The 60,948-nt window shown below is 43.8% G+C and overlaps 1 protein-coding gene across 1 annotated transcript; it reads left to right on the forward strand.

The window, feature by feature from the left end:
* The first annotated feature begins 10,898 nt into the window (after nt 1-10,898).
* On the forward strand, nt 10,899-59,566 carry NKTR (natural killer cell triggering receptor). Its single transcript, XM_064162383.1, is given in 18 exon segments — nt 10,899-10,919; nt 11,267-11,351; nt 22,134-22,208; nt 26,398-26,505; nt 27,399-27,443; nt 29,165-29,252; nt 39,038-39,067; nt 40,352-40,497; nt 42,128-42,282; nt 42,284-42,351; nt 42,900-43,055; nt 45,259-45,346; nt 46,880-47,025; nt 48,169-51,114; nt 51,354-51,449; nt 52,631-52,690; nt 54,392-54,490; nt 56,800-59,566. Coding segments are annotated over 18 exon segments (4,488 nt in total). The 5' UTR covers nt 10,899-10,901; the 3' UTR covers nt 56,879-59,566.
* Nucleotides 59,567-60,948: the final 1,382 nt, after the last annotated feature.

Genomic DNA, 60,948 nt, shown 5'->3' on the forward strand with positions numbered 1-60,948 from the left:
CTCCAGTAACCTTCCCAGGCTTGGTCAGTAGCTGTTAATCATAGAATCATAGAACCAGTCAGGTTGGAAGAGACCCTCAAGATCATCCAGTCCAACCTAGCACCCAGCCCTAGCCAGTCAACCAGACCATAGTACTAAGTGCCCCATCCAGGCTTTGCTTGAATGCCTCCAGGGATGGCAACTCCACCACCTCCCTGGGCAGCCCATTCCAATGCCAATCACTCTCTCTGCCAACAACTTCCTCCTAACATCCAGCCTGGACCTCCCTGGCACAGCTTGAGATTCTGTGCCCTTGTTCTGTTGCTGCTTGTCTGGCAGCAGAGCCCAACCCCACCTGGCTACAGCCTCCCTTCAGGTAGTTGTAGACAGCAGTGAGGTCTGCCCTGAGCCTCCTCTGCTGCAGGCTGCACACCCCCAGCTCCCTCAGCCTCTCCTCACAGGGCTGTGCTCCAGGCCTCTCACCATCTTTGTCACCCTTCTCTGGATGTGTTCCAATACCTCAACATCTCTCTTGAATTGAATAGCCCAAAACTGGACACAGCACTCAAGGTGTGGCCTGACCAGTGCTAATGCTCAGTGTCAAGTGGGAAAGCTGCTGTTGAAGGCAGGCATTTGTGGCAGACTACCTGTCTAAGCCCTCGAAGCTCCTGCTGTCCTTGGAATTCTGTGTCCTTTAGTTCTTAGTTTACTCAGTCAAAACAGGAACCATCAACTACTTCCAAGGCTCTCCCGAAGCCCAGAATTTTAATGTGTTTGTTAATGTGGACTGGAGGTTCTTGCTAGCCATGCACAGATTCTCAACACCTCTGTATTCAATGCGTGGGGAGGTGTCAGATGTTAGTGCCACAGTGTGGATTTTGATCAGCAGCCCAGAGCTGACAGATCTTACTGTTCGTTAGGGCAAGGTGTAACAGTTTCAGACTGAAAAAGAGTAGCTTTAGATTAGATATAAGGAAGAAGCTTTTCTCTGTGAGGCTGGTGAGACACAAAAAAAGGCTGCCCAGAGAAGCTGTGCCATTGGAATGGGCTGCCCTGGGAGGTGGTGGAGTCGCCATCCCTGGAGGTGTTCAGGGAAAGACTGGATGGGGCACTTAGTGCCATGGTCTGGTTGACTGGCTAGGGCTGGGTGTTAGGTTGGACTGGATGATCATAGAATCATAGAATCAACCAGGTTGGAAGAGATCTCCAAGCTCATCCAGTCCAACCTAGCACCCAGCTCTATCCAATCAACCAGACCATGGCACTAAGTGCCTCAGCCCAGGCTTGGCTTCAACACCTCCAGGGACAGTGACTCCACCACCTCCCTGGGCAGCCCATTCCAATGCCAATCACTCTCTCTGTGAAGAACTTCCTCCTAACATCCAGCCTATACTTCCCCCAGCACAACTTGAGATGATCTTGGAGGTCTCTTCCAACCTGGTTGATTCTATGATTCTGTGGATGTTCCCTCCCTGGAAGTGCTCGAGGCCATGTTGGATGGGGCTTGGAGCAATCTGGTCTAGAGGAAAGTGCCCCTGCCAGGGCAAGGATTTTAGAACTAGATGATCTTTAAGGTCCTTTCTAACCCAAACCAATTCTATGATTCTCTGATCACTTATCCCCAAGCCATGGATTTTCCCTTAACATTCCCAGTGCTGCACTCCAATGCTGACAGGGGTATTTTTCATTAAGCACTTTTTCACTGATTATATTTGCTGCATTGATAACTGCTGTCAGCTTTTCACTTCTAACTTGTTGTTTGTTCAGCAGTGAAGCTTCTCATAATTAAAGCCCTTTTTTTCAGTTATTCTGGTCTGAAATCTCTGTTCTTCAGTAAGAATACTGGGCCCCTCAATTCAAGAGAGATGCTGAGGTGCTGGAAGGTGTCCAGAGAAGGGCAGCAAGGCTGGTGAGGGGCCTGGAACACAAACCCTATGAGGAGAGGCTGAGGGAGCTGGGGGTGTGCAGCCTGCAGAAGAGGAGGCTCAGGGCAGAGCTCATTGCCGTCTGCAGCTACCTGAAGGGAGGCTGTAGCCAGGTGGGGTTGGGCTCTTCTGCCAGGCACCCAGCAATAGAACAAGGGGACACAGCCTCAAGTTGTGCTAGGGGAGGTCTAGGCTGGATGCTAGGAGGAAGTTCTTCACAGAGGGAGTGATTGGCATTGGAATGGGCTGCCCAGGGAGGTGGTGGAGTCACTGTCCCTGGAGGTGTTCAAGAAAAGACTGAATAAGGCACTTAGTGCTATGGTCTAGTTGATTGGATAGGGCAGGGTGCTAGGTTGGACTGATCTTGGAGGTCTCTTCCAACCTGCTTGATTCTATGATTCTAAGAAATGGTTTTGCCTGCCTGAGTGATTGAAGGGAACATTTCAGGTGCTTGTCTGTTCTTCAGTAACACAAGTTTTATAAATTTAACTGTGGCATTTTCTGGCTCTTTATCCACCATCTCTGCATGTTCAAAACTTCAATGACCCTTGTGAACAGCTCTGAGTCACCACTTCTCTGGGTGTCAACACTCTGCATCCATTCGCACCAGATCAGAATCTGCAGAAGGGCAGCAACAGAGTGAGATCCTGAACAAGCAGACGTGAATTTGTCTCACAGAGTTATTTTGAGCACCACCTCCCCAACCCAAATGCCCCAGATAATGAAAAAGGTGCATTGCAAAATCTTTCTTCTCCTTTTGTAGCTAATGTGTGTGGAAATCACAAATCAGGCAATGAAATATTCAGCAACCCAGGAGCAGACCAGAGCTTTTCCAGATGCTAGGCTCTGTATAGCACTGCAGCTGAGAAACAAAATGAAACTGCAATGGCAGTGAGAAAGAACTGACCAACAGCTTGTTGCTCCTAAAAAAGCTTGGGTTTCAGTTTCAGACTTAGGTTCCATGTATGGAATTTGCAAGAAAAAAAGATAAGGAAAGTACTCAATAAGTGCCCAGATAAAAACTGGTTAGCTCAAGCTTTCGTGGCCACAAGTAGACAAATTATTAGTCTGCATAAATACACTTAGTCTACAAAACAGTTATAATTTGCAAATCAAAGCTGTTGGTGATTTATTTGAAGCAGATTTACCCTGATGTGCAGGTGAGTCACATTATTGCTCCACCATGGCTTGTGTTCCCTCCTGCTTTCCCAGCTCCTGGAGCCAAGCATGGTCTGGCTCTGAAAAGAATGGAACTTTTAGCCAGGATTTGTCAACATGAACTCCTGAGCATGTCTCCTGGTCTGAGCTAGAACAGGGCTGATTCTGGTCAGTGATTTGATTTCCCAGCTCAGTCTCTGCTCATCAAGGGCACTGCCTGAAGTTCAGGGCGAGTTTGCACACAGTGGCTGCTTCCAGCAGGGAGAACACTGATGGGAAGAGTTACTGACAAGGGCTGGACTGCAGAAAGTCTCCGGCTTAGACTTGTTCCTATGGCGACCAAAGGCACTGCTAAATCTTGTGCACCGCATTGGGGTGCAGTAAGTAAGAGCTGGCACCTGCAGGGGGGAGGGGACAGAACAGGTGGCCCTAAACTGACCAACAACAGATTCCATCCCATGGATGTCATCTTCAGTATAAAGCTGAGGGATCACCATAGTCTAGTCGGCATCCAAAGTGTCTTTTCTGCCTTTGATCCCAATCCAACTGTTCCTGAATCCAGTTCTTGTCTCCCACTGAGTCCAGTCTGGGACTTCCCCAGAGTCTGCCCACACCATGAGTGGTGGCAGTGACATCATTGCCATCAGGGGGTTGGGTTCAATTTTGGTTTGTAACTATTTGTATCTATTTCTTTTTATTGTTATTGTTTTCATTAAAGCTGCTTTAGTTTTCATTTCCAACCATCCATCTTGCTCCCTTATTCCCTTCCTTTTCCCTTTGGGAAGGGAGAGGGGTTCACAGAGAGTGTCTGTCACTTGCCTAGTGGCTGGCCCAGCCCTGACTCCTGACAACATGAAATACACCACTAAAAAAACTCTCTGAAGTTGATTTGAGGTAGAATAAAGTTGGCTTCACTGTTTGCTTCATGTTGACGTTGTCTATAGGACTGGAACCTAGCCATAAAAAATTTAGCCTGCAGAAAGGAGTCTTTCACAAATCTATAGTTCATCAAAGACTATATCCAGGAGCAAGGCCTTCGACACTGTCCTGCACCACATCCTGGTCTCCAAGCTGGTGACACATGGGTCTGATGGGTGGACCACAAGATGGATAAAGAACTGGCTTGATGGCTACACCATAAGAGTGGCTGTCAATGGCTCCATGACCAAGTGCAGGCCAGTGACAAGTGGAGTCCCTCAGGGATCAGTCCTGGGACCAGTCTTGTTCAACATCTTTGTTGGTGCCATGGAGAGAGGCATTGAGTGCAGCCTCATCAAGTTTGCTGATGACATCAAGCTGTGTGGTGCAGCAGACAGGCTGGAGGGCAGGGATCCATCCAGAGGGATCTGGACAGGCTGAAGAGGTGGGAACAAGCCAACCTCATGAGGCTCAACAAGACCAAATGCAGTGTCCTGCATCTGGGTCAAGACAATGCCAAGCACAAATCCAGGCTGGGCAGTGACTGGCTGGAGAGCAGCCCTGAGGAGAGGGACTTGGGGGTGCTGGTGGATGAGAAGCTCAACATGAGCCAGCAGTGTGCACTTGCAGCCCAGAAAGCCAAGCAGAGCCTGGGCTGCAGCAGCAGAAGTGTGGCCAGCAGGGCCAGGGAGGTGATTCTCCCCCTCTGCTCTGCTCTGACCCCACCTGGAGTACTGCATCCAGTTCGAGAGCCCCTATGACAAGAGTGATGTGAAGATGCTGGAGTGCGTCCAGAGCAGGGCCAGGAGGATGCTCAGAGGGCTGCAGCAGCTCTGCTGTGAGCACAGATTGAAAGAGCTGGGGCTGTGCAGGCTGGAGCAGAGGAGGCTCCCAGGTGACCTTGTGGCCTTCCAGGATCTGAAGGGGGCTACAAAAAAGCTGGGGAGGGACTTTTGAGGCTCTCAGGGAGTGAGAGGACAGGGGGGAATGGAATGGAGCAAAGCTGGAGGTGGGGAGATTCAGAGTGGATGTGAGGAGGAATTTGTTGGGCATGAGAGTGGTGAGAGGCTGGACTGGGTTGCCCAGGGAGGTGGTTGAGGCCCCATGGCTGGAGGTGTTTAAGGCCAGGCTGAGGCTGTGTGCAGCCTGCTCTAGGGTAGGGTGTCCCTGGGCATGGCAGGCAGACTGGAACTAGATGATCCTTGTGGTCCCTTCTAACCCTGACTGATTCCATGATTCTATGATTTCTTCATAACTGCAGTGCTTTGCCACGGAGACTTGATCCCTCTCAAACAGGCTGCATCCGTGGTCACTGCAATCAATGGAGACTTTGTCAGTGGTTTCAATTAGCACAGGATGTTACCAGCACAACATCTGCAGCACTTCCCAGAGAGAAAGGCTGGAGAAAAATCTTCATTTTTAACTAAACGTTTCATGTTTCAAAAGCCTGACCTCAGACGTGCTTTGGAAACTTTCTTTTCTGGGAAGATCTTTCTTTCACCAAGCTGCATATTTATCATCTCTAGTCCTAGTGATGATCTTAAGAGCTTCCCTCTCAGGGGATCAAAACTTCTTTCTAATTTGATTTTTTTTTTAATTAAAATAATCAAGGCTTGAAATTATCTCTCTGAAAAAGACAAAAAAATTGTATTGCTCACAATCTTTGCTACTTGCATGAAGAGCAAGGAGCACATTTCCATGTATTTTTTGAGACTATTGTGTATTTCTTTGCTCATCTGCCTTTAGCAAGTTCATGTTCTGAAAGCAGAAGAGCAAGAGACTGAAGAGTAAAGAGGTAAAAGGGAATTAGTAGTTTGTTTTATCTCAGGAGGAAAAAAAAACCCCATATAACAACAAACCCCCAAACCCCCTCTGCTGTGAAGACAGGCTGACAGGTTGGGATTTTTCAGCCTTGAGAAATGAAGGAGACCTTCTGGTGGCATTTCAGTACTTAAAGGGGTCAATCAAAAAGATCACAGAATCATAGAGTGTTAACGGTTGGAAATAACCTCTAGAGATCACCTAGCCCAAGCCCCTTGCCAAAGCAGGATCATCGAGGGCAGGCCACACAGGAATGCATCCAGGTAGGTTTTGAAAGTCTCCAGAGGAGACTCCACAACCTCTCTGGGCAGCCTATTCCAGTGCTCCAGGATGGAGCACTTGTGACAGGACAAGGGTGATGGTTTAAACTAAAAGTGAGGAAACTCAGACTAGATATAAGGAAGACAGTTTTTACACTGAGGGTGGTTAGACCATGACCCAGGTTGCCCAGAGAGACAGTAGATGCCTTGTCCTTGGAAACATTTTAGGGCAAGTTGTTTGGGGCTCTGAGCAACCTGATCTATCATAGAATCAACCAGGTTCTCCAAGATCGTCCTGGAACGTGTCCAGAGAAGGGTGACAAAGCTGCTGAGGAGCCTGGAACACAAACCCTATGAGGAGAGGCTGAGGGAGCTGGGGGTGTGCAGCCTGCAGAAGAGGAGGCTCAGGGCAGAGCTCATTGCTGTCTGCAACTACCTGAAGGGACATTGTAGCCAGGTGGGGGATGGCCTCTTCTCCCAGGCAACCAGCAATAGAACAAGGGGACACAGTCTCAAGTTGTGCTGGGGCAAGTATAGGCTGGATGTTAGGAGGAAGTTCTTCACAGAGAGAGTGATTGGCATTGGAATGGGCTGCCCAGGGAGGTGGTGGCAGCACTGTCCCTGGAGGTGTTCAAGAAAAGACTGAATGAGGCACTTAGTGCCATGGTCTGGTTGACTGGCTAGGGCTGGGGGATAAGTTGGACTGGATGATCTTGGAGGTCTCTTCCAACCTGCTTGATTCTATGGTTCTATGTCCCTGCTCTCTGCAGGGGGTTTGGATCAGGTGACCTTAAAAGGTCCCTTCCAACCCAAACCAGTCTGTGATTCTCTAATTCTAACATAATACCCTTCTGCTTTCTAAGAGCCATTCACAGCTAAATAATTTAGGGCCAGGCTGTGCTATGTTTTTCTCTGTCTGTGTGATCACTTACCGTGCCAGTATCCCCACAGGACTGGCAAACCTACGTGACAACTCCAGTCAGGTTTCCTGAGGGACCATCATGTTATTAGACATAATAAAGAATGACAGAATCTGGCTGTTAAAACTTCATGAGATGCTCAAATACTATGGTGACAGCCACAGTTAAAGCTACGGATAAATTCAGTCTAAAACAATCCCACTTCGCTGCACTCCTAACTTCTAAAACATCCTCTGATTTCGGTATTGCTTTATTCTCAGCACATTCATTTTTAATCTGAGACCTCTGAATTCCTCCTCAGACAAAGACATAACTGCAGGTACTGCTGCCAGGTGAAATTACTGCAGCGACTTCTGCTTTGAACAACTTGGGGTAAAGCATTCGGAACCGTTTTGCTTTGTGGGTGCTGAGGACTGCCGAAGAGTGTCCTCACCGCTTAGAAAGTGACAAAAGTGCTTTCCAAAAGTAATAAAGGACAAGTTTTTTTCACACCAAGTGGTGAGGCTGTGCTTTAGCTAGAGGCTGTATGTGTCACAGTGTACCCAGGGTGCTTTCTGCCTTCCCAGAAAGTTCATCTCCATACAGATGAGAACCAAGTTACTTTTACAGGAGAAGCCATAGAAATTAAATTACTAGAAGGGGATACAAATGTTGGTTTAAGCTGCAGGACATCCTCTGAGTGAAGGGACTTGGAATGAAGGATGTAGTAGGCTGTGGACTTATCAATAGAATACTCCTTCCTGAACATTTTTGATACTTCAATTGTTAAAGTTACCACTTCCACACTTTGGGGTGGTCTAACATCCCCAGCTCAGAAAAATATAATCTATAGTCTGCTGCACTAATTAAAATGTCTTTGGTTGGTTGGTTGGTTTTTTTTTTTCCCTTGGACTCCTAAGCCATGGGTGGCCAAGTTTAGCCAGGGCTGAGTCTGAGCAAGGGTTGGGATCATCCCAGACTGGGCCTTGCAGCAACCTTATTTGCATACTAAAAGAGAACCAGAGTGGTCCTACCACCGCCCTGACAAATGCAGGAGGTATAGACTTGATACTAGAAGGAAGTTCTTCACAGAGAGAGTGATTTGCCATTGGAATGGGCAGCCCACGGAGGTGGTGGAGTTGCCATCGCTGGAGGTGTTCAAGAGAAGACTGGCAAGCAGCAACAGAAGAAGGGGACACAGTCTCAAGTTGTGCAAGGGGAGGTCTAGGCTGGATGTTAGGAGGAAGTTGTTGGCAGAGAGAGTGATTGGCATTGGAATGGGCTGCCCAGGGAGGTGGTGGAGTCGCTTTTGCTGGAGGTGTTGAAGCAAAGCCTGGATGGGGCAGTTAGTGCCATGGTCTGGTTGATTGGCCAGGGCTGGGTGCTAGGTTGGACTGACTGAGCTTGGAGGTCTCTTCCAACCTGGTTGATTCTATGATTCTAACCTCCTGTGTTCCAGCTCATGCCCTTTGTTCTTTGTCCTATCACTGAACTGAAAAGAGACTGACCCCTTCTTCTTGTCATTCACCCTTTAGATATTAATAGATGTTAATAAGATCCCTTCTCAGCCTTCTCTTCAGGTGGAGGAGTTTGGAGGTCTCTTTCAACCTGGTTGATTCTATGATTCTATGATTGCAGCAAACTTTTTTCCTGTACAAAATCTTCTCAGATTTTCGTGACCACAGGAATGTTTTCCCTTGAGAGGAAATCTCTGCAAAACTACTGAAATTAAAGGGGTGAAGCTGAGTCACTCAGCTTCACAGCCCTGCACAGGCATGATGGCTCGGGGTCAGGGTGGTGAGAGCAATCATAGAATCAACCAGGTTGGAAGAGACCTCCAAGATAGACCACCATAGAATTACTTGTGTTGGAAAAGACCTTTCAGATCAAGTCCAACCATAAATCTAATAATGCTGAGTCCACCACTAAAACATGTCCCTCAGCACATCTATGTGTCTTTTTAATCCCTCCAGGAATGGGGACTCCACCACTGCCCTGGGCAGCCTGTTCCAGGGCTTGACAACCTATGTGGGCAAAGAAATTTGTTCCTAATATCCAACCTAAACCTTTCCTGGTACAATTTGAAGCCGTTTCCTCTTGTCCTATCACTTGGTACATGCGTGAAGAAACTGACCCCACCTGATTCCAACCTCATTTCAAAGGAATTGTAGAGAAGTGTCCCCTGAGCTTCATTCTCTCCAGGTTTAACAACCCTAGTTTTCTCAGATGCTCCTCAAACCCATGCTCTAGATCCTTCACCAGCTTTGCTGCCCATCCTGGGCCTGGTCCTGTTCAATATCTTTATTGATGATCTGGAGCAGGGGATTAAGTCCAGCATCAGTAAGTTTGCAGATGACACCAAGCTAGGGGCAGGTGTGGAATTACTGAAGGGTAGGAGAGCCTTGCAGAGGGACCTTGCCAGGCCAGATGGGTGGGCAGAGGCCAATGGGATGAGATCTAACAAGGCCAAGTGCAGGGTTCTGCACTTTGGACACAACAACCCCAAGCAGTGCTACAGGCTGGGGACAGAGTGGCTGAGAGCAGCCAGGCAGAGAGGGACCTGGGAGTGCTGGTAGAGAGCACCTGAAGATGAGGCAGCAGTGTGCCCAGGTGGGCAGCAGAGCCAATGGCATCCTGGGATGGGTCAGGAGCAGTGTGGCCAGCAGGACAAGGGAGGTTCTTCTGCCCCGTGCTCAGCACTGCTTAGGCCACACCTTGAGTGCTGTGTCCAGTTCTGGGCTTCTCAATTGCAGAGAGATGTTGAGGTAGGAAGGTGTTGAGAGAAGGGCAACAAAGCTGGTGAGGGGCCTGGAGCACAGCCCTGTGAGGAGAGGCTGAGGGAGCTGGGGGGGTGCAGCCTGCAGAAGAGGAGGCTCAGGGCAGAGCTCATTGCTGTCTGCAGCTACCTGAAGGGAGGCTGTAGCCATATGGGTTGGGCTCTTCTGCCAGGCAACCAGCAACAGAAGAAGGGGACACAGTCTCAAGTTGTGCCAGGGGAGGTCTAGGCTGGATGCTAGGAGGAAGTTGTTGGTAGAGAGAGTGATTGGCATTGGAATGGGCTGCCCAGGGAGGTGCTGGAGTCACTGTCCCTGGAGATGTTCAAGCCAAGCCTGGCTGAGGCACTTAGTGCCATGGTCTGGTTGATTGGCCAGGGCTGGGTGCTAGGTTGCCTGGATGATCTTGGAGGTCTTTTCCAACCTGCTCGATTCTATGATTCTATCTGTGGACAACCTCTAGCTGCTCAATGCCCATCCTGTAGTGAGTGCCCTAAAACTGAACCCAGGATTTGAGGTTTAGCCTCACTAGTGCCCGTTGTAGGGGGACAGCCACTGCCGTACTCCTGTTTGCCACACTATTGCTGATCCAAGCCAGAATGCTGTTGGCCTTGGCCACCTGGGCACACCCCGGCTCATGTTCAGCCAGCCGCAGACCAACACCTCCAGATCCCTTTGCACGGAGCAGTTTCCAGCCGCTCTGCCCCTAAGACTGGAGCTTTTAAGGAGCTGCTGTGACCCGAGTGCAGTACCTGGCACTCGTCCCCGCTGAACCTCATCCCATCGATCCGGCCCGGCCAGACCCCTCTTTATTTTTTCCACAAAGCACCTCGCTCCCTGTGCCAGCCCCTTCACCACAGCAGGCAGCCGGGCAAAGGCTCACCCCCTCAGCAGAGCCCCCGGAGCCTCCCACCGCCGCCGCTTCCCCTCACAGCGCTGCGCGGGCGGCGGGAAAGCGCGGCGGGGCGGGCGCGGCGGCGGAGGCGGGGCCGCGCCACGCCGTGCCGGGGCGGGGCGGTCGGACGGGCCATTGAGGCGGGCGGCTAATGGCGCTCGGGGCCGGCGCGGAGTAGCGGCGGGGTGCTGAGGGGAGAAGCAGCACGGGGACAAAGCGCCGGCGCTGCTTGGTAAGGCCGCGGCCGCTGTCCCACTTCCTGGGGGAAGGGAATGGGCAGCGCTGACGAGGTTCGCCCCCCTCCCCCTCCTTTTCCCTTCTCCTCCTCTTCCTTGTATCGGCTGCCTGTGAGTGGAACAAATTCTCTGGGTGAATTTCTGCCGCTGGCCTCTTCGCGGACCCCCACCGCCGGCCCCCACGCACGGGATTTGCCGGGGGGAAGGGGGAATGTTGGTATTGCCTGGAGTTTCTGGCACTGCTGCCGCGGTGTAATCTTACCCCTCGGTGGGAAGGGAGGGAAGGAAAAGAGGGAAAGGGAGGGGAGGATTCGGGGGTGGGGTGTGGAGGGGGGGGAAGAGGGGCGGGATCCGGCGGTCGCTGCTGCTCCTTCCTCAGGGTGCCTCTGCTTTGTGTCCAGGTGGCGAGGACGGGGCTGCCTGCGGCCATGGGTGTGCAGGACCGGCCCCAATGCTTCTTCGAGATCGAAATCAACCGCGAACCAGGTAAGTTAAGGCTGTGCCTCGAGCACAGGCATTCCTCTCCGGTGGTGTGTTTTAGAGAGGTTTTAACCGTGTATTCGCTTTAAAATGGCTCAGGCCATTGATGTGTCATCTCTGAGTTAGTTTTTAGCAACTTCGAGTGTTTACTGGGGTGCTGGATGCTTTCTGTTCTCTCTTGCGGTTGATTTTTACTGCACAGATGAAGAGGGAGAGGTTCAGTGAATCTGACACTCCTGTGAGGATAAGCGTTTCTCTGTCAGAAGTGCTGTCTGGTTACTTATTACACCTTTACAGTTGTATAAACTACGGGAAATTAGGGCAAGTGGTGAGTGAGCTGGAGACCTCCTAGAATTGTTTTTGATCCTACAGTAATTAAAGCTGGAAAGGCATCCCAGGAGGTCATCTGGTCTAAATCTTTTCTCCTTCTCGAAATGAGCTTTCTGAATGTAAGTGAAGAATTGACCATGGAAGCACAGAGTATATCTCCAGATGGCCTGGTTAAAAAGTGGTAATTAAGATAAATGCATCTCTTTAACTCGTGTTTTCCCTGTAGGAAGTGTAATCACATGTAAGTGGTAGACCGTGCATTTCAATCCTGGAATAGCTCCTCCATTCCCTCATCACTTTAACCCCACTCGGTAAAAATGGTCGAGCAGGTTTAGTTACCCATCTTTTTCCTGCGAGTTTATCCGTGCCTGAGAGCTGTCTCACGTGTACTCGGTGCTCTGTGTCTCTACTCCTTGCCTTTTAGACAAATGAATAAATGTGATGGCTTCATTATGCTTTCACTTTCATTTTCTGCTTCAGTGTTCCCCTGAAAGCTTCTGAAATAAGAGTTTGTGTCTCTGCGTTTTTTAGATTTCAGTGCCTTTCAAAGAGAACTGCAACACATTTGGCTTGCTTTTAGTTTTCACCAGAATTGCTACAGATTCAGTTCTAACATGTGACCTGGTAGGGCATATGTATAATTCTGTTGCAATTGGAACTCCTGATCAGGTTATTTTAATTAACTGTCTCTTTTCCGAGTGCTTTCATTGAAGAGGAAAATGTAAATGGAGTTTTAGCACTTTGTGTTGCTTTAAATTCTGATCTACAATGGAATTGGACTGTTAAAGCTATTTTAGGCTGTGTAAGTTTCCAGTTTATGATTGGCAGTCAGATGGGATTGACAATTCATTCTTCATCTCATTCACTTGTAATCTTTGTCAGGGGTTTTTGTTTGATGCTCCATCTGAAGAATCTCTCCCTCTGCTGTTTTCTCCATCTCTTTCTTTATGTGCATCTTGCTGTTCCAATTTGTAATGCCTCTTGTTGCCTGCTTGTCCCCTCCTCAGCCTTGTGCTGTCCGTCACCGGTGAAAGTGGATTACCTTGTTTTCCCTCACATCTACTTGGGTCTGATGACTGATAGCAGCGTCAGGGAGGAATTGCAGTGTTAGTGTTCTTGGTGGTGCAGAGCTTTGGTTATCAGGAGTAGAAGCAGGGCTTTGGCTCATTTCGTGGCTGTCTGTATGTATTTGCTCTTTAAAGTAACAGGAATCTCGCAGCTATATATGAGCTTCAGGACCCTGCTGGTTTTATTGCACCTGCCTAATGACTTGTATTTTATCAGGAAAATGTGCCAATTGGTAAGATAGTGGTGTGAGGACTTGGCTGTAATCTGGTTATAGCACTTTATTCTGCTCTCTGTTTATTAATTCACTATGCAACTTTGTCTTGGGATTTGAGGGTACATTAAAAAAGCTTAGATGTTGGTCTTTTAGCTGTAAAACGACCTTCAGAAGCTGAATCAAGTGTGAATGATAAAGCAGTGCCTCCAGATGACACGAAGCACTAACTCTGAGAGATGTAGTCTCCTGCTGATACTAGTGTGGTGTTAATTTTAACTTTGAAACTGTCAGCAGATTTCCAAATGAACACTTTGCTTATTTGACTTTAATACAATAAGCTGCTCTGCTTGTTCATTTTTATTAGATGTAGGAAGGAAGAACTAGGGTAAAGAACAACCCTGCGTTTTGTTGCTAGCCAAGAAATGAGACATTGCCCTCATGCTGTCTGCACTGAAAAGCTGAACCAACATCTCTGCAAAATGCAGAGAGTAAGAAGACATGCCTCTCGCAGTACTGGAGGCTTCTCTTTGTCTGCAGAATACAAAACTGTGTCATTTTTAACAGTGTAGGTTGCTTGGAGTCCAAAAACGTTTCCCCACGCAGCTGCCAAACCGTAGCTTTCCCTTTACAGACTTTGATTCCCAGTGCTTGCCAAGATACCTGTGGCAATTAAAACCAAATCAGAGAGTGGTGCACAGACCAGATGAGCAGGAGCAGCAAAAGGTGGGGTGCATGCTTGTGTGAGGGGGAGGGCACTGCATAGTTTGGGTTAGTTTTGCCCCTTAACTACATCCTTTAGAAAACACAGGCTTGAATGTTGTAGTTTTGGTTGTGCTTTCAGAAGCTTTATTGCAGCTTTTATGTCCACGTTTTAATTTTAGCTGCAGAATCTCACAACAAAACTTGGTGCCTGCTCAGATGTGCCTTTTGCAGTGGGACAGACTTTGTAGGGGCTTTGTGTCAGTGCTTTTTAAGTCTAAATTCAGGCTGCTTTTAATAAGTCGCCTGTTAAGCATTTTTTTTTAGTGTGTGCACATTGTGGTTCATAATTTTGAAGAGCAAATGGAGAATAAGCCAGGAATAAGCATTTATTTTGATACCAGCACAGGCAGCATCTTTCCTTTCTCTTGGGTCTGTGCATGGATTTGGATGCATTACAGTGCACTTCCATAGAATCTTCCAATAATTTTGAGGATGGCAGCAGATGCTTATTGAAACAATTCTGTCTTTACTCTCTCTTGCCAAATCTGTGTGGAGTTTCAGTCTTTCAGGTACAGTGAAAATTGCAGCAGATGTCTGACCAGGATGTCACATACAGAGTCTGTTGCTGTAGCGGTTCATGTGGCCATCCAAGATGTTTTTTTTTCTTCCCCACACATCTCTGCTCCACCTTCATGACTGGCTTTATGCATCGTGAAGTGTGTTCTGTTTACTCATTTGTGCTTTGTTTCATTCTTAGTCACATAATAATTTTCCTTCTCTACTTTTCCTTTTCTTTTTCCCCTGTTTATTGTTTAACCATGGAATTGTTTGATCATGGAAACGGTTAGGTTGGAAAAGACCCTTAAGAGCATCAGCTGTTAAGTAAGCACAGTAAAGTCTACCAGTAACTATGTTCCTCAGCATTCAACACATCTCCTTGTTTGTTAAATCTCTTCAGTGACTTCACCAATTTCCTGGCAGTCTGTTCCAGGGCTTGACAATTCTTTTGGGAAAGATTTTTTTTTTTCCATAATTCACAGGCTAAACCTCTTCTGGCACAACTTCTTTCTTCTTATCCTAGCACCTGGGAGAAGAGACAGAGCCCTGCCTGACTACAAACCTTTTGGGCAGTTGTAGAGACCCAGAAGATGTCTCCTCAGCCTCCTTTTCTCCAGGCTGGGGTTGTTCAACCCTAACTCACTCAGCTGCACCTTACAGGACCTGTGCTGTACACCCCTAGACTTGTGGAAGATGGGACTTAATAGAGAGCTGTAGGAAGAAGTTTGTGGAGGGTTTCCATGCAAAGAGTGTAAGATGGGGTAGGGAAGCATTAACAAAGTGTCATGTGTTTCAAGACTTCATAGTGCTCAAAGGAAGTGAGTCTTCTGTTGCTTGAACTGGTGTTTTAAATAAAATCTCTTCTTTTTCCACAGGAGGCATTTCTTACTCTGACAACTGTAGCTGTAGTTCCACTTCAAAGCAGTCCTTTTAAATTTATTGTGACTTGCTATTCCCACATTCAGAGATGAATGACCAACTTTTAATTGTATTCATTTTAGTGAGCTGCTATTTAAACTTGTGTTCAAAGCTGTCTAAGCTTTTGGGCCTCTGGCAGATGTCCCGATCTTGGTTTGTAAGGGTTGTGGATAAGTTTCAGTGGTTGTAATCCCTACTTTCTCTTTCAGCAGGATCTTCCTGCTGATGATAACTCTGGGAAAAGTGCTTCAGTGCCCTCCTGGTTTCACACAAAGAATCTCTGTTTGGAAAAGCCATTCACTCATCAAGTCCAACTGTTATCTAACCGTACCAGGGCCACTACTACCCCATGAGCGTCTGCTTTCCTCTAAGACTCTGGGAAAAGACAAACCCAATATATTTAATTTTGAGTAAGAGGATTTATTTTGGGAGTCTGGTGAGGGGCCTGGAGCACAAATCCTATGAGGAGAGGTTGAGGGAGCTGGGCCTGTTTAGCCTGGAGAAGAGGAGGCTCAGGGGTGATCTTATTACTGTCTACAACTACCTGAAAGGGCATTGTAGCCAGGTGGGGGGTTGCCTCTTCTCCCAGCCAACCAGCAATAGAACAAGGGGACACAGTCTCAAGTTGTGCCAGGGTAGGTATAGGCTGGATATTAGGAAGAAGTTCTTCACAGAGAGAGTGATTTCCCATTGGAATGGGCTGCCCAGGGAGGTGGTGGAGGCACCGTCCCTGGGGGTGTTCAAGAAAAGACTGGATGAGGCACTTAGTGCCATGGTCTAGTTGATTGGATAGGGCAGGGTGATAGGTTGGACTGGATGATCTTGGAGGTCTCTTCCAACCTGGTTGATTCTATGATTCTATCCGGAATTGTTACTTTTGTGGCCTAAAGGTAACATAAACTAGCAAAAAAGTTTGTTTTACATGGAAAACATCTTCGAGCAATAAATGTTTGACTCCAAGGTTGCTTCTGTGAAGCTAAGCAGTTAAATTGGGTGAAATCACTTAATAAACCTTGGAAATCAACAATCATTTTAATAAACTTTGCTAGCAGGAGCCCTTTTTACAACATAGCATTGATATCACACAGTATCACAGTATCACCAAGGTTGGAAGAGACCTCACAGATCATGAAGTCCTACACAGAATTTTTACCACTTCATTTGAATCAAGGACTAGTTCTTCCTGAGCTGAAAAATAGATTAGAGGTTCAAAAACAAAACAAAAGGAAAAGTATTTTCATCTTTCAATTTGAAAATAGAGTTCTGAAATGGGATTTTTTTTCCCCTCATTATGCCTCCTGTTTCTATAATTGGTGTAGCTCATTAGCTACAGATAGCACTTTATGAAAGCAAACTTCAAAACATCTTAGACTATATATGTGCATCACTTACTCTAATTACCAGTAGTATAAATACTTCTTTCATCACTTCAATTTCTATCAAAAAATATCACAAAAATAAGTTAAAAGCCTACTAACAGGTAGGAATACTTTATCAGAGCATTCTTTTACCAGTAATAAGCAAATATGGAATTGTGGTTGGTTATTTCTGTGGTGTTTTCCAGCACAAAAAGTGCTGTTGTGTGCTGTAAAACCTCCACTGGCTTCAGATGAACACATTTTCATACCTATAAACTGGTAAGAATCACAACATGGAGTTAAAATTACAGAAGTGTCCTGCTAACTGATGCATTAAAATGAAGATTTCAGTAGGTTTTATAACTTCCTTCTAATACTGAAGTATTTCCATCTCAACTTGGGTTAGAATTTCACTGTTCAAAATCTCAGCGGTTTTTGCTTTAGCCTAGAAGTGAGGTGTCCCTGCAGACTCATTGCTTGATTAAAGCCACCTGAGGAATCTGGGTGGGGTTGTGAGCAGACTTCATGCAGAATCACAGAATGTTAGGAGTTGGATGGGACCTTTCAGAGATTGAGTCCAATCTCCCTGCCAAAGCAGGATGACCTAGAGCAGGCCACATAGGAACGCATACAGGCAAGTTTTGAAAGTCTTCAGAGGAGACTCACCTGCTTGCATAATTCTTCTTAGCAATTGTTTGTTTGTTTTTAATTTACTATTCAAGCAGAAAGCCTGCTCCCTAAACAGACAACCTTTGTAGCAGGGAAATGAAGCTGAAGACATGTATTGTAAGTTTCCTTTGTAATGTGAAGGTGAATCATTTCAGAGGAGAGGTCTCGGAAGCCGAGGAAATTAGTAGCATCTCAAATGTGTTTCTTCTACTCTGTGTTAAGTCAGCATATACCTCAGCTCCAAGTTCAAAATTAGATATTTCCTCCCTTTTTTTTTTTTTGAGGGAAAAAGTGAGAGAGTTGTAGGTTCTAAGCATACTTTTAATATAGAATTAATTCATTTTTTATTATTAGCAGCTGTTATTTGGCTGATCAGGGTGTGAAAATGTGTTTGGTCTTTCTCTGGCACCCTTAATAGCCTGTTTGTCAGTGGAAAACACAACCTTTCAGTGATACTGGTATTCATGCAGTTTAGATAAAATACAGGCAGTAACCCACCAGATGGGTCCACAGTATGTGGTTTGTGTCTTGTAAGCACATGGCAGTGTTTTATATAGCTGGGTATAACAGGGTGAGCAGTACTTCATGGAAGAGAGATCTTAGCTTTTAAACTGGGTCGTTCAATGTAGGGTGTTTGGAGGAGTTGAAAGGCATATGAAGCTGGCAGGCACTGGTGAAATACACTATTGAAATCATGGTACCTTCCAGAAGACGCAAGTTGGGTGTGGTTCTTAAGGTGCACCTGGTGTGTATTAAGAAGAGTGTGGCCAGCAGGTTGAGGGAGGTTCTTTTCCCCCTCTAATGAGGCCACACCTGAAGTACACTGTCCAGTTTTGGGCTCTGGAGTTTAAGGTGAACAAAGAACTTCTAGAGAGTGTCCAGCAGGGGCCACAAAGCTGATGAGAGGACTGGAGAATCTGTGTGAGGAGGAAAGGCTGAGAGGCCTGGGGCTGTATGTTCTGGAGAAGAGCAGACCTAGGAGGGGTATTCTCAATGCTCAGCAAGAGCTAAAGGATGGGGGGCAAGAGGACAGGGTCAGACTTTTCAGTGATGCCCAGTGATAGGGCAAGGGATAATGAGTACAAACTAGAACACAAAGTTCCACCTGAACTTGAGGAGAGTGCTGGTGCCCTAGCCCAGGTTACCCAGAGAGTTTGTGGAGTCTCCTTCTGTGGGGAGATTCCAAATCCTTATGGGCGTTGTGATCCTGAGCAATGTACTGTGGGTGACCTGACTTTAATGGGGACATGGAGTGGATGATTTCCAGAGGTCCCTTCCAAACCCCACCATGCTGTGGTTCTATTCAAGAGTGTGGTGGAATTTGTCTGTGGAACAGAGACTTGGAACCAGAAAGCTCCTGCAGTTTGTGTCTGAGGGCAAAAATCCCTCTGGAACCCCTGGACAGTTAACACCTGTAAGCTGCCTGCCAGCTGTCACTTTGGTAAATGAATAGCTCATCTTTGTTGCTGCACCTTTCCTGCAATGGGGATAGTGACAGCTTCTTTCATGAAGGACACTGTGTGTTATTCACACAGTGAGTGCAAGAGGAAACCTCTAGGTGCCTTTCCAAAGCACTCAGTCACCATGCAAGCAGGAGAATGGATTTCTGCTCTCCAGAATTGCTGCTCTTGTAATGAAAATGGATAACTCTGTCACAAAACTCTCTTCTCTATTGTGTTCTCTGTACAAATCCTCAATCCACAGAGCTTATAATGGTTTCTTCTCTTCCAAACAAGCTGCCTTTTCATCACAATACTTGCAGCTCACACTGTTTGATGTGAGGTCTTGGAATATTTGCTATTTCTTCATCCTTTGGAGATTGTCCCTACCCCTTTTCTTTATAGCTATTCCTGCTGTCATGCCAAATGCTCAGAGAACACTCTTACTTGCTGTTAATGAAATGCAGACCGTTCACCACTTGAAAGCATCTTGAAGTTTTATCTAAGAGCACAAAATTCAGGTGGTTTCTGTGTTACTTTTTTCCTCTCCCTTTTTTTGCACCATCAATTCACCTAGTTGCTAATTTTATGTGTTTGGGACAAAGCCATAACATTTAACATACTTTTCTTGGCGATAAAGTGTTGACTAAATCAGATTTGAACTTTTATTTTAACGGAAGGAAAAAGTAGTAATTCGTGGAGTAGTTACTTAATTTTTAAGTTTAATTTGGCCTCTTACCAGTTCGCACCACTAGAGGGTAGTGCTCATTGACAGATGGTTACTGGTCCCTGTGGAATTCTGACCAGCCCTGACTTTTATGCCTTATTTCTCTGTTATTTCCACAAAGATAACATTTCCTTCTTTTTTCGTAGCTAATTATGTCTTGGGATTTCTTTATAAGGGCTTGATACGTTTGGGAGATTATTTGTGGTAGTGTTTTTTTTGTTGTTTTGCTTTGTTTTTTGTTTTCAAGACTGAGAGAACTCTTTGAGAAGACAAGACTGAGAAGGCATCTTATTAACATCTATTTACATCTGAGGGGTGGGTGTCAAGAAGAAGGGGCCAGTCTCTTTTCAGTCCAGTGATAGCACAAAACACAAAGGGTGTGAGCTGGAACACAGGAGGTTAGAATCATAGAATCAGCCAGATGGGAAGAGACCTCCAAGCTCAGCCAGTCCAACCTAGCACCCAGCCCTAGCCAGTCAACCAGACCATGGCACTAACTGCCCCATACAGGCTTTGCTTCAACACCTCCAGGGACAGCAACTCCACCACCTCCCTGGGCAGCCCATTCCAATACCAATCACTCTCTCTGCCAACAACTTCCTCCTAACATCCAGCCTAGACCTCCCCTGGCACAACTTGAGACTGTGTCCCCTTGTTCTATTGCTGCTTGCCTGGCTGAAGAGCCCAACCCCAGCTGGCTACAGCCTCCCTTCAGAGAGTTGTAGACAGCAATGAGGTCTTCCCTGAGCCTCCTCTTCTGCAGGCTGTACACCCCCAGCTCCCTCAGCCTCTCCTCACAGGGCTGTGCTCCAGGCCCCTCAGCAGCTTCGTCGCCCTTCACTTGATACGTTCAAGTATCTCAACATCTCTGTTGAATTGAGGTACCCAGAACTGGACACAGCACTGAAGGGGTGGACTGAGCAGTGCTGAGCACAGGGGCAAAATAACCTCCCTTGTCCTACTGGACACTGTTCCTGAGCCAGGCCACGATGCCACTGGCTCTCCTGGGCACACTGCTGCCTCATCTTCAGCTACTCTCCCAGCATCCCCAGGTCCCTCTCTGCCAGGCTGCTCTCAGCCACTCTGGCCCCAGCCTGTAGCACTGCTTGGGGTTGTTGTGGCCAAAGTGTAGAACCCTGCACTTAGCCTTGTTAAATCTCATCCCATTGGCCTCTGCCCACCCATCCGGCCTGGCAAGCTCCCTCTGCAGGACTCTCCTATCCTTCAACAGATCCGTACGTGTTCCTAGCTTGGTGTCATCTGCAAATTTACTGATGATGAAGTCAATCCTCTGGTCCAGATCATCAATAATAGTATTGAACAGGTTCCACCTCAGTGTGAGGAGAAACTTCTTTATGATGAGCATGGCAGAGCACTGGAACAGGCTGCCCAGAGAGATTGTGAACTCTCCTTCTCTGAACACTTCAAAACCTGTCTGGATTTGTTCCTGTGTGATCTGTCCGAGGTGGTCCTGCATTGACAGCGATGTTGGACTTGACTTCTGGAGGTCGCCTCCAACCCCTAACGTTGTGGGTTATCCCATCCTCTTGGAAAGTCAAGCAGAGCATGTGAATCACTTCTAGAATTTTTCTGTAACTAGATTTGTTTCTTTTCCTATATTGAACCACTTTCCATCAGTGTTTTCAGTTTTCTAAGGTATATTCTAAGGTATTTTCTTGGAACCGTGGAAGTAGCTGTACTCAGAGTGAGAATTGCTCTGTTCACTCTGCATGGGGAGAAAGTAGTGTTTGCTTTGGGGTATCTGGCAAGTGGAGCTTCAGTCCTGAATTTGCTGGTATTGTTTTGCCATTGGATTTTCGTCTTTCACATTTGATTATTTTGTTTTATTTTATCTGAAGGATTTCAGGCCAAGAGTGCCTGTCTGTCCAGAATTCTGAAGAAGATGATGCTCAGGTGTGACCTCCTTGCTGTCTACAACTCCCTGCAGGGAGGCTGTAGCCAGGTGGGGTTGGGCTCTGCTGCCAGGCAAGCAGCAACAGAAGAACGGGACAGAGTCTCAAGTTGTGGTAGGGGAGGTCTAGGCTGGATGTTAGGAGGAAGTTGTTGGCAGAGAGAGTGATTGGCATTGGAATGGGCTGCCCAGGGAGGTGGTGGAATCACCGTCCCTGGAGGTGTTCAAGCAAAGCCTGGCTGAGACACTTAGTGCCATGATCTGGTTGACTGGATAGAGCTGTGTGCTAGGTTGGACTGGATGAGCTTGGAGGTCTCTTCCAACCTGGTTAATTCTGTGATTCTTTACACACTATCAGGACTAGTTCAGTTGGTATTTTCAGGTGATGATCCAAGGCAAAACTGTGGAAATGTAATTGTGTAATGAATGCTTTTGTATATAGTACCCAGAGGAGAGGATTACTCCAACTCCCTGAGGACCTGTATTTATGGCAAATCTTTTTCAAAACAGAAATGCATTGGTAAGGTAAAGTAAATCCTTTTAGCTTTCCAGGTTCAAATCAAAATGGAATCAGTAGGGTTTTTAATACATTAGATGTAGCATTATTGCTTAGTCTTAACTTCTTTGTGTTCACCATTCAAGTATTGTTCTCTCTTGCCACTTTTTAAAACATCTGCATATTGGAGATTTATTTTTTCTGCTCTGCTTGGTAAAATTTTCTCAGGAAATTATATTTTCAAAACATGTTGATTTCTTTATATGTAGTTTTCTTTATATGGTAGAACACTTGAAGTTGGAAGATATCATTAAAGTCATGGAATGATCATTTAAGATCATTGAATAAAGAGATATAAAATTTTTAATTAGTGTTTTGTTTCTTTTTTATCTTCTAGTTGGTAGAATTATGTTTCAACTCTTCTCTGATATATGTCCAAAGACTTGTAAAAACTTCCTTTGCTTGTGCTCAGGTAAGTAACCTGCTCACATTTAAGATTCTTTTTAATGTTTCTTACAATTATTATTTATGTAAGTATAAACCACAGCAGAATAACAATGCTGTTTTCTTTCTTTTTGTGCTGAAAACAAAGCTGAGATTTCTGAGCACTGAGGAAGGTTTGAATAATGCATAGCAGGAAATGGAGTGATATTCTCTAACTGGGACTGAGTTAGAGCTGTAGAGATTAATACATAATTACAGAATGCAGAGCTCTGAATTTATGGAAGAAAAACATCTATTTTCATTTCTTTTTGTCACTGCTGTGGAGCTCCATAGGTAGAAATGATTGACAAGGGTGAGACTGGTGGAATTACTGATGGCTCAAGTTGCAGACATGTGATGAACACAAGCAATTCTTTAGGGTTTATCAGGAGAGACATTTAAGCATTAATGTCCATGCACAATATAATGTTGACATTTTATGCAGTGTCCCAAATCAAACTTGGAATGTAAATTTTTTTTCTTACCTAAAATGTTACTGCTCAATCTCAGGTGGCTGCTTGTTCACGGGGAACAATGACAAGCCCCAATCCCCATCATGAGTGGGGTTCTGGACCAAGGGATTAGGTCCAGCATCAGTAAGTTTGCAGATGATACCAAGCTAGGAGCAAGTGTTGATCTGTTGGAAGGTAGGAGAGCCCTGCAGGGGGACCTAGACAGGCTGGATGGGTGGGCTGAGGCCAATGAGATGAGGTTTTACAAGGCCAAGTGCAGGCTTCTACACTTGACCACAACAATCCCAAGCACTGCTACAGGCTGGGGAGAGAGTTGCTGGAGAGCATCCAGGCAGAAAGGGATGTGGGGGTGCTGGTAGATAGTAGGCTGAAGCTGAGGCAGCAGTGTGCCCAGGTGGCCAAGAGAGCCAGTGGCATCCTGGCCTGTATCAGGAACAGTGTGGCCAGCAGGACAAGGGAGATTATTCTGCCCCTGTGCTCAACACTGCTCAGGCCACACCTCGAGTGCTGTGTCCAGTTCTGGGCCTCTCAATTCAAGAGAGATGTTCAGGTGCTGGAAGGTGTCCAGAGAAGGGCAACAAAGCTGGTGAGGGGCCTGGAACACAAACCCTATGAGGAGAGACTGAGGGAGCTGGGGTTGTTTAGCCTAGAGAAGAGGAGGCTCAGGGAAGACCTCATTGCTGTCTACGACTACCTGAAGGGAGGTTGTAGCTAGGTGGGGTTAGTCTCTTCTACCAGGCAAGCAGCAACAGAAGAAGGGGACACAGTCTCAAGTTGTGCCAGGGGAGGTCTAGACTGGATGTTAGGAGGAAGTTGTTGTCAGAGAGAGTGATTGGTATTGGAATGGGCTGCCCAGGGAGATGATGGAGTTGCTGTCCCTGGAGGCGTTGAAACAAAGCCTGGCTGAGGCACTTAGTGCCATGGTCTGGTTGACTGGCTAGGGCTGGGTGCTAGGTTGGACTGGATGATCTTGGAGGTCTCTTCTAACCTGGTTGATTCTATGATTCTATGTTGATTGTATATAAAATATTTGAGCGCATTTCAGGTGTATAGAATTGCCACACAGAGGTCAGAGGAGAGGAGCATCTATAAAATCTTAGGTGAATTGGATAAAACCTCCTCATTTTTAGCTAAATGAAGGACTAAAGGGGAATCTGATGTTCCATTAGAAATCCTGGGCATGTTTGGTAAAAGAGAGGAGCATTGAGGTGTGAAATCAAAGGGGCAGCACTGGCAAAAGCATCTCTGGGTGTAATATAGAAAAGCTCCAATCTATTTTTTCAAGGACTTTTAAAAACTGGTTTCTAATGATTGGAAGTGTGGTGGTAAGAGTTTAGTGGTGGTTTTTGTCTGAGCTGCTCCTCAAAGAGTTTTTTAGCTGTGTTTTTTATCTGAGCTGCTCCTTAAAGAGTTTTTAGCTGTGAGTTGCAGATTAATCTTGATGAAATTATTTTAGGAGTGAGTGTGTTACTTGGTTAAACTCTGTGTCTCTTGGTCATCTGCAGGTCTCATATCTGAATGCTCAGTGACTTGCAATATACCTTGAATTAACTGCTCCAGTGGAGCCTCTGCCTTGTATATGAAATATTTTTTTTCCAATTCATTACAATGCTCCAGCAGAATTTTCCAGGCAGCATTTTAACATCTGGCCTTAGTGAACTGCTCTTGGTGAACTGATTATGTAAAACAAATTTGATGTCCTTACTCATTAACTTCTTAAAGTTCATCTTGTCAGAGCTCAAATCCCAGAACGTGATGTCTTCTAGATAAAGCTCTTCTAAATCTTCACAGAGATTATATGAACTTGTGGAAGGAACATTAGATACATCTTTTTTTTTTGAGGTCTGTGTGGTGATGCCCCCTTTTTTTACTCTGCTCTCTGGTTTTCTTTTGTCACTTATTGTGGTGGTTTTGCACCACACAGGATTTGAGATTTACCCCCAGAAAGAGTAAATAACAATAATTGCACAGAATTTGGAGGTTAAATGAAATTATTTACAGAAGTAGGCTAAATGCAAAAGGTAATATATATATATGCACACATATAACCAACAACAGCCCAGACCACCCTGATTTAACAGATATGTTTGAAAGTTTGCTAGTAAGCACATGATAATTATTTTTTTTCTGGGGGAAGAAAATCTTAAACAAGAACCTGAAGTAACTTAACTTCTTTTGGTGAATATAATGTTTAAGAGAATTAAGCTACATCACTTGGGAGAAGAGACCAACCCTACCTAGCTCCAACCTCCTTTCAGGGAGTTAAAGAGAAGCAGAAGGTCTCCTCTCAGCCTCTTCTTCTCCAGGCTGAACAGCCCCATTTTCCTTAGCCACTCCTCACAAGACTTGTGCTCTAGACCAGTTTATTACTCTTCTTTTAGGCACATTCCAGCACCACATGGCAAGGATTGTGCTTCTCTAAGGAGGCATATAGCTGTGTAATGGAGAGGAGATGCTATCCCATTCTGGACCACATAGTCTACACAATGGAATATCTTAGCAGCAGACTGTGAGCATTTGCGCACATCTGCACTGCATAACTTCATGCATTCTGCATGCTAGGCCAATCCATGTTCTTTTCCCTTAGAGGTTTGTGAGTACCCACCTGCATTCAGCTGATAAAGGCTGCTATAGTACCATGTGTCCTCACACTGTTATGGGCCTCCTAGCAGCTTGATTTGGGCTGGGCACTTCCATTGTGGTGTTGTGAGAAGTGGTTTCACTTGTCTTGAGGCCAGGTGAGATGCCCCAAGAGAAGGACTAGGGACCAGTGTTTGAAATGCAGTGCCCATAATGATGCCTGGCTCCCTCCATAACCTCTGTGAGAGAAGCCAAGATTGTTTTTGTTGGAAACAGATGGAGGAGGACAGGGTCATTCTGGCTGCCTTCCTGCAGCCTGACATTGTTGTCAGAAATAGACCTGGCTGCTGTGAAAGAAGGTTGTCTCCCCTCAGAGCAAGAGGCAACTTGTGTTTAAATTCAAACATCTGGACTTGCAGATTGGTGTTTGCAGGCCCCTCATTAGGTCCACCTGCTGAAAAATCACAAGCACATCTGCTCCTTGGTGCTTTGTCAGGAACTTCCCTTCTCATAATCTCAAACACAGACCACTTTGGGACACCTAATTCAAAATGCCTCCAACTGGGCTGGTCGTCAGGGTGTTGGTAGTGCATGAAAGGGTGGGTGCCAGGCATTAACAGTGGCCTGGCTCTGTGGGTGGATTGGTAAAGACATGACACATGCTTGGAGTACCTCAATCTCACTTTGCCAAGAATGGATTGCATTGATGCTCAGATAAAGCCTGTCCTGAATTCACATTGTCATCCTGGGCATTCAGCTGATGCATCCAGATGTGTAAGTGGTTTGAAGTTCTTTAAGTTTCAGGTAACAAGGCAGTGTAGCTAAAACCATAGGAAATGGTTAAGTTATCATTATTGTCAACTTGTCCTCAGTGGTTTCTAGTAAATGCACTCCTTGGGAGGGTGGAAAGGATTTTGGTTTTAAGAAGAGGAAACCTTATTTCCACTTCACAGTCACCTTGTAAAGGAATCCTTTCTGCTATTACGGCAGTGAAAAGACAACACGTAGGAGTGCATTGTCTTGTAGTTGTGCTATCCTGATGGCTCTCTTGCATCCCTGAGCACTGAGGAGATAAAATTTGCTCAGTGACAGCCTGTACCTTCTTTTTGTGTGACCTTCTTGCAGGTGAAAAAGGAATTGGCAAAACAACTGGAAAGAAGCTCTGTTACAAAGGCACCACATTCCACCGTGTGGTTAAAAACTTCATGATTCAGGGTGGGGACTTCAGCGAAGGTAAAGCACACTTTTAAAACCAAAATGCTCCAAATGGAACTTCTGTTGTTCTAATGGAACTTTGGAAAATGCCATGGAAGTATCACAGTGCCATAAAAATGCTTAAGTTGCTGTGGAACATGGGGCAACCATTTTTTTTTGTTCATTTCTTGCAAGTCTACAATGTTTAAACTGAACTAATACTTGTTTAGATGTATGTGTTTAAAGAATTAAAAAACAACTCTTGCTGGAGGATTACCTTATTAAAACAATCCAAACCTAAACTGTAACCTTCTAACTGGTGTTTGGTTTGTGTCCACTAGTAACATTATTGATATGGGGACATAATTGTTTGACTAAGTTTAATAAACAGGTTAGAAGTATGTAATGGTTAAGGAGGTTTTCCAGGAGTTTCCCTTTCCTCCAGCATCTCTACAACCTAATGTTTAACCCTGTTGTCCTTCCCTGCAATGCTTGTCCTTACCAAAATGTGTGTCTTATTCCCTGTCTGCTGTAATCTTGTGCCTGATAAAATGGACAGGTGAGGGTATATGTTTTGAGAGTCAAGTGGAAGTGAAGATGTCTTTAGACCCTTAGCTACTCCCTTGCCTCACCTGGGTTTTTATCTTGTTTGCTGCTGTTATTTTTCTGTCTGCTGCTGCTTTAGCAAATACCAGTGAGGATTAGCCTTTGGAGCCCTACCTCAGGCTCACCAGCATTCAGAGGCACTAAGGCAATCTTCATTCTCAATATTTGGAGTGTCAAGAGGATAAAGAATGGCTGTGACTTTTAATTAAGGAGCTTATGCTCTCAACATGGTGGCCAGAGTATCCTGGTTTGTTATGAACTGGTGGAATGTTAATACAGCTGTTTTCATACATGAAGAGATTTAATTGATGCTTTTTAATGCCTAGGTAATGGAAAAGGAGGTGAATCTATTTATGGTGGCTATTTTAAAGGTAAGAGGAAATATGTCTTTGCAGATTCTTTGTTCAGCTCTGAGATAAACAAGTCTTGATTCCCAAGCTACTTAATGAAAACAGGTCTACTTATAGATCACCTTTTGCATGATACTAATGTTGCATGAGAATCCTTTTTATATGCATGACTTTCAGATCATTTTTTGGGTAATATTTAACTTTAACTGACAATTAATTAAGGCTAACATTATTGGTTAAACATGACTTTCAGCATGGAGGTTAGGCAACTTTATTCATGAATAAACTCCTATCTTCCTGCCTAAAACTGTCAACATATTCTTTTGTTTATAGAGAATGTGGTCTTTTGCAAAATGAAAAGGTAAGAGACAAAAGCTCAGTAACACAAATTCAAACTCTGTTCCCTTGTACCCTCCCTAGTAAATACATAGACAACTGATACATCCCTTTGTAGATGGGTATCTGTGTTGCTTGGAGAAACGAAGAGTTCTGTGTCTAACCTTTCTGAGGGTTAATGACTTATTCTGAGAAAGAATTCTGGTATAATTCCCAGCTCTAAACAGTTATTTCTTCTTTTGTTGATGTCCCTTTTCCTCCCCTTCCCTATTCAAGGTTTGTATGCCTAGTGTTCCTTTCTAAAAGTGCTTGGCCTTGTTTACATGCTACACAAATTATTTTGCTTGCAAAGAACTTGTAAATAAATAAATGTACGTTTACTTCTTTGGAAAAATCTGTTGTTGGAAGGAAAATGGTGAGTTTATAAAGCATTCCTTCAAAGACATACAATTGTTTCTTGCAAGAAAACCGGTAGTTGCTGTGGTATTGAAATGTTAATAAAGGCACAATACGTATTTATGTAACAGCCCCTGGTTCTGTCTGGTTTGTTCTGCCTGTTTAAGTGCATGCCATTAAGTTTCTCTTCAAGGGAGACCTAGTTTGGTGTTGAAGAATTACAGCCTTTAGTCAAAAGAAAGTCTCAAATAGATCCGTTTGCTAAGATGTAACTGGGGGTTGCTTCTGAAGGTGCTGAGTGCTAAACGTGCAGCTTTGTGGTTTGATATGTAACCTAAAAAAAATGACTGGGTTTTGTTTGGAAAATCAATTTCAGACCTAGTTTTAAGTTATGCTGTACGACCAGAAGTCCTCTGTAATTCACTGGAACCCAAAGTGCATGTTTAGTTGACTCTTAATTAACTTGATACTTGGCTTGCAGGAAGAACATGTGCATTGGTTTCGCAGTCAGGTGTCTAAGTTTATTTCCCCTTGTGTGCTTTGAGACTTCCAGTTTTGAATGGAGAGGTGGCTGAACATGCCCTACTGGGGAAATGCCTTTGTCCTTAGATCTTTCTACCCGAGCTCCATGCTGTGTAAATAACAGGACCATGTGTGTTTAAGTCTTGCTTTAGGATGTCAGTAAATCTGCCAGTCTTCTTGCTCAGAAAATGCTGCATTTAAATCCAGGTCTATGAGTCTAATGTTTAGTGAAGGCACTAATGACTTCATTAGCAATATTTGCCTTGTATCTGATACTTTTTCTCTGAGAAAGAATGGTTTCTGTCTCATAACTGCATCTGCTGTAACTTTTGAGGGGCTTGTCTCAATGTGATTTTTGAGTTTTCCAACCTGTTCATGTTTCTTCAGCAGCCGCAGCGTTTCTCCTCGTAGCACCCATAAGTTAAGACAATTAGCCTTGTGTTCCTCGCCGGGGAAGAATCTGACAAACATATTTTTTCTTCAAACAGATGAAAACTTTATTCTCAAACATGACAGAGCGTTCCTTTTGTCAATGGCAAACCGAGGGAAACATACCAATGGTTCCCAATTTTTCATGTGAGTAGAAGTAATGCGACAGTTGAGCTTTTCTTAAACAGAGAAGCGCTGTTCATGAGAAAGATGGTATTGCTAAATTACCTCCAAGCATGTTCTAGATGGGTGTTGCTAAATTGCCTACAACCATGTTCTAGGTGGGTGTTGCTAAATTGCCTACAACTGTGATCTCTGCCTTATTTTAACTAGGGTTGAGTGGGTACCTGCAGCAGAAGCTACAACAGAAGACCTTAGTTAGCACAAGTTGCATTCGTTTGGATTAAAAGCTGGCATTACATGAATGTTCCTTATTCACTGCTTTTTACCCTAAAAAGAAAAACAAGGTTTATGCAATAAGCTCTTAGTGTCCAGGATAATAGATTCTTTGGCTTTGTGTGTGCAGCAGCTAAATCTGAACAGATCATCTGCAAATGAGAGCGTTAAACATTGTATGCAAAAGGGAATGAGCTCTAGAGGTGGTTTATGTGGTTTTGCATGTGCTCTTGAAAATATGATATTTCTGAGGGGGGAGCTTTCTAGTTTTGTTGGGGTTTTTTGTTTGTTTTTCGTGGGGAGAATGAGTTGAGGCTTGTTTTTAGGAGTTTGTTTTTTTTTGTTTGGGGTTTTATGGGTTTTGTTGGGGTGGGTTTTTTTGTTTGGGTTTCTTTGGGAGAGAGGGTGTTTAATTTTGCTTAATTCTATTTTGTTTTGAAGGTTTTGTTCTTGAAACACTTTTTTTTTTCTTCTATATTGCTGCATAGTTCTGTTTACTTGTGCATATGCCAACCCCTTTGGTAGCAACACTATGTAGAATTCTGATAATCAATTTTTTGCTTCATTAGCTTTAAAAATTATCAAGTTCATAATAATATTCTATTAAACTTCAGAAAAATAATTCTCTATCATCAATAAATATTCTGATCTGTTATGTGCAGGGGCTTCTGGTTAAAATAGTTGGATTCTAAGTGTTCACTATTAGCATATTTCAGCTAATTAGCATTCTTTTACTAATTTTCCTGTGATCATTCCTCCTGTTTAACTCCCTTTTTAAAACTACCTTCTGTAACTATTTAACATTTTTATTTTCTATCTGGATTATAACTTGGGGGTTGTGCTAAGAACTTTTGTTAAAAAATCCTGCTGTTTTCAGAAGTAAATTTTAGTGTAGTTATTTGACCAGAAAAGAAAAACACCTTACTATTTTTCTTTGCCATCTTTCTTGGGGGATAAGAATGAATGGCGCTTCACTGTCTTCAGTAAAGGAGTAAATTGTCCTCAAGAATCTTTCTTTTTATTTATTTCTTTGCCTGAAAAAGAGCTTCAGTATGATATGGTGAAGTTCAGATAAGAGACATTTTTAGGTCTCTTCCTAAAGAATGCTCTAAAAATGGAAAATGAGTAAGAATCTAGAAGGATAATGGGCTGCCCAGGGAGGTGGTGGCGTCGCCATCCCTGGAGATGTTGAAGCAAAGCCTGGCTGAGGCACTTAGTGCCATGGTCTGGTTGACTGGCTAGGGCTGGGTGCTAGGTTGGACTGGATGAGCTTGGAGGTCTCTTCCAACCTGGTTGATTCTATAAGTTACTACTGTGGGAAATTGCGAATTTTAAAAGCTTTTTTTCCCCTCTTACCTTCAAACCAAATTTTAGGTGTTGTGCTTCCTTGCAGTAAGTCTGGATTTGTATACACATTTAATATGGAAAACAATCTATATTAAAGACCCTTGGGTTTAATAAGCTCTCTGAAGGCTATTAGTTCACCATTTACTTCATGACTACTCACCTTTTGGTCCCCTTGCTATGATTTTCCATTTTTAAGCTTATCTGAACAGTATACATGAAAACTTAATGATGTCACATCAGTCAAGAAGCTGTCATTTGAGGGCTCTAAAGTTTCTTTTCTCTCCTGCATTTGATTTGGAAGTTGTCTGTTTTTCTTTATGCTCAGTAGAGTCAGCTTACTTGTTTGATTAGATTTAAGGGCTACAAATGCTCCCCATGCACCAAAACAACCTAAGGTTGTGTTGGATGCTAAATTACCATTTATATGGAACAACAAAATGAGCAGTATTTAAGAGCAGTTTCATCAAGCACAGTATTCTGAAAGAGGCAGATTTCTTCACAGTGTTTTCATATGACTGTAATGAGAGAATGCCAGTCTGGGAATTCAGGTAGAGTGAAACAGCTAAACATAATCATCTCCATGTAAGCTAGATTCTCCTGCAGGAATCTAAAGCTATTTTTAGAGTCCTGGAGTATCCTACCTGGCCTTCAGCTGCTGGGAGGGAAGGATGAGGAAGTTCTGAGGGTCTTGTGTCTTACCTGTCCTGCCCCATGGAGATCCTTTGGATATCTTCCAATGCCTTCACTGGAAGCTGAATCATGCCCAGAAGTAAACTCTCACTATAAGCAGTGAGGTTTGGGTGGGCAACTGTCAAGTCTTCAAACCACGCTTTGATGCTCTAGGCTTCTGTGACTGTCCTGACCTGGAGTCTTTTCATTGTACTGCATGCAGACACCAAATGGTGTTTGAGGCACCTTTGGGAACTCCAGGACAGGGAGTGGAAATGTGATGTAGCACCTGCAAGACACCCTGCTGTCCTGGAGCAGCAGCTCAAAGCCAAGCAGGATACAGCAGAGCAACACAAGGTGCCTGTAAGTTGGCAATTGAGTGTTCTCCCTAAACCTGACCAGCAGCTGAGATCCAGCATCACTGGTGGATGCCTTTACTGCAGTCCAAGTGTCTGTACTTAAGCTGAATCACACCTCTGGTCTCCAGTACTGCTGCTGATCCCAGGAATGAATATTTACTGGGCCTGCTTGTAAATGTATGAGATGTGTGTCAGGTGTAAGGTCAGGTTCATGTTTGATAGCTCAGCTTATGAATAAGCAAGGATGGATGGTGAAACCTTGGGAGACCTTGCAGCATTTCTGTGGGATAAGACAGATATTTTAAGGGGGGGCTCTTGTGACAGGAGCAGGGGTGATGGCTTCAAAGTAAAAGAAATTTAGACAAGATATAAGGAAGAGGGTTTTTTATACTGAGGATGATGAAAGACAGATCCAGGTTGCCCACAAAGGTGGTAGAAGCCCGATCTCTGGAACCATTGCAAATCAGGTTGTCTGGGGCTCTTGGCAACCTGTTCTAGTTGAAGATGCCCCTGCTGAATGCAGGAGGTTTGGACTAGATGACCTTTAAAGGTCCCTGTTAACTCGAGCTGTGCTATTATGCTGTGAAACTCATAGCTCAACCATCTCTTTTTGTTCAGATTTTAATGGTGGACCTTTGTTTCTGCTTCGTAAGATAGAGAGTTTCAAGATTGAAAGCAGAAAGCAACTACTAAAGATTTTACTGCCTTAACTTGAAAATGCAGTGTATTGGAGCAGTTAGTCTTGCTTGGTGACATTTATCTGATTACTTCAGGGAATGTACTATATGTTTGTGCAGCTTTTCTTTTAATAGGATGCTTGCTTCCTTTAGTGATGCTCTTTGAAACTAAAATGTGTTTCTTGCACTCAAGAACACACAGTTACTCAGTAGTTCACCACTAGGAAAAATGTTTTCCACCTGAAAACTGTGTCAAAGGCAGTCTTCAGTGGCAGCCTTCAGGTTTTAATTGTTTCATTGGTAATTGTTTATTGATTCATGTTATAGAAAGGGAAGTCATTCATCTCCATCCAAAGTCCTTTAGACCTCTGCTTGCTTTTTATTTTCTCATAACTTCTCTAATGTGGATAATCAGGAGGGCAAATTGATTATTTTTCTTATAAGAATTTATTCATGCAGGGCTAAAATAGTACCAAGAATCCTGATTGGAACCCTTTTGCTTATTCAGCAGAAGTGCTTTCCCTGCTTACCACAGAAGTACATCATTGGGAATATCTAGGGAGCATCTCTTAGGCAGACTGCATTAACAAGCTTGTCACAACACGACTCCATGCAATGCCTCAGAAGTGGTGAAAGTTGAGCTGCAATGGCCATTTTTGTTGAAACAGAAGCTCCAGACTAACCTTAATGTAAACACACATCTGGCCCATGCTAAAATCCTGTCAGCTTTCTTTGATTCATCAAGAATTTCTCTGCCATGAGTGTGCTTAAAGCATTTATAAGCAACAATAGAGAACTGGACAAGGAAAAGACCTTGTGAGTATTGTTAGGAAGCTCCAGTGAGGTCAGTATCACATGAATAAACAGAAATTAAAGCACTGAAACAGACTGGCAAGATGGAAAAGTAGACTGGAGTCAGTAGTGTGTGTAGGTAGAGCCAGAAGTGCAGTGTTCAGTGCTTGTTGATTGATATTCTTCCCACTTTTTCTTACGTGAACAGGAGTTGGGTTGAAAGGAGAATGTTTAGCTGAGGAAGGATTCTGTGTCTCATACACAAGGACTTGAAACAGGCCAAGTCTATTCCCTTGTGTGTCTATGAAACATTGCCTACTCTAAAGAAAGGCATCTTGTTGAAACCCAGCAGAAAGGATACAGAAACCATCCTTCTATAGTGTTAGCCTTTGTAAAATAGTAGAATTTCAAAGGTTTTTTCCCCCAAAGAGATGTGTTGTAGCAATTTATTGCAGACATGTGAAGACAGCTAGAAGGCACCACCTTATAAATGGGCTGTTTGTATTTTCAGATAGCACCACTTTGATTTAATTATTTTCTGTGAGTAACTTCTTTTAGAAACATCAGATATTTAGCAAGTGTTTCTAACACTACCTGAGTGTATTAATCTTTCGGTTGTTCATGATGGAATTTGAGATATGGACATGAGGAGGAAGCTCTTCACCATGAGACTGGTGAGACCCTGGAATGGGTTGCCCAAGGAGGTGGTTGAGGCCCCATTCTTGGAGGTATCACAGTATCATCAGGGTTGGAAGAGACCTCACAGATCATCAAGTCCAACCCTTTACCACAGAGCTCAGGCTAGATGAGGCTGTGGCCAGCCTGATCTAGGGTAGGGTGTCCCTGGCCATGGCAAGGGGGTTGGGACTAGATGATCCTTGTGGTCCCTTCCAACCCTGACTGATTCTGTGATTCTATATGGAATTCAAAGGATAGGGTAGAGGTTGGCAGGAACCACTTCCTTTTTCTATATACTCCTATATCTGTTCTGAAATGATGTCAAAAAGATGATGATGATTATTAGTAACACTGTTATTGAGGAAGTGCATCCAGAGCATTGTGCATACACAGCTATTGTCTTTAGGTCTCTGATTTTGACTTAGGAAGCATAGTCAGCCTGTTCTTGGATGTTCCAGCTTAGTGGTTATTATTGCTAGTTGGATGATGTTCTTCTCAAGCAGTGTGTTGTGATTCTCAGGTATTAGTCTCTAGTCTCAGGAGAGCAGCTCCATCATGCCCAAACCTGCTAGCAAGGAAAGTTGCAGTATGAAAGAAGTGCAACTCTTGTGAAAAACGAGTACATGAAGTACTGTAACAGTGAGACTCCTGAGCCTACAAATGCTGGCATGGGCTTTGCTTCCTTTTCCATACAAAGGCTGTCAAGCTGCACTTACTGGAAAAAGAGAAGTGTGGAATGAAGCATAAAGAAAACAATAGGAGGCCAAAATGAAGTCGCCAACCTCTTTGTTGTCAGTGGGAAGTCCTGTGTAATGATTAATTTATTGCCTTGTTATTTAGCTGTGTAGTTTACTGAGGAATTCATCCTTATAACAACTTAAATAGGAGTCCTAGGTCGTGTCTTTTTTCAGCTCAAATGCTTGGGGGTCCTTGCCTCTGTGTTCAAAAGCTATTTAAAACCTGAGGCTGTTTTGCTCTTACTGCTAGATTTATTTATTTACTTTCCCATACTGAGGGTGTTGTTGGTGTAATGTGCCTCTCAATCTCTGCTTTCTTGCACAAAACTAAACAGCTTTTTTCTTTCCTAAAAAGCTTGATGTGTGGTGCCTAGCTGCACATTCTCAAAACTAATCACTTCGAGCTGCTAAATGAAAGATAAAATAAATGGTGAGGACTTCTGGTTTGACTTTACCAATGGTTTTCATCAGCTTCTTAAAGTTAATTCATTTTTCCAGTCTTTTTGGTCTTCCAAACCAGGTTGGGTTTTTTTGTTCTTATCCACAGTTAGTTGGTGGGTTTTTTTAATGCTAAGAATGAAATACCTTTGAACTAATTACTGAACAATTATCAGCAAAGGAAACAGCTATAAATGTCAAAGAAAGGGGCTGACGATTGCCTTATCTTTGAGCAAAAGTGATACATGTGCACCTAGCATGCAGGCAGGGCCCATTGGCTGGAGCCAAAGTTGCTTTAAGGAGCACAGCCCATGTGAGAGCATTCACAAGATACTTTTGTGTGCAGTAAATAACAAACAGACCATTTCAACGCTTGAATATGCAGAGACTTAATTAAGAGCTAATAGTTTATTGGTGGGGAAGAGGAAGAGATGCCCAGTATGGTTAAGCTCAACTGCTAATGCATCTTGAAACCATTGCTGCTGTTCAGAATTATACCAGAGCAGAGTTTTGGTATTAGCTGGTGTATTTGCTTTGTCTTCTTTTGTATCTGTAATACGTTTTCTGTAATTCTGAACACAAGCAATGACATATGTTAAAGAAAATATCTATTTTCCTCATGTATAGAACAGCTTCATCATAGAAGGGAGGTGGCAGCTAATCATGAGGCGTTATTGAGTTGTAAACTTACTGACTTATCCCATTCCATTTGCAAATCAAAACGTGAGCAATGGAGTGCCAATCCATGAAATATATTCACAGGACTGGGTTCAGCAGAGCATTTGAACATTTACTGCAGCTGCAGGCATGTGAATAAACCCATTGCAACCAGTTACTCACCTGCTTAAAGTCGTGTCTGTGTTCTAACACTGTACTGGATTGAGACTTGGCCGGGGGGAGGGAAGGGATAGTACACAATTTCCTCCTAACCACTTACCTTTATAATGCTGGATGCAAGCAGGTTATATCTGTAGGTTTCTTTTTGTTTTGTTTCTTTGTTGTTTTTGTTCTGTTTTTAAGGAGAATTTAACTGCAGTTTTCAAAGTAACCTTAACCTCCTAAAGAAAATTTAGAGCCCTCTTTTTTTAGGCATCCTTGTTCTGCGTACAACTTTGGTTTAATAATGATTTTTAAAGCTTTGTATTGAATAAAACATAGACTCAGTTTTGTCTGAAAATGTATTACAATTTATTTCTGCCATTTTTGTGTAAAATTTACAGAAACAGTGTTACATCGTGCGCTCCAAAGGTAATGTCTCATTCCTCTAAGGCTGTGTCCTTTCCTTTTCTTCTTTGTTGTTTTTATCTTTCTTGATTTTTTTTTTTTTTTTGTTGGTTTTGGTTTGGTTGGTTGGTTTGGTTTTTTTTTTTTTTCCTCTGATCATATTGTTACATGTATTGAATCCTGTGTTAGGACTGGAGTTCTTGGGGGGAGGGGGTGATAACATGCTTTTATCAAAGATGTTTTTCTCTTCAGCAGTATCTTTAAGTGGAGAACTTGGATAATAGAATATATTCTTTTGCTTTTCAATGTTTCACATTATAAAAGCTCTGTCTCAAAATGTTTTCATAGAGCACTATTTCAGGGGAGGAGTTCCTCCCAACTTCAGGTTTCTGTAGTGCATAGGCAGTTAAGTAGGTTTCCTCCTGATTGAGTTTTGAAGCCAAAGCGAATGATCAAGGATTGAAAAAGGCAAAATGTATCCAGAAAACTTGAAGTGGTCTTTTAAAGTGCATGTTTGCAGAATAAACATCATGTTACAGCCCTGACCCTGAGTTGAAAAAACTTTCAAGAGCACAATGAGGAGGTGAGTTTCTGCTTCCTCTAGGAAGTGTCTAAGTCACCCAACTCCTCCTTGTGGGTCTGAGAAGTTTCCTCCTTGATTAATCCTTTTCTTTGTGATGTCACTTCATGAACAACTAAATGAAGAAGCTCCTACCCATTTGATCTGTCAAATTGCTAATGCAATGGAAGAAATCTCTGCATGGGTTTTAATGAACCAACAATCCCTTTCTTTGCTTTTTGAGGGCTAGCCTAAAGAAAGCCCATGCTTGGGTGATCTCCTCAAGTGATCTACAAGTGGTGGTGCTGCTGCATGGCAGGAGCACTTTAACACAGCATTCATCTCAAGTGTCTTTGAATCTGTTGCTGTTTCTAAGCACTAAGCCTTGTTTATTACTGGTTTCATTAAAGTAACACACTTCTGGGTTTTCACTGCTTTAAATCAGCTTTATAATTAAACCTGCTTCAACTGGTTACCTAACAGCAGGTGGTCAATGCAGTTAACTTTTACTTAAAGAACCTGAGAAGCTGTAAGAATTTTCTGTCTGTAGCCTAACTCTGTATTAGCAAAAAAAAAACCAGAAACCCCCAAAACCACCACTGAGAAATTAAATGTCTGGATAACATTTCTTTCCCTGTATTAAACCAGAGAGGTTTTCTTCTTATTTAGCAGTATGGGAGTGGAAGGGCTGGCTTGCATTTCAAACTTAAAAAAATGAGTGTAAACACTCCTGTTTCACAGTTCCAGCTTTTGGCATGGATTCCAGCACTGCAGTGTTTTAATGACCTAGTAGTTCCACATTTGAGTGAAGCTCTGTGCTTTGAAAAATAGTGTTTTCTTACAGCAGTGAAAAAGTGAGTTCATTGTGCCACACCTGTGTGATTGTAAATTTAGAAAAGGCATCTCATCATTTATTTGGAGAGAGGAGAGTTCATTTGAAGAAAGCTGGAAAGGCAAGATAATGTTGGGGAGGAGAGGAAGAATATTCCAGTGTTAAAATAGCTTCAAATGCAAATTTTCATTTGATTTTTTTTTTTCTTCCCCAATATGTAAGATTAATGCAAGTTCTGATGTTTCTTACTGAATTTGCATAGCAAAGTTCCCTGTGGCTCACATATAGAAATAATTCCCTTTCTCTTTTGGAAGAGGATGTAGAGAGATGCAAGGTTGTAGCAGTATCATCGGCAAGGTGAATCATAGCATAGTGTTATGGATGCACAGCCTTGAACATCCTGTTTTGAAGTCAAGTCAGAAATTGGGCATAATTCCAAATGCCTTTTAGGCTAGTCTACAAAATGTAATGCAGTTGCATTTCTCCTTCAGGTTAGAAACAGCTCAATGTGGGAAGCTGAAGACCGTGTTTATCACAGAAATAAACTGTAGAGTAGTGTCTTAATGTCTGCTTGCATTGTGCTTTTGGGAAGCCTGTGAGCTCATGAGCTTAAGTGCTATAGTCTTGATGGTTAAAGATAAAAAGTATTGCTTCAAATTCTGAGTCATGAGGCCAATCAAGTAAAGAGAGAGTAAGAAAGAAGTGTGAGGGGGTGGAAGCAGAGAATTTATCACATATAATAACTCCTCTCTTTTTTTAATAATCTATGACCTTGTAATGTAAGAACCTAACAGTTTCAGAAACATTTAAATTCCATTAGTTACCCACTATTGAGTGCCAAATTGTATCTCCTCTGAGATGAAAAATGTTAGTGAGTTATATCTGAATGTGTATTTAAAGGCACTTACTTGAAAATTACTTATTGCATGCATAAAGTGATACTTGGTACAGTTTTCAAGTACTCAACAGTTAGCTAAGCATCAAACAGATTTCATGTGAAAGTGTAAAAAAGCCTGTGTATAATAATCTGTCAAGTTGAATTCCATGTATGTAACTGGATTTTCTCACTTTTTTTTGTGTGTCTTACCTTCATCTCTTTTCCCCCCCCCCCCCCCTTTTTTTTTCTGTGCCATTCTTCTCTCTTTTTTTTTTCATCTGAATCTCTGATTTTCTTTCTTCTTTTTTTTTTGTTACCATCCTACCATCTTGCTGTTTGTCAAACAGAACAACAAAACCTGCTCCTCATCTCGATGGGTAAGAATCCTTTATAGCTTCTGCAGTGATGACTAAAATTTCAAGGTTGTGAGTCTTTTTGTTCTATTGAAAGTAGACAATGGGGGAAGCAGAGTCTTCATTCTGTGAAAGATTATACAACAGAACAAGATGGAAAACAAAAGATTCAGTCCTATAAAACTTTCAAGTTGCAGCTTGCTTCCTGAAGCTGCTCAAATACTTGGGAGTTCTTAAATCCTGACATTTTTTTAAAGCTGGTTGCTGCCCTCAGTCCATAAATCAGTGAGCTGAAATGTCAAGTTTGGATAATGCTGTCTCTTGTGGTATGTTTTTATCCCCAAAATTTATTAGTTCTTGGGTATATAAATTATGGGGCAAATGGAAGAAGGAATGAGAAATGTGATGTGGTAGAACAAAACTGGGGATTAATTAGAACTGTCCTTGCAATGCCACTGGGAATTTGCATGCTGGGTTTGTATAGACCCATAAATAAATGCCTCTTCTCTGGGGAAAACTGCACTTCTTTGTCATCTTTATATATGGGCTCTTGATCTCTCTGTTGCACAGAACTTTAAAAATAGAAGGATGGATTAGTAATGATGATCTGTCTACCCTGCCCATGTAGAAGAGAGGAGAGTGACATCAAGTATACCTCTCAAATTGAAGTGGAGTATGTGTCCAGAGAAGGGCAACAAGGCTGGTGAAAGGCCTGAGCACAAACCCTATGAGGAGAGGCTGAGGGAGCTGGGGGTATGCAGCCTGCAGAAGAGGAGGCTCAGGGCAGACCTCATTGCTGTCTGCAGCTACCTGAAGGGAGGTTGGAGCCAGGTGGGGTTGGGCTCTTCTGCCAGGCACCCAGCAACAGAAGAAGGGGACACAGTCTCAAGTTGTGCCAGGGGAGGTCTAGGCTGGATGTTAGGAGGAAGTTGTTGTCAGAGAGAGTGATTGGCATTGGTATGGGCTGCCCAGGGAGGTGGTGGAGTCACTGTCCCTGGAGGTATTCAAGAAAAGCCTGGATGAGGCACTTAGTGCCATGGTCTAGTTGACTGGCCAGGGCTGGGTGCTAGGTTGGACTGGATGATCTTGGAGGTCTCTTCCAACCTGGTTGATTCTCTGATTCTGTGCTTCACTTTGCATGAAATCCTGGCATTGCTGTAAATGCAAGAGTAATAAAGATCTTGGGTTTGAGTAAGATACATTTTTAAGAGCTGAATGTTTCCATTTCAGAATGGCTTTTTAAATCCGCAATTCGCCAGAAAAATAACTACAGCACATTTGTACTTTCCAAATGTTTTATTTCTGCAGTGTTCACGTTGTCTTTGGACTGGTTATTTCTGGGTTTGAAGTAATAGAACAAATAGAAAATCTGAAAACTGATACAGCAAGTAGACCCTATGCAGACGTGCGAGTTATTGACTGTGGGGTGCTCGTTACCAAATCAGCCAAAGATGGTAAGCTCACTACACCTGAACTTTACTCAATGTTGATATGCCTTTCAGAGAGTGTAAAAGTAAATGCCTAAAAGTCTGAATGCCCAAATGTCTAAAAGTCGTTGTGGTCACATCTCTGGAATCTTCATTCATTCTTACAAGCCTTAACAACTTAAGTCGTGGTGTAATGAAGGCACAGGAAGGGAGAAGGTTTTTTCTGACCTAAATCTTTTGTGTCTTGCCTTAAGGGACATTGTAGCCTGGTGGGGGGTGGCCTCTTCTCCCAGACAACCAGCAATAGAACAAGGGGACACAGTCTCAAGTTGTGCCAGGGGAGGTCTAGGCTGGATGTTAGGAGGAAGTTGTTGGCTGAGAGATTGATTGGCATTGGAATGGGCTGCCCAGGGAGGTGGCAGAGGCACCGTCCCTGGAGGTCTTCAAGAAGGGACTGGATGAAGCACGTAGTGCCATGGTCTGGTTGACTGGCTAGGGCTGGGTGCTAGGTTGGAGTGGATGATCTTGGAGGTCTCTTCCAGCCTGGTTGATTCTGTGATTCTATGATTACCCTGAGTAATGCATGAAGTTAATGTGGCTTATCAAAAAATAATTAGAATTTGTTTTTCTGACTCTGAAAGGTGGAGGCAGTACCATATTTTTTTCTTCAAGTTAAATTTTGTGTGGTATCCTTTGGCTGCCTTTAAGGTGATGTGATGGTAATGCATGCAGTATGTGCAGTCAGCATTTTCCTTCTTGTGAGACTTCTTGGGGAAGGAACTACCTGAGGGGTGGTTGCAGCTAGGAGGAGGTTGCTCTCTTCTCTCAGATGGCCAGCACCAGAACGAGAGGACACAGCCTCAAGCTACGCCAGGGGAAATTTAGGCTGGAGGTGAGGAGAAAGTTCTTCCCTGAGAGAGTCATTGGACACTGGAATGGGCTGCCCGGGGATGTGGTGGAGTCGCCGTCCCTGGGGCTGTTCAAGGCAGGGTTGGACGTGGCACTTGGTGCCATGGTCTGGCCTTGAGCTCTGTGGTAAAGGGTTGGACTTGATGATCTGTGAGGTCTCTTCCAACCTTGGTGATACTGTGATACTGTGAATTATCTTAAATATATTTGAACAGTTGCTGTAAAGTAGTGGAGTGTTCTAAATTTGTATCTTCTACTTCACTTTTGACTTTCCTTAAGGATAATATGGCTATTTATGTCCTTTAGAGGAAGTCAAGAGAATAGATGATGCAAAAGCTTGAGGAAGCAGAAAGGAGAGAAGGACAAAACTTTAGAAATGAGAAATGAGCAATGGAAACTTTGACTCTTTGTCCAAAGTTTTGTTGCCTCTGCTTTGTCTTCTACAGAAATGACCTTTTTTTAACTGGTCAACTTATAAAGCTTAGTGGTACTCATTCAAAAATTGCTTTGCTTTGCAGTGCTGTGTCTTACATGGTAGAAGTTGTGCATGGAGGTTCTTACAGTTTACCTTCAGGAATGTTTTACAGCTAGCTTTGGGAAGTATTTGTATGATTTTATTGGTATGGGTTTTGACAGGGCACAGTTACCTAACTTCTTTAATAGGGATAAAACTCTATTTTGTGCTGTATGGACACACTGCACACCCATGCAGCTCTAAACGCTGTCAATTTAATCTATCTCTTTTAAGCTTTGGAGAAGAAGAGGAAAGTATGTTCTGAGTCAGAGGCTTCAGACTCCTCCTCCAGTGCATCAAGCTCTTCAGAAACTTCATCTGAAAGTGAAGATGAAAATGAAAGAAGCAGAAGGAGAAAACGTAAAAGAAGAGCTAAAGCCAAACAGTCAAAAAAAACGGAGAAAGGAAGAGAGGAAGAAAGAGGATCCAAGGTGCAAGCGAACCTCAAGCCAAAGACGGTGACTAATCTCTTAAAAATTTCAGAGGAATCTGAGAAACTCTTGCTTTGTTTCCATGAAATACTCAAGCAACACATATGAAAATGCTTCTATTTAATTTAGCTTTTGATGCTTGGTTTTGTAAACGAACAAAACCATAAAGCTGAGAGTATTTCTGTGGAAGATTTTTAAGGTGTTCGTAGCAAGAAGCTGGAGCAACTTTGAAACGAGTCTCAACATGTTAAAGTAGTTGGGACTTGGAAGACCTGTGAGATTCAAAATACCTGTGAGACATCAGGCAAATAATCAATGAGGCATCAAAGATCTGTTATATTTCATGGCAAATCAAAGCAAAACTTATTTGCTGCAAAGCAAGATCTGTATCTTCTTTCCAGTAACAGCGCACAGTCCTCCTCTTAGCCTAAACTGGGTTGCTTAATGAAGCACATTTTGGTTGTAAAGCTATCATATCTATTACATCACATGGGCTTGATTTAGTATTCAATTTGAGAAGTGGTGTTTATCAGTTGACACTTGGATTTTGAGTTCTCACCCTTTTGTACCCACAGCAGCCTTTCTGACAAGAGCGATGTAACAGAAAAAGCAGCTGATGTTAGTGCAAAGAGGGACAAGCCTGTGGTACGTCCTGAAGAAATTCCCCCAGTGCCTGAAAACAGATTTTTGCTAAGAAGAGATGTGCCTGTTGTCAATGTGGAACCTGAACCGTAAGCAACATTGTTGTTATTATGTTCATTTGGTGGAAACAATGCATAAACCTTGCCTGCTAAAGTTCTGTAACTGCTGCTGAAAGCAAATGATGGCTCTACTGTCAGAAGTTCTAATTGAGGTAATTTGATTGTCCTTTTTACAGTTTTCTTTGAATAGTCCTTACAACTTGTGTCAGTTTTTCAATGAGATCTAATGGCTTGAGGTGAGGAGAAAGTTCTTCACTGAGAGAGTCATTGGATACTGGAATGGGCTGCCCAGGGAGGTGGTGGAGTCGCCATCCCTGGAGCTGTTCAAGGCAGGATTGGATGTGGCACTTGGTGCCATGGTCTAGCCTTGAGCTCTGTGGTAAAGGGTTGGACTTGATGATCTATGAGGTCTCTTCCAACCTTGGTGATACTGTGATACTGTGACTTAGTTTCATTAATCCTTAGGGTTCGTATGTGTTATGACCTTCAACTCAGTTACAGAAGGTCCAAAACAAAAAAGTGAATAACTCCAGAAGAAATTCTGCAGTATAAACCTTAGCAAGTTCATAGAATGGTTTGAATTGGAGGAGGCCTTTACAGTTTAACTAATCTAACCCCCTGCAGTCAGCAGAGACATCTTTGAATCGTAGAATCAACAAGGTTGGAAGAGACCTCCAAGGTCATCCAGTCCAAGCTAGCACCTAGCCCTGCTCAGTCAATCAGACCATGGCACCAAGTGCCTCAAACAGTCTTTTTTTGAACACCTCCAGTGACAGTGACTCCACCACCTCCCTGGGCAGCCCATTCCAATGCCAATCACTCTCTCTGGCAACAGCTTCCTCCTGACGTCCAGCCTAGACCTCCACCAGCCCAACTTGAGACTGTGTCCCCTTGTTCTGTTGCTGCTTGCCTGTCAGGAGAGACCAACCCCAGCTGGCTACAACCTCCCTTCAGGTAGTTGTAGACAGCAATGAGGTCAGCCCTCAGCCTCCCCTTCTGCAGGCTACACATCCCCAGCTCCCTCAGCCTCTCCTCACAGGGCTGTGCTCCAGGCCCCTCACCAGCTTTGTCACCCTTCACTGGACACATTCCAGTGCCTCAACATCTTTCTTGAACTGAGGAGCCCAGAACTGGACACAGCACTCAAGGTGCCTCAAACAACCTCACCTGGATTGGTTCCAGGGATTGCTTCTACCACCTTCCTGTACAACCTGGGTTTGTGTCTCACCACCCTTAGTGTAAGAAACGTCTTCTTTCTCTGTAACCTAAATTTCTCACTTGTAGCTTTGAACCATCATCCCTTATCCTGTCACAATGGGACCTTCTAAAGTGTCTGTGTCTATCTTTTCTATAGACCCCTTTTTGGTACTGGAAATCCTCAATCTCCCTGGAGCCTTCTTTTTTCCAGGCAGAACAACCCTAACTTTCTCAGCTTATCATAGGGAAGTGCCATCATACACTGTAGATGAAACTTTGATTCAAAATCACTCAACCAGAATTTTATGAGCCACATCATATTTAAGAATGAGAGAAAATCATCTTTTCCTACAAAGGAAGTCATGAGTTCACAAGTTACTTTCCAATTGTGTTTTGCACCCTTGCTAGATTCTTTTCGATCAAGTTTCTTTGCTTTTGAACTCAGGTGAGCTGATATATTACATTGGCATAGACCTCTAAAGTCTGTTTGGGATGGGACTTTTTATTTCAGTTAATATTCTAGTCCCCTTTAAGCCTTTTCTTGAAAGATTAATGATGTTTCCCAAACCTTGGTAACTGCTTCTGTCAAGAATAGTACACAAACTGTAAAAAGGAGTGCCAAATTACCTCTTCTTGTTGCAGAGAGAGGATAGCTTTAGAACCTAAGAACTCTAACCCTTGAGGTCCTGAAAGTAATCTCTCCACACTGTTTTTGTCATTTGTGCACCCGTGCACAAATTAATCTCTTTAGAAAAGCCAAGTGCACAGAGTGCAAGTTCATAGCTGTAGTTTATTTCCATATCAGCTACACCTTTGGTTGCAAACAAGTCCGTATTGATGTGCATTTTGTTGCAGAACTGTTTGCCTTGCTTTACTTCGAGGGGAATTCACTGAATTCTTAATTCTGCCATCTCAAAAAAATAAAGGAAAGATGAATATTTTGCATGATTAAGTTAAATTTGGTCTAAGTCAGTGTGGGATTTTTTTTGTGATCGTTTGTTGTATTTTTATTTCCATGTGCTCATATTTTATGCAGGAAACTTCTTGATGCTGCACCAGTTCTCAGTGACCAGAAACCCTCAGTCTCTAAATCTGGACGAAAAATTAAAGGAAGAGGCACAATTGTATGTGACAACTTATTTATTCCTTCCTTTCATCTCTAAAAGCCTCTTTTTCTTGCTTTTGGAGTAGTTGTTGTTTCAACTCAAAGGATAGGGAAGTTCTAGATCTTATGGTAGGTTATCTTTATCTTTTTCAATGTCAACAGGATGTCTTAAAGCCTTCTATCTCTAACTGAATAAACCAGTACAGCTTTCAGTTTTTATTGTGAGGGGCAGTATGTAATTTTATTTTCACATATTGCTTAGGTAGTGGTTTGGGTGTTCCCTGCCCCCCAACACACTTTGGAAATCACCCAGACTAGACTCAGCTGGAAATTGAGTGAAACTTACTATTTACAGCTTAGCAGAATATATAAGCAGATATTTACAATATATACAGTTATATACAGAAATAGACAAGGTAAAAGGTAATAGAGGAACACAACATCCCTCCCAGAAACCTGAGTCCCCAGGAGGGGCTCCCAACTGCCCTTCCACCTTCTCCCACCCCTCTCAACCTTACCCCAGTCCCAAGGAAGAATGGAGGTTTGGCCAGGGGGTTAGGAAGCAAAGTGGATTAATCAGAGAGACAGCAGAGAGGCTAGAGAGAGAAATGCAGCCCAGAGCTCCCAAGCAGAAGTGCCTTATCTATGTTTGGATTCTTGTTCTTATACATATCAGCAAGCCTATGAGTGAAGTAGACATCACCACTGTTTTCTCTTTCACAGCCTGGGATCTAATCCTTCTCAGCAAAACGTTCTAGCTAGGCTCAAACTAGCACAGCTTACTTTTATAAGTGGCTCAAAATAACTGAGTGAAACCCAGATGTTTTTCTTAATTATCAAGTTGAGAAGCATCTAATTTCCTCACAGAATTTACCTAAGTGTGTATCCAACTGGGTAATGGAACATAATGAGTTAGCACTAGTAGAGTTTTTTTCTCTGTTGCACAAGTAGCTCTTACTGCCTGCTTAAATGCTGTGCCTAAGCAGAATTTTTTAAGGGTGAAGCTTCACTACACTTTGATGGAAGTTTGGCTTTATTGTTTTGGGCTTTTTTTATGCTTGAAATGCGTTCTACACTGGGTTCTCATTTCTGAACAGCAATAAGTTTTGAAACAGGGCTTGTCTTTACTCAAGCAGTTAAGTGTCTGCTAACTCAAGTGACACATCTGTGCTTTAGTAGCCAGAAAAAAGAGTTGATTATCTGCAGTGATTGTGACCTTATTCCAAAAGGGAATCCCTGATCTCTTCCTTGATTATTCCTTTTACTTTTTTTAGCTGCTGGCCCCTCTGAAAATTTGTGCAGTGCTTTTAAGAGTGTGAAAAGTTAGTTAGCCATTCAGTTCCTGATGGCAGGATAAATGCATTCCAAAAGTGGGTATTTTTGGCAGGAAATCCAGAACTTGCATTTTCTTCCTGGACTTTGTGTGGATTAATGTTGTCCAGTTGGTATTATGCAGGTGCATGCAGAAGCCCTGTAGGAGACACTGCATTTTCTGTGTTATCCATTCTTTTAAAGAAGATGATGTTCTCAACTCAAATCTTTGCTTCCACAGCGCTATCACACCCCACCTCGGTCACGGTCCTGCTCTGAATCCGATGATGATGAGAGCAGCGAGACTCCTCCTCACTGGAAAGAGGAGATGCAGAGACTACGAACATACAGACCTCCAAGTGGAGAGAAGTGGAGCAAAGGAGATAAGTAAGATCTTTACTACAAATTTATAATGTCTTGGGTTTTTACACAAGCTTTGATAGACCCAACCTTGTCAGCAAAGACCTTTAGGGTCATCGAGCCCAACCGCTAATGCAGTGCTGCTGACACCACCACTAAACCATGTCCCACAGCACCACATCAACTCAGCTTTTAAATAGATGATTTCAAAAATGAAAATATGCTTGTGGTTAACATGTTCCATTTAAATCCTGAAAATTGAAAGTGAAAAACTTGCTTAAATCCTTTCTAGTTTTCTAATGTGACATCAGGTGAACACACAGAGAAAAGCATCAGACTTGTTTCTGATGGTGGCATCTTAGATATTTCAGTAATTTAGTAGTGTCCAGAGAAGGGAAACAAAGCTGGAGAAAGGCCTGGAACATAAACCCTATGAGGAGAGGCTGAGGGAGCTGGGATTGTTTAGCCTGGAGAAGAGGAGGTTCAGGGATGACCTCATTGCTGTCTACAGCTGCCTGTGACTGTGGCCAGGTGGGGTTGGTCTTTTCTGCCAAGCAAGCAGCAACCGAAGAAGGGGACAGAGTCTCAAGTTGTGCCAGGGGAGGTCTCTCTGCCAACAACTTCCTCCTAACATCTAGCCTAGACCTCACCCAGCACAACTTGAGACTCTGTCCCCTTCTTCTGTTGCTGCTTGCCTGGTAGAAGAGACCAACCCCACCTGGCTACAGCCTCCCTTCAGGGAGTTGTAGACAGCAATGAGGTCTGCCCTGAGCTTCCTCTTCTGCAGGCTGCACACCCCCAGCTCCCTCAGCCTCTCCTCACACGGCTGTGCTCCAGGCCCCTCACCAGCTTTGTCACCCTTCTCTAGACATGTTCCAGTGCCTCAACATCTCTCTTGAATTGAGGAGCCCAGAACTGGACACAGCACTCAAGGTGTGGCCTGAGCAATGTTGAGTCCAGGAGCAGAATAACCTCCCTTGTCCTACTGGCCGCACTGCTCCTGATCCAGGCTAGGATGCCGTTGGCTTTCCTGGCTACCTGGGGTTAAAACATTCAGTCTCTTAACACAGGTTCTGCAACATGCAAAATGTGCTGATGCTGGCTGTTTCATTTCTTACAAAGGCCTGGCTCTTGAGAGTGATGTAATTCCAGATCTTGTTTGTTTTCTAGGTTGAGTGACCCGTGTACAAGCCGATGGGATGAAAGAAGTGCATCCCGGAGATCAAGGTCTTGGTCACATAATGGCTACTCTGATCTTAGTACTGTGAGATATTCTAGCCATCACAAAAAGCATAGAAAAGAGAAAAAGAAGGTGAAACACAAAAAGAAATCAAAAAAGCAGAAGCATTTCAAAAAGCACAAACAAACAAAAAAGAAGAAAACATCAGCCTCATCAGATGTGGAATCCTCTCGTTCCTTCCACAGGAGGACAAAGTCATCTTGTGATCGTGAGAGGAAGTCTCGTTCTTCTTCTTCATCTTCTAGACATTCATCCAAAAGAGACTGGTCTAAATCTGATAAAGATGACCAGAGCTCATCAACTGTATCAAGCAGAGGGACTAGGTCATACTACAGGTCCAGGTCCAGATCTAGATCCAAATCAAGATCTTACTCCCGAAGAAGTTCAAGGTCAAGATCACCTTCTAAATCCTCACGTTCTCGAAGTAGGTCAAGGTCAAGTTCTAACTCCAGGCATCAAAAGACAGTTTCCAATTCTCCACGGAATATTTCCACACGACTAAGTGAAAATAAGCTGAACAAGACTGTCGAGCCTGTAAGAGCAGTTGTCCTTCCCAGTGATAAAGTGGTTGTACCACCCGTTGTCCCAGAAAGCCTCCCTGTTATACCTTTGAGCGATAGTCCACCGCCTTCGAGGTGGAAACCTGGGCAGAAACCATGGAAGCCTTCTTATGAGCGAATTCAGGAAATGAAAGCTAAAACAACCCACTTAATACCCACACAAACTAGCTACAATTTAGTAGTGGTTAAAGAGGCTAACACTTCTTCCTCCTGTCGTAAGCGACAGAGGAGTTCAGATAGCGATCGAAGCAGCTACTCCAAGTACCATAGTGACAGGAGCTCAGATAGTTGTCCAAGGTCAAGAAGCAGATCCTCTCGAAGTAGGTCGTACTCGAGATCTTACACAAGGTCTAGGAGTCCATCTAGCTCTAGGACAAAATCTCATTCTTCTGGCAGATCAGCATCACTGAGTAAATACCGCAGTGACAGGTCAGGCTCCAGTGACTCAACATCTTACTGTTCCCTTAGTGATGACGATAGGCGCAGGAGCAAAAGAAAATCCACATCGAGTGATCAGAAAGCTCGGCCTCTTAAAGGGAGACAAGAAACCAGCTCTGAAAGTACTCTGCCTTACAAGTCTACAAAAGACTATGATGAATCTTCTCAAGGATTGAAAGAGAGTGACAGTTTATCATCTTCAAACTTCTCTACTGACAGTGAGCGTTCTGCCAAAGCGAAAGTGCTGCAAGAAAAAGAAGGCTGCTTGCAATTTGAAGGAGATGTTCAGAAGCAGGATAAAAATAGCTCAAGTTCCGAGCGAAGGGAGGAGAAGTCCAGGCACGAGCGGGATTCTGATCACGCTAAAAAGAAGTCTGCCAAGGAGAAGTCTTCTGAGCAGCCTAGGAGTGGTGCAGCCACAAAACAAAAATCCTATGCAGGCAGTAAATGGGACTCCGAATCAAATTCTGAAAGAGGAGAGGGGAGGTGTAACAGGGAAGATTCCAGACCCTCCTCTAGTAAAGAAGAAGGAGAGGCTTCATCAGGGTCTGATACAGAACATAGTGTGGATAAAAAGGTCAAAAAACAATCAAATTCTTCAGAAGGCTTTCTGGATTCTGACTGTACACTGAAGACAAGCAAGCAGTTATCATCATCTGAATCTGAGAGCTCTTGTTCTAGCTTAACAAACACTAGAGGGAAGCCAAAGAAACACAAACGTGGATCAAAAAAACTACTTAAAAAAGCACATTCCAAGAAGGCAAAAGAAAAATCGAAAGGGAAAAAGGAGAAGAAACACAAAGTTCAGAAAAGAAAAGAAACGTTTCATTGGCAGCCTCCTCTGGAGTTTGGTGAAGAAGATGATGATGACGACATCGACGAAAAGCCGGTTACCAAGGAGGATAAAAAAGAAAAGCCGCTTAGCAGGGACATAAAGGATAAAACAGAAGCTTATGAAAAGGATGAAATAGTCAAAGATAAAATGGGAAATGGTGAGAAGTCTTGTCTGGATGAAAACCTTTTAGGTAAAAGCACTACGTGTGATGCCTTGCCAGATCTCAGTAACCTTAATAAAGACAGTGCTGAGACAAACTCTTCAGCCAGCATTTTAAACTCAGGAATAAACGTGGCCGCTTGCAAGTGCGAGATGAAACAAGCAGAAGAAAGCAATGAGAACGGCTTGGAAGATGTCATTCAAACAGATGACAACATGGAGATTTGTACTCCAGACCGTAACTCACCAGGGAAAGCTGACGTGGACACTTTGTCTCCTGTCATTCTCACTGCTAAACCTCAGGATTTAAGTGCTGCTATAAGCAAAGAGCTACAAGTTGAGCGCCCTGAACAAGATGCTGTCAAACTAGGAAGCAATAGTATGGAAATTATTAACACGACAGAAGAGAAAGAAACAGGAAAACAAGAAAATAACCTTGTCCCTGTGTCTAGTGCTAAAGACTGTAGTTTAAAAACTGAAATTACTGATAATACACAAAGCAATATGATAGATAACAAGTGGAAGCCTTTGCAAGGCGTTGGTAACTTACAACCAGCAGCAACTAGTACTGCTGCAGAAGTTAAGGTCGTAACTTCAACTCCAGAGTCTAAACCAGCAGGTTTAAGAATTGAAATAAAAGCTAAAAATAAAGTCAGGCCTGGCTCTCTCTTTGATGAAGTCAGAAAAACAGCACGGCTAAATAGAAGGCCAAGGAACCAAGAGAGCTCCAGCGAGGAGGAATCTCCGAGTCGAGATGACAAGAGCCCATCCAGGAGCCTCAGTAGGTCACGAAGTAAATCTGAGTCTAAATCCAGACACAGAACAAGGTCCATATCTTACAGTCACTCAAGAAGTCGATCTCGAAGTTCTACATATTCATATAGGTAAGAACTTTGTGCTGTTCCCACAGCCTATCAGGTTAACTTGGCAGTTCTGATGGTTTGGGGGTCTGGTTTTCTTTTCTACTCAGTGTTTTCCTTCATAACAGCACTGGATTGTTCAGCTGGTATGGAAGAAAGTTTTTACTTAGCTTTCTAATGCTTTTGTTTCCCGTTTTCTGCTGCTCTTTGCCTCAGTTTTGTTCTATTTTGTGCTTTTCAAAATTATTCATTGATATTTTTAGGTCAAGAAGCTACTCAAGAAGCCGAAGCAGAGGATGGTACAGTAGAGATCGGTCAAGAAGTCGAAGTAGCTCTTACCACAGTTACAAGAGTCGTAGGTAAGGTTCTCTAACTGGAGATAGTTTGAATTGTGTTACAAACCCAGTAAATTAGCCCAGTGCTTTGGGCTCTGAGAGGGTTGGAAATGTGCTCTGCTGTGTATGCTGCAGTCTGAAATGTCTGAAACACGCAAGGGAGGAGAGCGAGACTTGAGAAATTCCTATTCATAGGATTGCAGAATGGTGTGGGCATTGGAAGGGACTTCTGAAGATCTAGTCCAACTCCCCTGCTAAATCAGGGTCAGGCACAGTAGCTTGACAAGGATCACAATGTCCATGTGAGCTTGGAATCCCTCCAGAGAAGGAGACTCCACAGCATCTTTGGGCAGCCTGTTTCAGGGCTCCAGCACCCTCACAGTGAGGTTTCTTTCTCATGTTCAGATAGAACCTCCGGGGTTCCAGTTTACGCCTGTTACCACTGTGAGCCACAGGGGGAAAAGTCTAGCCTAGCCCCATCTTCTTGCCCCTCACCCTTTAGCTTGTACTGAGCATTGAGGAGACCCCTTCTCAGGCTGCTCTTCCCTAAGATAAACAGCCCCAGGTCTCTCTGTCTTAGCTACTTTCTCTCCTCAGCATCTTTGTGGCCTTGGCTGGATTCTCTCCAGCAGTTCTCTCTCTCTTGAAATGGCAAGCCCAGAACTGGATGCAGCATTCCATATGTGGCCTTACTAGGACAGAACAGAGAGGGAGAAGAACCTCCCTCAACCTGCTGGCCATGCTCTCCTTAATGCACCCCAGAAGACTGTTGGCCTTGGCTACAAGGGCACTTTGCTGGCTCATGGGCAACTTGCTGTCCACCAGCACTCCCAGATCTGTTTCCATGGAACTGCTTCCCTGCAGGTCTAGCCCCTCACCAGTGCTGGGCCAGGGGGTTATTTCTTCTCAGGTGCAGGGCTCTACACTTGGCCTTGTTATGGATTTTTTTTCTGGTAACAGGCAAGGACAAGATTTGTTTAGTGTTTTGTAGTGTGGATGGAGAATTGGGAGCAAAACATTTTCACTCCTGACAGCTGCTCTAGGTGAACCAGTTGTGGTAGAGGGGTTGGAAGATGATCTCTAGAGGTCCCTAACGACCTCTGTCATTCTGTGACTCACTGATCTCCTCTTGCCTCCCCTCTTCCCCGATCCCTTCAGCACTTGTTTCTGATTAACTTAAAGTGTCTCTTGTCTTTTTTTGTCAGTCGAACCTATAGCAGAAGTAGATCCCGAAGTAGTTCTTACTGTCATCACAGCCGATCCAGGTATGACTTACAGGTGTATGCAAACTCTGCACTAAATATGCTCACTGTAAAAATAACTTGGAGTAAGAGTAGCCCTTTGTCTGTGGTACTTCAGAATGTACAATTTCATGGTAGCAACTTGGTTTAAAGCAAAACAATGTAAGACACTTCAAAAAGCTGAAAACCACAGAATCAGCCAGATTGAAAGAGACCTCCACGCTCATCCAGGCCAACCTAGCACCCAGCCCTGGCCAATCAGCCAGACCATGGCACTAAGTGCCTCAGCCAGGCTTTGCTTCAACACCTCCAGGGGCAGTGACTCCACCACCTCCCTGGGCAGCCCATTCCGATGCCAATCACTCTCTCTGTGAAGAACTTCCTTCTAACATCCATCCTGTTACCTCCCTTGGCACAACTTGAGACTGTGTCCCCTTGTTCTGTTGCTGCTTGCCTGGCAGAAGAGACCAACCCCACCTGGCTACAGCCTCCCTTCAAGTAATTGTAGACAGCAATGAGCTCTGCCCTGAGCCTCCTCTGCTGCAGGCTGCACACCCCCAGCTCCCTCAGCCTCTCCTCACAGGGCTGTGCGCCAGGCCCCTCACCAGCCTTGCTGCCCTTCTCTGAATGTGTCCCAGTACCTCAACATCTCTCTTGAATGGAGGAGCCTAGAACTGGACACAGTACTCAAAGTGTGGCCTGACCAGTGTTGAATCCAGGGGCATAATAACCTCCCTTGTCCTACTGGCCACACTGTTCCTGATTCAGGTCAGGATGCCATTGGCTGCCCTGGCCACCTGGGCGCACCAAATCTGTCTGACATGACAGTTCAAATTGCTGATATGAGCACCATATCAGGATGGTGAGACACTGGAACAGGCTCCCCAGGGAGGTTGTGGAGTCTCCTTCTCTGGAGACTTTCAAGGCCTGTTTGGATGTGTTCCTCAGTGATCTGTTCTGGATTGTGTGGTCCTGCTCTGGCAGAGGTGTTGAACTGGATGATCTCCTTGGGCCCTTCCAACCCCTAATATCCTGTGATCCTGTGGAAGGGACTTTAAAGACCATCTAGTTCCAATCCCTCTGCCACCAACAGAGGCACCTCCCTCTAGACCAGGTTGCTCAATGCCCCATCCAGCCTGGTCTTAAACAGTTGCAGGTATGAGGCATCCACAGCTTTTCTGGGCGACCTGTTCCAGTGCCTCACCACCCTCATAGTAAAGAACTTCTTCCTAATGTCCAATCTAAATCTACCCTGCTCTAGTTCAAAACCACTGCCCCTTGTTCTGTCATCACAGCCCCTTGTGAAAAGTCCCTCTCCAGCTTTCCTGTAGGTCCCTCTTCAGGTACTGAAAGGCTGCCATAAGGTTTCCCTGGAGCCTTCTCTTCTCCCAGTTCCCTCAGCCTGTCCATGCAGGAGAGGTGCTCCATCCCTCTGATCATCTTTGTGGCTCTCCTCTGGGCCCTGTCCAACAGGTCTAATGTCTTTGTGTTGGGAGTTTTGGAGCTGGATGCAGTACTTCAGCTGAGGCCTCGCAAGAGCAGAGCAGCAGAATCCTATCCCTTGCTGTGCTGGCCACACATCTTTTGCTGCAGCCCAGGGTGCAGTTGGCTTTTGGAGCTGCCAGTGTACATACAGACTCTCAGCTCTGTATTTAGACATCTTTAAAACGTGTATTTTAACATTCAGAGAAGAAAATGCAAATTTACCTTTCTTCTCTCTTCTAGTAGGTCTTACACATATGATAGTTACTACAGCAGGAGCCGAAGCAGAAGTAAAAGGAGTGACAGCTACCGAAGATGTAGAAGCTATGACAGGAGATCCAGGTAATGTTTTTGTTAGTGTGACTTTGACACTGTGTTTCTGCAAATGATTTTGCTAAATACATCCTTAGAATGTTCATGAAGGCTAAATTTTGTTGTCCCAAGCATAGAAAATACCTTGTTACCTAAAGGAATAATTAGAGCAGGTGTGTGAGTGAGGAAATTGGGATTTCTGATAGAAATGTGAGGGTGGGGAAGAAACCAAACTAAGAAAAAGAGAAGGCTCCAGTTCATTATGTGTGTGCATTCAAAATAAGCATGATCTAGCTCTAGAGATTTAAATCCCAGGCAACCAGCAATAGAACAAGGGGACACAGTCTCAAGTTGTGCCAGGGGAAGTATAGGCTGGATGTTAGGAGGAAGTTCTTCACAGAGAGAGTGATTGGCATTGGAATGGGCTGCCCAGGGAGGTGGTGGAGGCACCATCCCTGGAGGTGTTCAAGAAAAGCCTGGCTGGGGCACTTAGTGCCATAGTCTGGTTGACTGGATAGGGCTGGGTGCTAGGTTGGGCTGGATGAGCTTGGAGGTCTCTTCCAACCTGGTTGATTCTATTCTATGATTCTAAGTGCCTCTTCAACGGATTAAAAGCTGCCTGGTATGCAAAGAATCCCACAGGGTGGTCAGTTCTTGTTAGAGTGCAAAAGTGGGTGTAAGAGAAGGAAATCCAGAAGAGAAATTGCAGAACTGCACAGAACTGATCTTTAGCTTCATAGAAAATAGTTTTGAGAGCACAACTTGCTGGCAAATTCAGTGTGCTTCTGAGGAATTTAGGGTAGATTTTACTCTGCTCAGTTCAGGGGAGTTTTTTAGGTGTGAGTGCATTACATAAAGGTCAGAAGTGGAACAGGATGTAGAAATAATGTGAATATCGTAGAATCAAGCAGGTTGGAAGAGACCTCCAAGCTCAGCCAGTCTAACCTAGCACCCAGCCCTGGCCAATCAACCAGACCATGGCACTAAGTGCCCCATCCAGGCTTTTCCTCAACACCTCCCTGGGCAGCCCATTCCAATGCCAATCACACTATCTGTCGAGAACTACCTCCTCGCATCCAGTCAATATCTCCCCTGACACAGCTTGAGACTCTGTCCCCTTGTTCTGTCAGCAGTGATTAGTTCTGTATCTTTGTAATATTCATACATTCATAGTATGGTTTGGCTTGGAAGGGACCTTGAAAATCATCTGGTTCCAACCCCATCTGGTGTTGACAGGGACACCTTGCACTAGACCAGGTCACTTTAAGACCTCATCTGACCTGGCTTTGAGCACCTCCAGGGAGAGGACGTCCACAGCCTCCCTGGGCAACCTGTTTCAGTATCTCACCACCCTTACTGTAAAGAATTTCTTGCAGATATGCACTCTAAGCTTTACCCTAATATGTCCCATGGTAGTTGATGGAAAATCATGTAGATCTCCAAGACTACTCTCCTCATACTCTTCACAAGTTACTGTCAACCCATAGCAGACTTTGCTCTCACTCCCTCATCTTATTCTGAGAGGAAGACAACTTTCATTTTGTATTTGAGGGGAAATTAATGAGATTAACAAAGAGGATTGAAAATAAACTAACAAAAACAATGTTTTTAGGATGTTGAGGCACTTCAGAGTAACCATGTTGGATGAGGGTGTGCTCACCTTGCATTTGGAAAGCTTTCCTTGCAAGGACAAGGCTAGAAACTCTCTAATGAAAGTTTATTCTGTGTGGTTTAGGTATGTCCTATGGCTTTTCTGATGCCATCTGGACTTTGTCTTGATGTTTGGCCAGGTGCTGAGCTTGGAAATCTTCTGGATAAGCCCAAACATTTTTATCTACAACTTCCACCCTGCAGACACACATTTCTCCTGTTATGGGGCCTAATTCTTAAGACCCTTCTTCAAACAAAAAGCATAGAATACCTAAAGCAAGGGTTTGTGAAGTCATTAGCTGAGCAGCACTCGCACTATCAAATCCTATTTGTTAGAATGTACTTCTCAGCCAGCTCTTGACATTTACAGGAGCAGTTCTGCCAGGTGATTTCTGAGCTGCATAGAGAAAGCAAGAAAGGTTGTAGTTACAAACACAGTTTGAATTGAGCTATGCAGAGTTTTCATCATCTACAGTCAGTGACTACTGTAATTTGGTGTCTCCCTTAATCGCTACTTCGCTTGTACGAAATACCAACCTGTAAAAGGTTGTTTTCTTCTTGTCTCTGCTCTCTTGTCACTTCTTGTCTGTCTTGCTAATTATTATATCTATTATTTTTTTTTACATGTTGCAATTTTGACTTGGAAGCTCAAAATAAAACGTTGAGGGATTTTAATCCTTTCATTGCAGATCTTCTGACTCCGACAGCGAAAGCGATCGCAGTTACTCCAACAATCGAAGTCCCAGTGAAAGCAGCAGATACAGCTGAAAACGTTTCTTTGATGTTGGAAACTATTTAGTAAAACTTCTTTTTTCAATGTTATGTTAACAAAAAACCTGTTTTGACAGTGTCACAAGTGAAGTTGGAGGGCGTTTACTGAGCTGAAGCTACCATTTAACAGCAAACTTGCTTGGCTCTGTACTTGGAAGTACTGAGTGCAGCTCAGCTGATTTATTTTCTAATTCTTTTTTTTAATGCCAAATGCTACTTTTACAAAATAAAGACAGAAAAAAAGGAGAAAAAAAAAAAAAAAAACCCTGCAACCAAACCCAGTTTTATTTCCTCGAATTGGATTTTCCAAGCCATGGAAGACACTTAGGTGAATTTGCTGCCTCCACTTTTCCGGGTGCGGCAAGCTGTACTGTCTTCAAAATGTGTTTCTAAACACCCGAGGGCTTTCTGCCTCTTACTACTCAGTATATACTAGCAACTGTGAATAAACCTAGCAAAGGCTGCCAGTTCTAGTTTTATTCAAAATGCCTTTTTTTTGGTTTGTTTTTAAATGCTGGAAGACAGGTTCCACGCCGTCTCCTTGGCTGGTTTTTGCGTTGCGTACAGTACGCGCGCGGCGGCTAGGTGGTGGAAAACAAAGACTGCCACTCTGTCTTAATCCTCACTGTATCGTGAGACTCCAGGATTCTGCTGAGAAAGGTGAAGCTCTGCTTAATGGGAACTCTCAAACTGACAAGCAGTGAGTAATAATACAATAAATATAGTGGCAAAAGGGTTCTGATCCTTCAGCTTGCCTGAAGTTTGACGTTTCGGGGTGAATTCTGTGATAAACAGCAATGGTAAGAGTCTAAAAACAAAAAAGTCTTTCTTGCACTTTCTGAGTTCCATTTTGCTTCATCTTACAGCACGTGGCAAACTTCAGCACGTTTTTAAATGGAAAGTTGTCAGCTTGAGTATGTTCAAAACCCTTTCTGAAAGGTTTGGGTGGCGATGGTGTTACAAGAAAACAAACCATAATGGTTCCTTGATAAAGAGACCTGCAGATGTCTCCCATTTGCCACGAGGGTTATGTTGGTGCTGCAGCCACTGAACCTTCTGTTGTTAAAGTGATATGGCTACAGAAATGCTGATATGCCTGTTAAAAAGCATGGACAATACTGTCAAGTTCAATACCAAAAATGACTCCATGATACAGGTTTGCAAAAAAACCAAACAGACAAATGAAGCTGCAGAGCATTAAGAAATTTTCTTTGCAATATTCTGAGTTGATTTAAAACAATTTGTAAACTTTTTCAGTGTTTAGAAAGTTGTGTACTGAGCAACAGGGTTTTTTAATGGTATACTGTAACCTGAGAAGTGGGGTCTGTAGTGAAAGAACAGACTAATGTAGCTTTATTAGAGCTAATTACTCTTGTATTTTGACAGTTTTCCTTACTGACTTCCAATAATATCTGGAGATGTTTTCATTTTCTCAAATGTTTTCACATGTTGAAAATGGTTTATTGGGTTTGTTGTTTGGTTGGTTGTTTTTCCACTTCAAGACCCAACAGCTTCAAAAATTAAAAGCAGTAATTTTCTTGCTTAGACATCAGTTTGTAGTGTCTTTTTGAGTGACTTCAGCTAGCCCAAATTTAACTTCTGAAACACAAATTCAAAGTGAAGTTTGAAGGATAATGCCCTCCATTTCTGTCCAGGATTGGCTGAGTAAGATGTTCCTCTGCAGGTTCCTGAAACTTGATGTTTGTCACAACTTCAGGACTTCAAAACCCTTCCTACTCATGTGGCCCAATGAGAAAATGCTTGCACATAGAATCATAGAATCAACTTTAGAACCAATATCTTCTAAACTTTTATGCTTTGTAAGTCCTGTTCAACATCTTCATCAGTGACATTGATGAGGGCACAGAGTGTCTGCTCAGCTGGTGACACCAAGCAGGGAGGCTTGGCTGATACAGCCAAAGGCTGTGTAGCCATCCGGCAAGACCTGGACAAGACTGAGAGCTGGGCACAGGAACCAGATGAAGTTCAACAGGGACAAGTGCAGAGTCCTGCACCTGGGGAGGAATAATAAACACTCCACCAGTACAGGCTGGGAGGTGATCTGCTGGATGATCTCCTTGGGTCCCTTCCAACCCCGAATATCCTGTGATTTATTACTCAGTCTACCTTTGCAAACAGACACCTTTATGACAGTAGCAGCCATTTCAGCATCCTGAGCAGAAATTTCTCTGCTCACTGAAGGGTTAGGTTTGGTGCAGTTTCATAGTTTAGGTACAAATGTAACATTTTTTCCCCCTTAGTAAATAGAATTAGTGGTGGAACAGAAGTATATAAATGTAAACGTTGCCATTCAATAGTTACAAGGAAAAAAGTTGCTCCAGGATCAGACTTTGTCATATTTCAGGTCTGAGTTGTTATTTTTCAGGCTGGAATGAGGCAACAGAAAAATGGCCAATCAATTAACAGTTAACTGGTCAGAATCACCAAATGTCACTGGTTTATATCTGAAAAGCTTTATAAGGAAATTGCATCTGGCAGACACCTGGGAAGGGCTGTGAGGAAAGGGTGAAAGGGGAGAGTATTTTTACCTAGTGAATTCTATTCGGTTGTCTCAGATAGAAATTGTACCCCTGAGCTGCTTTTCTACTGCTGGTCTATGTTTTTGCAACTTTGTTATTCAAAAGTAGTTGCTGTTTGTAAAATAAACTTTTGTACCTATCTGCAGATGCTGGTTTCTCTCCATCTGGAAAAATCCACTGCTGCTTGAGGGAAACAGGCAGAGAAAGTAGAAATGCACTTCCATTTCTGTGTCTGCCTTTGTCCTTTGAAAGCCTGCAAGAGTTGCCTTTCCTTCTGACCTACATAGAGAATGATTCCTCAGCAAGACTCTGGGCTGGGTTTACATAATGCTCGTTGGAGGGACAAATATTTTGAGATTTCCAAGTGATTTGAGGTCTTGCCATTTCCTCAAGATACAGAAAAGGTTCCTATGCTTTGTGGAGAGATGCACTTGCCAAATCCACGTGGAAATCTCTCAACGTGCCAAGTGAAATCACTTCACTAAGTATCCTTTCCCAGATACACATTCCCCAGGCATTGCTGTGGCATATTGGCAATGTGGTATTAGTGCAGGTCAGCAGCTGGAGGGGCTCAGAGGACTAATCCATTAGTCTTTCAGACCTTCTGTTCTAGGAAAAACTGGATTTCAATGGAAAATGCCAGCTTTGTCTTAATGGAAAGGCTAATTGCCTTGGTCTGAGGTGAAAAGGACAAGTGGATGGGTTTCTTTCTTTGCTGACTTGGATCAGCAATTGTGTGCCCAACAGGACTAGAGCAGTGATCAGTGGCTGTGATTGGGCACTGGTGAGGCAGTGCCTCAAATACTGGGCTCAGTTTGGGGCCACTCACTACAATAAGGACGTTGAGGTGTACAAAGAACAGCAACCGAGCTGGGGAAGGGTGTGGAGAACACTGGCTACAGCCCAGGGTCTTGGGCTACCTTGCCTTGCCAGCCACTAGCAGAGGAGCACTGCGATCCACCATTTATAATCATAGAATCAAGCAGGTTGGAAGATGCCTCCAAGATCATCCAGCCCAACCTAGCACCCAGCCCTATCCAGTCAACCAGACCATGGCACTAAGTGCCTCATCCAGGCTTTTCTTGAGCACCTCCAGGGATGGTGATTCAACCTCCCTGGGCAGCCCATTCCAGTGCCAATCACTCTCTCTGGAAGAACTTCCTCCTAACATCCAGCCTAGACCTCTCCTGACACAACTTGAGACTGTGTCCCCTTGTTCTGTTGCTGCTTGCCTGGGAGAAGAGACCAACCCCTACCTTATAGTAGGCTTCCAGTATCTGAAGGGGACCTACAGGAAGGCTGGGGAGGGACTGTTGACAAGGTCTTGTAATAGCAGGATGAGGAGGAATGGGTTTAAACTGGCAGAGGGGAGATTGAAACTAGATGTTAGGAAAGGGTTCCTTTCAGTGAGAGTGGTGACAGGCACAGGTTGCCCAGGGAGGTTGTGGAGCACAGAATCACTCAATGTGATCAGAGATTCTGTGCTCCATAACCATCCTGGAAGTGTTCAAGGCCAGGTTGGCTGAG

The sequence above is a fragment of the Pogoniulus pusillus genome, chromosome 23 (genome assembly GCF_015220805.1).
Source record: "Pogoniulus pusillus isolate bPogPus1 chromosome 23, bPogPus1.pri, whole genome shotgun sequence".
NCBI lineage: Eukaryota > Metazoa > Chordata > Aves > Piciformes > Lybiidae > Pogoniulus > Pogoniulus pusillus.